The 72,089-nt window shown below is 38.0% G+C and overlaps 2 protein-coding genes across 5 annotated transcripts in view; both read left to right on the top strand.

The window, feature by feature from the left end:
• Window positions 1-10,492, top strand: part of MLC1 (modulator of VRAC current 1) — a 19,638-nt gene extending 9,146 nt beyond the window's left edge. For both annotated transcript variants that reach the window (XM_027796104.2, XM_005244000.3), the window contains 7 exons: window positions 2,503-2,604; window positions 3,537-3,608; window positions 4,077-4,193; window positions 5,127-5,183; window positions 6,299-6,421; window positions 7,846-8,013; window positions 9,931-10,492. In XM_027796104.2, the coding sequence (XP_027651905.1) occupies window positions 2,503-2,604; window positions 3,537-3,608; window positions 4,077-4,193; window positions 5,127-5,183; window positions 6,299-6,421; window positions 7,846-8,013; window positions 9,931-10,005 (714 nt within the window). In that variant the 3' untranslated portion in view covers window positions 10,006-10,492. The remainder of the gene's footprint in view (window positions 1-2,502; window positions 2,605-3,536; window positions 3,609-4,076; window positions 4,194-5,126; window positions 5,184-6,298; window positions 6,422-7,845; window positions 8,014-9,930) is intronic.
• Window positions 10,493-21,694: 11,202 nt separating this feature from the next.
• IL17REL (interleukin 17 receptor E like) lies at window positions 21,695-70,448 on the top strand. Of its 3 annotated transcripts, none has more exons than XM_055809192.1 (17): window positions 21,695-22,532; window positions 41,493-41,520; window positions 47,205-47,354; window positions 48,140-48,249; window positions 49,695-49,809; window positions 51,431-51,475; window positions 52,305-52,444; window positions 52,609-52,680; window positions 54,883-54,937; window positions 57,874-58,037; window positions 60,342-60,386; window positions 61,037-61,094; window positions 61,437-61,582; window positions 64,902-64,961; window positions 66,026-66,083; window positions 68,496-68,550; window positions 69,497-70,448. In XM_055809192.1, exons 1-17 carry the CDS (start codon window positions 22,431-22,433, stop codon window positions 69,522-69,524), a joined length of 1,431 nt encoding a protein of 476 aa, XP_055665167.1. In that variant the 5' UTR covers window positions 21,695-22,430; the 3' UTR covers window positions 69,525-70,448. The 3 variants fall into 3 exon arrangements, with proteins under 3 accessions (XP_055665167.1, XP_055665166.1, XP_055665168.1); XM_055809191.1 differs by having other exon boundaries at window positions 60,339-60,386; XM_055809193.1 differs by lacking the exon at window positions 41,493-41,520 and having other exon boundaries at window positions 22,382-22,532; window positions 60,339-60,386.
• The last annotated feature ends 1,641 nt before the right edge of the window (window positions 70,449-72,089 follow it).

Genomic DNA, 72,089 nt, shown 5'->3' with positions numbered 1-72,089 from the left:
TCTGCTTGACTGCTGCTTCTACTCTAGGTGAGCGAGAGTCTCCCATCAGTCCCGTGTCATACAACCCAGTCATGTAGGCACATTCAATATGCTTGAGTATTTCAAGTGGCACTAGCAGCCAGTATAATTGAACCCTGCCTCTAGTGACTGGTTGGCCCAGTAGCTTTTGGGGTTTCCTCTCTTGTCTGTATAGAGTAGGTCTCCACTAGCAGTAGTGGAAGCATAGGCAGCGTGGGTGCACACAGATACTGGGGTGTCAGTGCTTGATTTGGTTACCTAACTATAAGAGCGTGTATCAGTTAGGTATGTGCTGACTTGTTCTGCCTTGCTTCAGCTGCTGGCCCAAGAGGGCATCAGTGTCCTTTAGGTTCTCTGTCATTATTTGTCAGACCTGTGCAGATGTCTTGAAACATCTGCAGGATATCTTAAATCATGGTAAAAGTCTGCATTTAAGCAACTGTATTGAACTTCAGATTATTCAATCTTGAAATTAATTCAACCCTTTCGTACTGTTTCAGTGAATCATGTTTTTAATACCTGGTGCAGGTTCAGAGAAAATTGGATTAAAGTTGTGCTAATCTACTAGTTTCTACCTAGTTGCACTTGCACATTCCTTAGTCATGGAAGAGGACTAAGGACACAGCTTACTTGGTTTTCTGTGTCTGGCGATAGATTCTATGTACAGTGGCAATTGCAGGGAGAAGTTTCTGTAGTGCTTAGAAACCTGACATTAAATTTCCCATTGTTACCGATAGTACAAAAAGGTAGTTACTAATAGCTTTAGCTGTATTTCTTTTTAAAAAATAAAATAACAAAACCATCTAAACTTCAAAACTGGAGATGAGATATTTTTAATTTGATCTAGAGGTATTTAATTAATTTTGAGTGGAAGGCTCTATCTGATATTCTAGACATGTCATATCAGAAAAAACATACTGGAAAGATAAAAGTTAAATTAAAAAAATCTAATTTATTTACTGTTACTTTTACAATTACTGTTATTTACTTCTTATACCTAGCACTAAATGAGTCCATCAATGTAGTTACAGTGCTTCTGGACTCAAACTTATACATCTACTTGGTGTTACAATGTGTAGTGTGGCCTTGCTAGCTCACATCAGTACCAGCGCTATGTGTCAAAACACATCAAAATCATGGGAATTTACAGGCTGTATTAAATTGTTCTGCAGGCTGCATGTTTGACACCTCATCTTTTGCCAAATAATGTCTTTATTCTTCATGCTAGCACTTTCCCTAGAAGCTTACCACTGTGACATTTATTGCTGTTTGTGGCTCTAGTGCAACTGTACAGTCTGTTTTGTACTGCAAGGCACGTAGTTCCAATTATGATTTCCTGAGATGGATGAATTTCAGTGCCCAAAAAAAGCCTCTCAAATCTGCCACTTATGATCTTTTTCAAAAAACCTGTGCTTCAAGATACATGTCAGAGAAAAAACGGGATTTGTTTATCTACAAAGCAGGTCTGACATGAGGGAACAATATAATTCCAAGTCCTTGAACAATGGTTTGCTATAATTGTACAGGTTCTGAAAGGAGTAATTTCTCCCTAAACTAATGGTGCTTTGCCCAACAGCCTGACCAGATGTTTTCCAAATGTTTTCTTGGGCTGCCAGTGGAAAAACATGTTGCTTTTGAAGACAAGAAGGGGAGATCCACTCTGCTGATCTTGTGTGCCTCTGGAAAATGATTCTGAATCATTCCCATGTAGAGTAGTGATCTACCTCTTTTCATGAGATAATAAGGAACCAATGAGAAATTATAAGTATTACATTCACTTACTTGTCTCTTGAAGATGTGCAATGGCAGGAGGAATGGCAGCTTCCAGGTTTTTACACAATCATGTTGTCTGTTAGACCTGCAAGAATTATTAAACTATGAAGTGTTTGTCAGTGCTCTACTAGCATTATGTAGAGCACAAGAGTTAGGATTTTTGGCCCAGTTCTATGGATTGTGTTTTCATTCAGTATTAGATATTGTATCGTACCATTTGGATTGCAGCACAGGGGTTGGGAGGCTGTGGCCCTCCTTCCCCCCCTGCTGCACCAGTGGATTGCCTTTGCCCCGGGCTAGTCAGGCTTGCTCTTGTTTGTCCGCTTTCTGCTCCTGTGAATTTTCCATCATTTGCTGCAGTGTTCTGGTTTCACATGGAAGGTCCTGCAAAATGCAAACATACCTAGCAATCATGCCCTTGTCATTAAATCTCTTCTGGAAGAGAGTGATAAAATCTTCAGGCAGACTATTCCCATAAATGAAATAAATTATTCTTTTTTAATTAGGCATTCTGAGTATTATGTAGACAGCTAAGTGTTGTCCTAGAAATTCAGCAAGAACCAAGAAAACAGTTAACAAGGTCTCTAATTAATTGATATGTCTAAATGTCACAGAAAATAGACAGCCTGCTGGATCCTGCTAGATCCCACCCCCTCCTTTATTTTTAATATGGAAGATGTAACCCATTTATGTCTGGGATTTTACTGACAGATAAATTTCAACTTGATTCTACTTATTCTGCTGGAAATCTTCATGGCAACTACTGTCATAATTTCAGCTAGGTCTACTGAAGATTGCTGCGCAAGAAAGAAAGTAGGTAACTTTAAGGATTAAAAATGTTTTTTTCTTTTGTTTGGTGTTAAAAAATACTTGATTTTTCCTGTATTAAATACATTGACAAGTTACTGGCAGTGCCAGTATATAAGTTCATATTATATGGTAGAACTAGATTTGAACGATAAATGAAAGTACCATACTAAACAGTAGTAGACTCTTTTATCTTTTAGAGTGCAATGGGCCTGCTGCATAATGACCAGTTGCAATTATGCAGCACAGGGTTTGAGTATCTTATGGACAGGCATGGCAAGTGTTTTATTTCTGTTTTGTTCTGCAAAGCTTAATGATGTTTGATACGTTAGAATACTATGACTTGTATGTATGCGAGCAATGCCATCTTGAAGCCTGAGGTGGAGAAAGTATTTGTCCTGTATGCTGATTTGGTAGTATCTGGACAATGAATATTGGTTTCAGAATTTGAAGCTATAGAAAAAAATTTGTTTAGTCACAAGTGCTCTTCCAAATCCACCCTCATTTTTCTACAACAGTACTTATTTCAGGTAATAATGAAGCAACCATGCTGTAACATTTTGTATTCCGTGGAAGTATTGCTTGCTTCGTATAGTGTGCTGTCCTCCTTCAGTTACTGTTTGTCCACATCAGTAAAATCTGAAGGCTCAGGAAAAAAGTATATATTTTGAAGGTGGAAAGGGGAGACAAGATGACCATATTTCATTGTTGAATGGTGCTTGTATAACAGCTAATCTGTGACCAACTCATTTGTGTTTAATGTGATTGATGTGGTCTGCTGACACTGGCGAACACTGTAGCATGTCACTGTCAGCTCTGATGGGCCAACCAGACATTGCAGCCACTGTTAGGATCTGTAACAAGTTGTACAGGATATTAGAAAGAAATGTATTGCTTTGTGTGGTTTTTTGATCATGCCTTTTTTTATTCCCCTCTAGAATACTGCATATGACAGTACCATCGTTTTGAGCAACGTCAGCTTTCCTACTCGAATTCTGAAGTCATACTCAGTAAGAAAAATGTTGTTTCTTTCATTAAATTAATTTGTTCTTTCACTTTTTAAGTGCTAAACTTTTTTAAAGCCAGGAGATCAGTGTAGGTAAGAGATGAAAGGATAAAGACAGGAAAGAGAGATATATCTTAAAATGTTTCCTTTTAGAATATTGCAAGATAAATGGTAACTGCCATATATAATAGGAAAGAGACTACTCAGTGACTTAAGGATAAATAGTATAAACTGAACTGCTATTCAGTGGAGCTAATAAATGAGAGCATAAATACATATAATGAAGCTGATCTTGTTTTCCCTTAACTAGCTTGATTTTTACCATATTTTAGATCTGAAAAAACATAGACTTCATGTATAGCTAATAGCATAAATGCATTTTTTCCTTCCAGTGAGTTCCTTTTTATATGCAAATAGGAAATTTGGTGTTCAAATGCACTGTTAATAATTTGTGTGATCTTCCTTGTTTTAGGTAATTGAGGTGATTATTGGAATTTCATCAGTATTTGGTGGAATAATTGCTTTGAATATGGATGTTCTAGTCTCAGGTCCATACCTTTCAGTAACATTCTTTTGGATCTTAGTTGCTGTAAGTAGTTCAAAATGAAGGTACTCTTCTAAAAAAAGTCTTAGATATTTTTCTCCTTTTTTTTAACTTTTTCATTTTTCCACTCCCTACTGGAATATATTTTTGGCCCGAATACTAACTGGCAGTTGGTGTTTAGCAAATGAATTAGCACTTCAATTTACTTAATATATTTATGCAATATGCATGTTCTATTTTGATTTACAGTACTTTGGTTCTTATAAAATGTTCTGATACGTTTTCAGTCTTCAGTTTTGTAAAATGGAAATGGGTAATAAACAAGGGTATTAAAAGTGAAATGCCTTGTCAACTAAGTCCTAGGTTTTAGAATGTTTCAGGCTGCAAAATAAAAGGTTTAGTTTCAGCATGGTAGAATCCATAGAAACATCTTTAGCCTGTCAGCCATAACTATCTTAAAAGTCTGAGACTGTGATTGGTAATCCTTGTCACTAGTAACAGCCTGTACCTAGGAGCAGAGGATTCATGCAGGATGCTGTGCTACCTGCCAGCCACAAATTCAACCAGTTGAGAAAGAAGACAATAAACATCAGGTTTACCTGTGGCTCCTATGCCTGGAAAATCCCTGAGCATGAAGTGGAAAAAAAGATCATAAACAAGTTTTTTCAGCATTCAGAATTCACAAAATTCAGTGGGGTTCATTAGGTTTTTCTCTAGAATTGTCAGATCTTGAAAATAATTGTATTTCAGTATGTGTAGGTTTAATACGTGATACTCATTAAATGCAAGTTACAAGAAGATTAGTTATATTAGTTATATTTCCATTTGACTAATCTGTCATAGTAAGTCTATACAGTTTTGTCTTTTCAGGAAATTTAGAATGTGACCTGTGCCTAGTGGGAATCACTATAACTCAACTGTAATTTTTGTAATTTTTAAAGTAGGTAAATATCTATTTTGTTATGCTTTTTTGTTTAGTGCTTTCCAAGTGCTATTGCAAGTCATGTAGCTGCTGAATATCCAAGTAAATGTCTGGTAAGTGTGTAAAATTCTTGGATTTCGTCATTAGCGTGGAATAATACTAAGAAAGCCTGCCTGTGATAGTGGACACTACTCATATTCATTCACTTGTTTTTAGTTATTTCTACAAAATGTGACAGAAATATGTAGCATGAGTGTAAGCTGGTATTCCTAAAAAGAAATCCAGTAGGCCCTTCGGGAACTTAGTTCCAGCAATTCTAGAAAAGCATTCAAAGGACTGTTTATTGGGGTTTTTTTGTTTGTCTGCTTGTTTTCTTACTGGTTCCTTGCAAATGGATATTACTGTAGGAAAACAACATACCTCATATGGCATGCCCAGAACTAATTTCGTGCTTCTGAGCTGAGGTCCTTTCTGTTCCATTCTCCTTTCATTATGAGCTGTGGTATCTGAAAGAAGAAAATCAGGTGTGCAGGCTGCACTGGACCTAGATCCTATTTTGAACAAGTTTCTCATCTGCATGACTAGTGACAATGACTGAGAATATTCAGCAGAGTGTATTTATTCCTTGACTGTGCCAGATGTGTAGTTAAACCTCCTTAAAACATCTGTTCTAAGTAATAGTGATGCAACCATATTTTAAGTCAGTAAAGATGTGTGACCACAACTGAAGTCAGAAATTGATCCAGTAGGGATGCTATTTGAATGAAAATAAGGCTGCTATTGTATGGCAATAAATTTGCTTCAAAGCACTCAAATTTATTTGCATAGTTATTTTAGGTTGCAAGTCTGCAATATCTGCTGTGAATTCTCATTTATTCTTCAGTTTGTACGAAATAATGATACTTCTATACTGGCTCTCTAAGTTGGGTATTACTTCCTCTATCTGTGTATGAAAGGCACTTTTAAAATCAAACAAATGCCCCGTCATCCATATTAAATGGAAAATGAATTACAGAACAACAGTGTTTTGGCTTGGAAACTTGTTTTATTCAAAGCTTGCTGCTATATCTCTATGCAGTGTGGATAGATCTTAAATATTTGTTTCATATGTTGAATCTCACACACTTTTACACACTTCTGTTATGCTTGCTTCAAGGAGATGCAGCTCACAAACCAAGGTGTTAATTTGTTTTTATTCTTATTTAACATGTATTATCTTATTTTTTAGGTTGAGGTCCTGATTGCCATTAGCAGTGTTACCTCTCCATTGTTGTTCACGGCTTCTGCATACTTATCCTTCAGTATCATGCAAGTTGTTGACATCTTTAAAAATTATCCACCTGCTGTTAAAGTATGTATTTTTATGCAATAGTAAAATTAACATCTATCTATTACAGTAGCAAAACAAGAATGAATTAGGAAGTATAAGAAGACAAGGTACTGCATGATAAAAATTGAATAAAATCTTACAGAAATTATTCAAAAACTTGCATTTAACTGATGATACAATTTTAAGTATGTTAAATCTGTTGCTACCCTGGAATTAAAGTTTTTTAAAAATGGGATACTATTCTAAAGAAGCAGTAAAAATAATATTGCTGGACTCCTTGAGGTTTTAATAAATTTGTAGTATATAAATTAAAGGTTCTAGGTTTACTTGAAGAATACATTTTTCTGTTTCTTAGGATGTCTGCCAACAGTTGAGATTGTAAGCTTACACGTGGATTCATTCAAAGCAAGCCTGGATTGCGGCAGAGAATAAAAAAAAAGTTTACAAATCTTAAAGCATTTCATATGAAGTGTTACCAATGCATTGCTGAACAGCTTTCTAGGGCTTTACCATCAATGTGTTTAGCAACCTGTGATGATGTTCAAAGAACCATTTATGGGGATTAAAATAGTGTCAGTAAGGGTAATGACTTTTAGTGCCCCCTAGTCCTTAAGTAATCTTGTAATTTTAGGAGAGGGAAAATGGTTATTAAATGACATCTTAGGGACTGGAAAACCAGCTTTTGAGTATGTGGTCCTGTTGTGATACTAGAGGAGCATAGTGTGTTGTTGGACCTCGGGAAGTAGCCATGGCTTTGATGTTTCTTTTAAGTAGCTTCTCCTGTTGCAGGTGTTGGAGACAAGACTGGACTGTAGGGAAGTGGTGTGACCCTGCAGAGCATTTCTTACATTCTTAGGCTACTTTGTGTCTGGATGCAGCAACGGTGGGCTGCTCTGCAAAGAAGGGTGAACAGTGGAGTGGAAGGTGACAGCAAAGCAGACGAGGGCAGTGACCTCATTGCCAAGGAGCGCAGTCCTGCAGTACCCAAAAAGAGAAAAACAAGGCAGGTCTGGCTATGGTAACCAGGTTCAGCAAATAGTTCAGTGATTACCAGACAAGTCCATAGTAGCAAGGCAGTTCCAGGAATTCAGGTCAGCAGGGCAAGGTCAGAGCCAGCAAGGCAAAGGGTCAGGCCCAGGCATAGCTGTGACATCGCTCGGATCAAGACCAGCAGTGAGACTCTGTGTTTTAGAGAATGGTTTCTTCAATTCTGCTAGAGGAAAAGATCATTTGGCAAATTAACATTTTGTTGAAAATTATCGATCTGTTCTACTTTAAGCAAACTCAGGCCCTCAAATTTTAATTCGATTCATGCTGAAATAAACTGTAAATTATAATTTGAGTTAAAAAATTAAATCTAGATACAAATCTCAAGAATATGGAGGTGGGAATGGCAGAAAATATTTTATTCAAGTAGTTAACAATATGTTCATGTCTGTTTTCAGCAATCTTACGATGTGCTCCTTTTGCTTCTGATGTTGATGCTGCTAATTCAGGCATGCCTTACTATTGGAACTGTAATACAGTGTATAAATTACAAGACAAAAATGAAACTACATGATTCGTCATGGACAGCATCACAGGTTAAAAAACAGGAGTACAGAACAACAGAGGTATGTATTTATATCCATTACAAAATTTAAATATCTGTATTTAAAAAGACTTTTTGGTAATGTTTCGTGTTAATTCAGATCACAGTTAAACTGTGAGGATGTTAATGCACTGATGAATTTTGTAATAAAGAGATAATATTTTGCTGGCTAAATGATAACTGGAGCATGGTGGATGCAGTGTCTGTAAATGTGAAAAGTCCCGTTATGAGAAGAACAGTTGTAAGGTTAAAGCCCACTTTTGTTCTTATTTGTATTACGGGCTCCCAATTACAGATGAGGCTCATCATTGTACTAAGATAAAATGATAGCCCTACTCCACAGGATGCAGATCCATAACTGTTATGTATATGTCAGAAAGAAGTTACAGAAGAGGTGATGATCCTTGCATGACTGTGTTCTGGTAATGACATAGCCATTCCAGAAAGGAATGGATTTAACCCTTTTGACTCGAGCAGAAGTTTTGGGCTATGGAATGAGAGTACTCGATAGAGTTGTACTTTTCCAAGGCCTGCCGTGAGGGAGTGGATTTACTAAACTAAGTCAGATCCCATTCAAAGTTTAGAGAACTTAAAGAGAAGAATTAAGAACCTGGAGTGTGGGAACAACAGGCAACCTGAGTGAGTGGCTACCTGTGCTGGACAGTATGAAGTAGTGTGCAGAGGAGCATGCCTGGAATTCCAGGTCTCTCCATGTCCTAACTACACTATCAAAGTTGGTGAGAAAGATCAGAATTGATATTTCCTTCCTGCACTTACATGTTCAGGCTATCCTTTCAGATACAGGTTTGGTACATACTCTTTAATTTAGAGTATGGTGGTGCCAGTATTATTGTTAGCACTTTCCATATAGTCGTTCAGGGCTAGAAGGCTACTTCAGGGGCTGGGGGAACCTGACTTTCTTCAGCCTGTGTAGGTTGACTACATCCATCTCCTAGCACAGCACTGTACCTGTAGGCTTTCCTCACCTCTGCTGTACGGGGCAAAGTGCTGAATCCTTGAAGACTAGGAGAGAGTAACTCATGTTAGCTAGATGCTTACTGTATGGCCCAGCACTAGAAAGAGATCGTGCTGGATTCAGTCTCTGCCCTAGAAAGAGCGTCTGTGTTGAAACAGCACTGGAGAGAAAGCATTGGGAGCAGGGACTGAAATTCAGTCAAATCATTATACAGTTGGTAATGGAACGTGGAAGGTGTGGACTTATGTTCCCTCAGACTGCTGAGGGAATTCAGCCTAGGTTCCTTATTTTCTGCATCTGTGTCCTGAGAGTTACATTCTATATAAAAGATGAAGCATAGCAGAATTATTTTTGGGATTCTTTATGTAAGTGTTCCTAGTTTGTGAGTCACTGAAGAACTGGGTGTGAATTAAATGCTAAAAGGAGCACTTTTTTCCGGAACAGCAACACTTTTTTGTTTAACTTTTAGTATTTAAACACAAGAATAATGATACAGGTTAAGGTGTAGGTCCCTTTGGCTTCTCAGAAGTCTGTGTTCTTAGGCAAGACCTTAGTTTGCTTGAACTAAGATTTATCTACACACATGCAGTGACGCTTCAGGGGCCTGCTTCTAATTTGGGTTTAGAGGTAAGGGGCTAAGGCCTTCAGTTGCATCTTGGAAAAAATCTTGAAAAAAATGTCCCAAGTAACATGTTTAAAATAGGCATTTGGCCAAGTTTTTTTGACCCAAATGTCTCAAGTAATTATATAATTTATGTTATTATATTTTATATTATAAATGGAAACTTTTCAGTATACAGAACTATGTAATTTACAGTGTGTAGAATATATTAATAGCTCGGAATGTAACTATTCATGTTCACATTCTCCTAGCTTCTGTCAGATATTTATTTGCTTGAACTTCAGTTTTTAACCAAAGCATTGTTTCATGTTTCCATTTGTCTGAAATTTGTTTACTTTTAGGTTTCCAATAATACCTTAAAGGATTTTGACAAAGACAAAGCCTGGAAAGCAGTTGTGGTGCAGATGGCTCAGTAGTTTGGATTCTGCAAATGCAGCCAATACAGTAAATCACCTGTTTGAATTGAGGCTTAAAAACTTTTAAGTTTATAAACAGCAATATAGCTACAGCAGTAGGAGCTAAGGAATAACACAGTAAATAATGTGCCTTTCTAATAATTTTGAAATTTATTGATAATATTTTTAACACGTCTGTCTTTTCTGTTGGTATCTGTGTTCTAGCGTTGCTTTAGAAGTTACCTTTAGAAAAAAGGTAATGAGTCACATGGATTTATGCTGATGGCAACGTAAAATATGACAATATATAGTAGGCTTCATATATTTGCAAGAGATTGTTACAACTGCAGTTATGCAGTCAGTGTAACTGATAAATGCTTTTGTAAAGTTATGAGTACAAGTTACAATTGATATTTTTGCTTATACTTCACTTTTGTAGGAGTTGTGAAGTTGTTTTGCATCTCATTGCTTTTATATAAATAAAAGTCATTATTATGTGGAAACTCAAGGATGTGGGTTGACATTCTAATTGGAGATATGAAACCAGACTATTCTTTCCCATTAAGCTTCCTTTTCTGGACTGTTAAAGGGGGAAGAGTTTTTTTCACATATGCAAATGTATTTTTGTGTATATTACTTTTCCTTTGTTTATTTTCCCATGTCTAAAATTAACATAACCTGGCAGCCCTTAAAAAGGGATATCCCCATACAGATTGCCTTTTCCTCCTAGCTGAATTATGTGTTATGATCACATAGATTTTGAACACTATAAGAATTTCTATGTTTGTAAGCTTTTTTTGGTGTTAACTACGGAGATAGCTACTGACAAAATGGTGGGTTGTTTATTGTTTTTCTGTTTTAATTGTTCTATTGATGGTTTTTGAGGGGTTCTAGATTTTGAAGTCATACTTTTTTAATCTGAAATAATACAAATCATTTGTTCAGAGTGTGCTGTAAAGCTTACCTCTTAGCTGAGGAAACAGAGAGAGAAAGGTCCGTACAGTGCAGAGCCCTTCAGGTATGCTAGCATGTTTTCTTTTGGTTTTGGGAAAGCTGACAATTATTATGGCATTTTAATACATAAAGAATACTCTTTCAAGTTTAGAGCATCTCTTCTTAAGAGCATGTTATACAGCAACCTCTGTTCACTTAAAATAGTGTGTGTTTTTTGGCCCAGACTAATACATCAACAACCACAGGATGCAGCTGCTGTTTCATAAATATTGCCAGATCTCATGCCTCTAGTGGTGGTAGTTGTGCGAACATTCTCTCAGCAAGGCAGGGTATCTGCTAAAATCCTACCATTTTTATAAATAGAAAAAGTTAGTTTCTGATTGTACACTATTTTGTGAAAGTTGCAAAGAAATAGTGACAGTTCTACCTAAAAATAAACATCCAAACAACTTCCTAAATCTCACACATGGATTGAAACTGGCCAAAAACTGTAGATAGGTAGAAGTTTTTTGTGAATCACTGTAAAGTGAAAAGATAGTCATACGTAGAATAGTGTGAATGTATCTAAATGGTTTGCTTTCTTTTATGTGGTAACATGCCTTTATCTGAGTCTGTATCTTCAAGAGATCATCTTTATCTTTTCTGTCAAATGGTGATTGGCTTTGGTTCTGCAGGAGGTTAGATATAATTAGATACTACTTCTGTTACTAACCTTGGTTTGAAAACAGATGAATGGGAAGTTGTGCATCTGAAGGGATTTCCTTTCCACAAAACACACTAACAAGGTGCTGGGGGACTTTAGCCTCCTTTTGAGGCAAATGATTTGAGGTGCACTCCTCCAAACAGTAAGAACCTTTTATTAACCTTTCTTTTGGGGGACTAAAGTATAATAAGAGGTCAAGAAAACAGCGTTCATCAAAAAGAAAGAGGAAAACTAAATAGTCTGATTAAGTTAGAATTTGGATTGACCCTGAGTAATGGTTGAGATATATTTCTGTTTCTGAGTTTTTTTGGTCATCTTAGATTAACAAGGGCAAGGAGCAGATGGGAATAAAATAAGAGGTCATCACAGAGCTACCAGCCATAGATTCTACTTTCCAGTGAAGATGAACACCCCTGGGCTCCCTGCCTTGCCATGGCTCCCTTCCTGTACTGTTCAGCACAGTGGAGACTACACAGTCTGCCAGATGCCAGGACTTTCCCTGCACACCTAGTCAACTAGGAACCCCACCATAGATAGTGGTCTGGAGGTTGAATTTTCTTATCCCATGCAAGAAAGAAAATTATGGGAGGTAAGAGGTAGGCTTTTAAAATCATAATTAATGTAGGGCTGACAGCTCTTTACGTGAGGATAAGTTCCAATTCACTCATTAGTGTTATTCCCTTCAGCAGCCACGATTGTGGGCATAACAGAAACCCAAGTCAGATAAAATTAATACCTTTTTATTGCTAAAATCAAAGGAAAAAAGTATTTCAAGTACTTAATTGCACTCATAGCTGTGGTCTGGTGAAAAAAAGGGTAAATTATATGAATTGCAGTTTGTTGCTTTTCAATGCTTTTCTCTTTCCAGGTCGTCTGATTTTTATCTGCATTAGGACGCAAAGTTGGTTTATATAAGCCCATAGTAACTCAGGACATTGTGTTGTATTTTTGCAGTGTTGCTTTATTTACTTTCCAATGTTATTAATTTTATTACGTAGCTGTGGGATTATGTAATGATAACAAAATCAGTATATACATCTGAATTTGAGAAACGTAATAATCGGTTTGATTTTTAGACAATTTAATCTAAACAGAGTCAGATCTTATAAAAGTAATTCATCACAGGTTTTATGCTTTTCCCTACCTAACAGTAATCAGCAGCCTCAGAGTTCAGAGTTTTGTATCAAATCTGAAAAATTCCAGATCTCTAAGCCTTTCAGTACACCAGTATTAATGTAAGTAGTAAAGCTGAATAAATAGATGGATGTAGTCTTTAGCATGGAATGGAAAGAAAATTTTCCAATACTGCTTTTGTTTACTGCTGCTTGGATTATAGTTGCTTTCGCTTCTTTTCTGCTATAGGGCTAAACCATAGAAATAAAAGAAGTACATTCTACCTCCAAACCAGATAAATACAGTTCACTAAGATTTCTAAAAGGCAATTAAGGTAAATATGTTTGGCAATTGATTTAATTGCAAAAATACCATATTTGCTAATAACTCAAATTTCTCTGAGCTTTAAGTTCTTAAAAGTATGTATTGTCTACAAAAAGGTTGGAAAATTGTGAATATTCTTTTTTTCCTTCTTTTTCTCTTTTTTAAAAAGAGGTTTTCTTTTTGAACACTCAAGATTGTAGCTTTTTCTTCAGTAATTTTATTACCAATGTTAATAGTGTTCTAAAATATTTTTCTTTAATAATTTGTAAATATTCTGGGAAGAATGGTAGGATACCTCATAAACCCTTGTGATGTGGATGAGAAAATCTGTTCAGAGAAAATCATAGCAGTGATCGGCAAAACTGGTTACATATAGTTTGCTTGTTTGGCATTTCTAATTGAAAGGACTTGATGATGTGGGGCTCCTGAGAAATTCCACGTGTTACTGTATGGAAAACAGAAGGTACAAGTGACAGAAGGAGCAGGAGATAAAGTAGTTTAGCTCATCACCGTCCTAAGGTAGCTGCTGGGGAGCACAACTGTGATGGGTTGGACACAGCATGTTATCTTCACCTGCTTGGAAAGGTGTCTGGGAAGGTCAGTGGTAATGAGCATTGCTTTAAACACCTGCCTCCTTTGGAGAAGACTTTTTTTGTTACTTGTTCTGTGCAAAGCAGTATCTGTGGCTCATGCCTTATCTTACATTCTTGCAGAAGCCAGTGTCAGTCTCCTGATTGTCCACAATGGGAAACGGAAGTTATTTGCATATTTTCTTGAAGTGAAGATTTATTGTGCCTGGAGAGCAGGCAGAACCAAGAGTTCCTGTGACAGTACAGACAATATATAGACAGATTATTGTCTAGGTGCTTGAGAAGTAACGTGCAATTTTAATATCTCAGTAATGGTTTAGTAACAATGGCAGAGGGGTAAGAACAAGAGAAAGAGAGCAGCTATAAATAATGGAATTCTAGGGGTTAGATTTTGTTTTGCTTTAAACCTTTTCTTGGCTGAGGACCTGGGTTTTTTTTGAGAAAACATTCCAATATTCGGCCAAATTGCTGTTTATGCAAAGTACTTGAACTGATAACTCCTGCACTGTGTAAGTGGCAGTTAGGCAGCAGGAGACTGAGGCCTCCCAGCTCTGGGACTTGCCTCAGTGCTGCATTATGGCTTTTGGTTATATTGTCAAACTTTTGGGGTTACTTCCATTTCAGTACCCAGTTTTGGAAACTAGGCTGTCTCTAGGTGGTGAAATGGGAGAAAAGGACCTTCAGAGGTCTTCAGATTTATCTTCCTCTCTTTACTAGGGAGGGAGTCAAAGAAGATTGGTTACATACCAACGCTATTTTCAGGACGTGGTTTGGACAAAGTTAACTGCTGGACTGAAATTTAAAGCTGTATTCTTGACATCATCCCCTTCCCCAGCATACGTTCCCTGCCCTGCATCTCTGCTTGAGTCAATTAAGGTACTAATTTTATTTCAGAGTAGGCTTGTTTATCTCACTAATGCAGCAAACGGATATTGTTTTCCTTTTTTTTTTTCTTCTTGGAATAATTGAATTCATTCATTTTTGATTAAATGAGTGCCAGAGTCTGTGGAATGGCAGAGGGAAGAGTGAAATTGTGTGACTGAGTTTGAAAGGGAAAGAGCCAGGAAGGAAGGAGAGAGCAGAAACAAGCTGTAATTTTGGTTCAGGCATGCTGTGAATCCTTAGCTCTTACAATCTTAAAGTGAGGTGGGAGGAGTCCATTCTACAAGTGATTTACTACTGAATAATAAAAGCATTCATGTTAACATTTAGAAGGCAGTAGGTCTTAAATACTTAGCTAAATTAACTAGATCCTTTTCTGAATTAAAACTGGTTGACTGCATAAGCAAAAACATTATTTGAATTAGGAATGTATTAAGTAGTAGAATAAGGTAGGAAGTAGCTTCTAATAAACTGCTTTGTCTCTTAGGAATGCCTATTATGCTGGAAAATCTTGCAGTTGCCAGTTTTAATTATTGTATGGGAATCAGGCTGTCATATAGAAGAAGCAGTTTCACATCCTTCCTTACCTCTCCTGTGCTCAGTTCCAGACACTCGTTCCTGTCTTGTCCTGCAGGCTCTTGTGTATTTGAGCTAATTTGCTAGCTGACCCAAAGGAAGCTGTTCAGTTTATTAGGTTGGATTATTTTTCTGATATGTTGACAAATTTAATGATGTTGGCAGGTAGTCTGATAAGGAAGTAGGGGTAGCAGGACTATGCTATGCCTTTGTTTCGCAGCAGCAAGCAGCTAGAATTGGCTAATCTGCATGATTGTATCATATCACCAGAGCATGTAATGGGATCCTTTTAGTGGAATTGCACGCTTAATGAAAATACACACTGCAGTTCTTGTGTGTGTCAATGTTGCATATTCTGTCTTGTTCTGGGTACTATGACATAATGGTGAAGTCAGAGCAAATATGTATATATGGATGTGGGTAGTATTTATCTTTTTTAAAGATTGGTGTCTTTAAATTTGAGAAATTTGCTCAAGCAAATCCTGCTATACTCTTAGGGTATTTACATGGAATAAGAAAAGTGAAATTTTTAAGGGTAAGTCTTTTCATCCTTTGACTGTTTAACCAGGAATATTTTTATGTACCTACAACAATGCAGGAAGGTACTGAACATTTGCCTGTGTCTACTAGAGTGCCTTGGTGTGTACCATATAAAACATGTGTAGCTCTGTTAAAGTAATTAGACCATTACCTTTAAAACAGATGCTAAAATACTGTGTTGAGCTGGGTTCAGAAAACTCAACACCTTGCAACATCAAATATAGTTGGACACTTTTTGCTGTTTCACTGTGTATCTTCACTCCTGCAGGAACATACATACAAGCAAAATCTAGTGGTTTGGATATGCTGGTAAATCCAGAGTAATGCTCTTATCATGAGAAAACAAAAATGTTAATCCTCAAAATACCTTATTTACCCTCAGACTCTTTCAGAAAGGTGAGGTAGATTCCTTAGTCTTTCAGCTGTCTTAATTCTAGGTTTCAGCATAATTTGCATAACTAAAGAGTTTGGCCTTAAAGAGACAGCCTTTTCTTTGTATTGCATGAGAGAAAGGAACGAATTTTTCTAGCTTTTCAAAGCGAGCTTCTTTTATTGAATTGCAAAAGTTCCATGCCTGTTGTAATTTTTACAATGCCTTTGAGATGGATCAGCTAGTGGGTCTTAGTCATAGCCTATCACTTATGTGTAAAGTGCATGCATATATTTTTTCTTGCTTTGCTAAAAGCTGTGCTGCTGACATGTACTAAAGCTGAAAATACCTTCATCCTCTGAAGACAATGCCTGCCTTTTTAAAATTTTCGGGATAAGAGATTCCCTGCCACTGAAGGCTATTGCTTGCATGACAGATACTTCAATCATAGCAAATAATTGGCATTGCAGGGAAAAGAAGTATTTTGGTTTGATAATTGAATAGCTAATTCAAAATAGTCTTATCTTACTGATACCATGCGGAGGATTGATGGTACTTGACTATGAGTAAGCAGTACACAGAGCAGTTATAAGGTCAAAGAGTTTGAAGGGGCATGTACTGCACTGAACACCTGATTTACAGAGTACATACTTTTGCTTTAGGCTTCTCCAAAGCTCCATCGATCAGCCGACTGGATTGGTAAAGCAGCTGAAGTTTTTTAAAACCTTGGCCAGAGTCACCAGTGCTGATTTTGCACCACTAAAAGGCTTAGGAGAAACCTATTGCTCCTGAATTTTCACTGTTGTTGAAGTGAAAAATGGCTACAGTGCATAGGATGATCTTGGGAGATGTATACAGTCTCTAAAAAAAAAAAAAATTCCTCCCTTTTTTTACTTCCACCCAGAATAATGGGTTGTTTCAACGGACTTCCCCAGAGTCTAATTTCTTCCTTTTCATTAGGAGATTTGTTGTCAAGTATAAAACCAAAGAGATTGTGCAACAGTTCAGAAAGTACGCACACAGATTTACCGTCTTCTAACGTGTAAGCCCACGCATATAGAACTTTTTAAGTGAATGTGTAAGTTTTTAAAGTGGCATGTGAATAGCATTCTGTCTCTTAAAATGTATTTCAAATAAATGAATATTTGATGACATAAGGAAGAGGAACTTGGCAGGGTTTTAGTTTTAGAGTTGATATAATTCAGAGAAGTGCCTTGGAGTAAGGAGGCTGGTGCCAGTCCACTGCCTGAACTGACTTCTTTTTCTATACTAGGTTGGGGGTTAGTCAAAGGATTGATTTACCGGTGTTTAATTTCCAGAGGGCAAGAAGTCAGTGAAATTCCTTTACAATTATTAACAGATTGATTAGATTTAGTGAAACAGAACTTACAATAATGTAATTTATTTTGGAGGGCTTCTAGAATACAACAGCTTCTTTATTCTCCTTCAAGTGGGTTGTTTAAATGCCAGCCGTAGAATACCACAGGAGGCTGAAGAAATAATCAACGAGAGATGTAGACACAGATAAAGGTAATTCTTGAGTAATATTATATTTTGTTTTGTTTTTAAAAGTAATCGAGGATTATCTTGTAGTGGATATATTTTTATAAGGGAGAAATGCTGTCATTCCCCCCCCCCCCCCCCCCCCCCCGCCACGTAACGCGGACTTGTGCATGAATGACATTTCCAGCCTCTACCTGGATTCTGGGTGTGTTTTTTACTGCTTCTAGAGATTGTAGGCAATGCTCCTAAGGACTGCCTGCTGTAATGGTTGCCGTTGTTGCTGAATACTTGTCATTCTTCTAAGAAAGGGACAGGGTGGAGGAAGAGAGTGAAGGTCCCCTTGGGTCATGTAGATGAGATAAGGAGCGATTGTTTCTGAATAATGAAGCAGTAACATGCTGAATACAGAAGCACTGAGCAGTTTCACCAGCCGGTCTTGTGGCTTTGTGGGAATTATGTGCCCTGCTGATACCCTCCACTGAGTACCTGCCCTGGCCGCACAGGCTCACTCTGGGCAGATGTAAGCACACTCCCGGAAAAGTGCAGCTCCCAAGTAGTTCTGAATCATTGTGAATATTTGGTTGTGATGACAGTAGCACTCCACATGGATCCACTCCAGAGCTTGCCCAACATGACAAGAAGCTGCTAAGTTATAAGCACTCAGCTATCTTGTGGTTGAAGTGAGTGGCCCTGAGGCAAGACCTTGTTGCCTGGTGTGGGTGATACAGCTGCGCACTAAGTCAAAAAAGGAGCCATGGGACTGTGCTAGCCATGGCCCTTCATCTCAAGACAACTGTAATAATAATAATAACAATAATATGTGTGCCTGTGTTGGTGAGACATGAAAGTATGTAGTACTGTACCACAGGATACTCTTGCAAAATGAAGTGTGAATGTAGCTATTGTGCTCCAAAGAAGGCTGGGGCTTCTCCAGTATGGATGTGACAGAAATATGCCTTACAGCCTAGGCACTGACATGTCCATCTCAGCAAACTGAGTAAATAAGTAGCCAAGGTAGAAATCTGTGTGGAGTTCTGTGCTTAAACTCCTACACAAGTCACAAAATTCATGTCTGGCTGCTTAAATGTGTCTGGTGATACACCTGTCCTAACTTTTATTTCCATGTAATGCTCTTTGAACACTCTTGAGGAATGGTAGAATTTTATTAGTGGTCCCTCTTGAAATGGGCCAAATGTGTAGCCAAGCATGCAGAATTGGTGAAGCCAGAGATCAGTTAAGAAGAAGGGACCTGGCTTGGTGATCCAGAGATCAGGCTTGACTCAAGAGAAAACGGAGAATGGGAAACACTGGATTTTACTCTGTACTCTAGGGTCTACCTCCACATTTTATTAAGAAAAACCTGAGCAGCCAGGCTGCCATCCTGAAATTTGCAAGATTTGTACTCAGACCTTCTTGGACTGAGAAATGCTTAGATTTTGGCCTTTCTATATCCTTGATCTGTGCTCTAATAAAGCTTTAGGGCACAAAGTGTCTGTATTACCAAAGTGCAAAAGGAGGCACTTCCTATTAAGTTGTGGGTTTTTTTAAAGATACTTTATCCTGGATGGAGCATTGGTTAAAACAGGATAGTATATAATTTGCTGTCATCTGTTTTTCAGGGATGAAGTAATAAAAATGTTAAACCCAAGACAAATGTTAATTAAAATATAGGTAAGGTGTAGTGAGGAACAAATAATAAAAGAAATCTGTTATCAATAAGTTATTTTCAAGAATTATTATCAAGAATTAGAGTCACATTTGAGCAGGGAGCCTACGAGCTAGTGCCCATATATATTTCACATGCATGGATGCATAATATTACATAATTGATATATAATGATACATAAACTACAAGTTTTCAAAAAACACAACATGGGTCTATTATACTTCCCATTTTTTAGTGGGAATATTAGCTTAAAGGGGGGTCTGTAACTGGACATAATAAAAACAATTGATGAACACTGTAATTCCAGGATATAAATTAGGTAGAAATGGTAAAGTAGATTGTGCTAGTTTAGACATGATTTTAAAAAAGCTTACTGTCAAATAAAGTAAATAACAACAAGATTGTTGCCTGCTGAACTTTATAACAGGTATTACAGAAACTGTCTGGACTGAAAAACTGTACCTGCATAGAAAGAGTATACTGTTAGAGCAGTGCTAAGAACCACTTTATTTGGAAGGTGACAGAGGTGTGCTAAGAAATACCAGAAACAGTAAGAGAGGAAAAAAACTTAGTAAGCTAGTGACGTCAGTTGTTTCTATAGAAACTGGAGGCATGTTACCTCAGGGCTTGATGCAGAAACTAAATTTGTAAACATTACAAATGACTGTTGCTTGGAGCAAGTAATCACAGACCCCATAGGAAGAGAAAGAACTCTTGGTTCCTTTCCAAGCAGCCACTTCAATAGTGACACAACTTCAACATCCAAAAAAAAAAAATAATGTGCTGTGCTAATGCATAAATAGTACAGAAACTATGTAAAATGGTTGAGTCTCCAAAAGGAGATTAAAAGGAGCAGCTGAAAGGGTAGAATCTTTCGAGGCACAAGGGACTTTAAAAGTAATGTAGGGAAAACTAAGAACAGTACACACATAAGATATCCCCCAAAAATGTCACCTGTAAGAAGACATCTTTTTGCAGCTTCCAAGACAGTATTTTTAAGAAAGGTTAATACCATCCTTTTTTAATGAAAGATGAGAAGGAAACCTCCTAAAAATTCTAGGGAGCTAATGAGTAATCAAGAAGTCTGTGGAGCTGACTAGTGATGGAGATATGAAAGGACACTTTTTGCTCAAGGAATCTAATGACAGTAAAAAAAATATGCTTGCTTGCTTGCTTGCAGTGGAGCCCATTGCAGGGGAACCTACTGAAGGAATTGTCTCAGGTCTAAATTTAAAACAAGTAATCCAAAAGAATAAGACTAATACCTGAAACAGTAATCAAACTCTATTCTACAGGGTCCCATAAACTGCACTTGAAATTGAAGTTGCAAAACTACTAACTGGTGTGTGCTGAACTGGCTTGCTTGCAGTAGGCATACTGGTAAATGATACACTGACTGTGAGTCAAAATGGCTTTTTGGTAGAGGGACATCATGCTTCTGATTCTGTCAACATCGCTACGCTATTACGTAAAAGATCCGTGATCTGCTCACTCCTGAATATTGTGTGCAGGACCACCTATCTTAGAAAAGGTATGGTAAAAATGAAAACGCATATTCTTAATCTTAGAAAAAATAGGGGAGGTATGTTAGAAATCAATGAAATTGTGACTGTTTTGACAAAGGTAAGATGAGAATGGATATTCTCTGCTTTTTCTAAAGCAAGAACAAGGGGGAACCCAACTGAAGTATTTGGAAGCAGTTTTAAATTCAAAACAATGCAAATAAACATAGTTTAATTGTGTAACTCATTGCCACAGGAAGTTTTGAAAACCAAAAGGATGAATAGATGCAGAGTTGTTGTATAAATGCATGTAAGAAAGGCCCAGAAACAGCTGTTGAAAACAGTGAAGTGCGCATGGCTTTCAGTTCAGGAAATCCATAGGATCCAGGTCATTTGAATTCAGCGGCATATAGGTTAAAATCATCCATGGAAACATATTTAACTTCATTCTTATTTTTCTTAAGTGTCTGCTACAGATCCTGTTAGGCACAGGAGAGTGGACTCGACAGGTCTTTAATCTGGTCTATTTTTATGCATAGATGAAAAACTTTAATTGTTATTTTTTAACCAAAATATTAAATAACAATTTGTTTAGTACTGTGATTGACACTGCTCTTTATCTTCAGAAAATAAAGTCTTACTGTAAAACTGAAAAACTGGACTGCAATGAAAGTACCTAAAATGTCAGTATAGTAGATACATTGGTAGAATAGGCACTGCCTTTTACCTGTTCATTAAAAAAAAATGTTGGTAAAGCCAGATCCCAGCAGATGGTGTTAATTGTGTATTCCCTACTTTAACAGATGTAAAAGGTTTTGCAAGAGCCTGGCACTGTTGTACTGAAAGATATCTCTCTTCATTGGGAGCAAGCCCGCTCTATGCAAAAATAACTCCCACCTATGGGCATAACACACCACATATCGCCTCCATATGAACCAAAGAGTGTGTTTTTTGGAATACTTGTTCCTTGTGATGGGTAGTGGGACTGTGTAAGGTAGCACCCAAGAAGGCGTTCCTGGGCATTTTGTTGTGCTAACAGGTACCAGGGTATTGTGACTCACTGGCACAGTGCTTTCAGAGCTGGTGGGGATGAGCTTTTGTGGCAAAGCATGCATACTTCCTGAGTGAGCTGAAAATCCAAAGGCTGGAGATAGGCTATAGAACAAGAGGCTTCTGTTGGTACAATTAAATAAGAGAAATAAGTTCAAGGCACATATTTCTAGGGTAAAAGAATCTGTTTTTCTTGCTGATGAAAACAAGAAATCAGTCTTACAAGACTACCCGCCTCAGCAAAGCTGTTATTCTTTTTATTCAATGCATTAGAAAACCAGGAAAATAAGTAGACATGCATCTGGATTCCAGTGAACCTGCCTGGTACATCACTCTAGAAATAAAATTCCCATTTATACATAGAATTTACAGGACAGAAATTTGCTAAAACTGATCTAAAGCTGACATGATGAAATCCAGAAGGAAAAGGTTTTACTGTGATTGACAGAAGTTAATGTTGCCTATTTTTTCACTATGGAACATAAGAAATGAGTTGAACATGTTTTATATTTCCCAGAACTAGCAATTTTCTGTCCTTGGAAAGTTTTAGAGGGAGGAGCTCAGAGGTGCTGTGGGAGGGACTAAAATTCATATTAAAGTTTTGGCATGAGAGGGAGAATTGTCAGAGTGGAAGGTTTCTTCTGAGGTTTTGCTTTTTTAGTTCCAATTTAGGATGATAAGTATTCATGTTCAGATTCTTCTAGTAATTCTTCTTTGGAATTCTGATTGTCAGATTATTCCCAGGATTGAAGAATGTGGACTTTCATGTTCTCAGGTAATCTCTTACTTGTTTCTATTTACTATCTATTAATATAGTAGTTGTATGCTGCCAAAATAATTGTAAGAAAAGCAAGAAAGCAAAAATGGAAGAATATTTAAGCTGTCCTGAACATTCACTTTAAATTCTTGTCATTCTAAGTATCCAATGTAGGAAAGATGACTGTTAGGAAGGGAGTAAGAAAATGCATCTTATGCTATTTCCAATTGCTGTTGTTAGTATCTTTTTTAATACATCTTTTGTATTTAAAAAAAATATTTAATTCATATGAATTAATTTGGAGCGTCAGTTTTTACAACAACAATGGTGCCAAAGAGATGAGGGATGCAGGAATGGGAGGTTTCAGAAATTGCTGATTACGTTAGGAATATCCAAAACACTGAATTTCCTGTGAAGAAATGAATTAAGCTTGAGAAAGAGCAAACCCTGTTTTTCATTTTTTGGGATGAATGTAACTGCAGTATTAAATTTAATGGCTTATGTATGTGAATAAAAGTGTAGTATGCACCATACTGTCTCTTAAATAGCTTTGAATTTTGTGTGTTTCCAAATATTCCCACAAAGGGGCAGTATGGAGATATTCTGCTTATGTTGGCATTCTGAAACTGCAAGAATAGAGTAAATACAAAGATTTAAAAAAAAGGATAGAATAATAGGGAATCTGACTTTCAGTTTTAGTGGAGGATGATAACTATGTACTTTCAACAGAGAAGTGGAATTGATGGCATGAAAGAGTATGGCTGTACAGACTTCTGCTTGAAGATGTCAGTGTTTAGGACAGGCAATGGGACATACTAAATATTGTCTAAATGTGGTGGTACTACTCAAATACTAAGTTAGTACATGTTACAGCAATTTATTCTATGTTTTAGATGTGTATCCTAGAAAATGTCAGGCAAACGTGCTTATCAAATACTAGACTGAGGGAAACCTCCTTCTCTATATTTAAAGTTGTTTAATATTCCCCCATTCAAATTCTGTAGTCTTTATTCACGTAAGTGTTTTAGAATAATAAACAATAGTCATAAGAGATTAATCTCTAGATGTACCTCAGCACTTGTCAAGAATTTTTATGTACTTAAGTATATGAATGCAAACACACACGTGTGTTAAATATTTTAAGCTCCTTGGTTTGCCGCAATGAGAGTTTAAAATAGAAATAATTTACTATTCTAATTTATCCCTCCAAAGAGTGTATATGAGTATCGGACTCAGCATGTAAAAAACAATAGCAACCTTTTTTTGGTGGGATTCAGTCTAGGGGATAGGACTTACCTGTGGGACCTTTAAAGGGCATCTTTCTCTGTCATATCTTAGGTATGTATGTTAAGAAGACTGATTCACTAGATGCCTAAGGTACAGACACAACCCTGAGGTCTAGTAGAGTGGATCCCTTTCTTTGCCTTCAGGAGTTTTTTGTACAATTTTTCCAATATTGAATGTTGGATAAGTGAGAAGGCTGTGGTTTTTTTAATTTATAGGGGAAATACATTGTTTCCAGTATAATGGAATCGATCAACCATTTGTGATGTTAAAGATAGGGTTCGGTTCATGTTCTCTATGCTATGTTTCTGCTAGTTGTATTCAGTAGAATCTTGAATGCATTAATGAGTTTTTCAGACAAAAATGTTTTCTCACTGGGAACAATAATGATCTCAACCGGACAAATTACTGCCAGCATAGCATTTTCAGTCTAGTGCAAAGCATTTTAGCTACATGAACTTTAAAGTATCATGACTAGCTTGTTAGAGAAAAATCCTTCTTCCCTTTCCTTTGGAAGTAACTTCAATTTCCCCACATAACCGACCACAATTTGTTTTGAGTTACTTTAAAAGGCAGCAGTTTATCTTCTCCATGGTTTATAACTCAATGGTCTTTACAGGGGCCCTAACCAGGGGTTATAATTTGTCTCTGTGTATGTGAAATATATGTGTGCTGCCTTCTGCTATAGCACATCAGATCACAAAGAAGAGAATCAATGGCATTTTTTATAGCAATTTGCTTAATGTGATGATGAGATAGTTTTAAAATTACATTATCAGAAGTTTTCTGTAGCTGCTATTGCTACAAGTGAGTATTCTAGATAATTGGTTTTTTCTTTATGAAGTTTTCCCATAGGTTTGTGTAGTGGTTTTCTCTTCTGCAGTGTCAGCTCTGAGGTTGTGTGGTTCTTCATAAAGCATTAGGGGAATGAAAAGCAATTGATTTGCATTTTTCTGCATTTTTCAAACTGTGGATATTGTCAGAAAGTTGTGAGCAGGTTTAATAACTGAAACTGTTGAGTTTGACCAGCAGACTAGATTATAGGGTAGCTATCTCCCTTGAATATTTGTAAGCAGTTTTGATTTCCTTGGGTACTCCTAATCAGAATAAAACATTGGTTATACTTAAGAGGGAAATAGTGACATAACTGTTTTGACATATATGACTTAAAACCCCTTCACTATGAATTTTTTAGATTTTGAATCCTATTGCAACTTCATGAATCATTATTAATTTGCTACGAATATTCAGCAAGATATCCTTGCATTGGCTTGTATAAGGCAATATCCAGGTTTCATTACTATACCACAAACTGTACGTCTTTTCAGTACAGGAAAGGAAAAACCAAAAGAACATCAGATGTTTATGCAAGTATTACATGAAAATTTAAACAGCATGAAAATACGCAACTGTGGGTTGATTGGTGGCAAAGGAACAGCAAAGCTTTTATTATGTGTTATGATTTATTTTTCCTTCCTTGTTTTAGTGGCTTGGCTTTAGAGCCCAAATGATATTCTGATATGCAAAGGTTAAACACAATGGGCTTGGTCTCCATGCCTCACCCAGTAGCAAACACAGTTATCAACCAAGTTTCCTTGTAAAAGCATAGGGGAATCCCAGCCTGCAATTGAAATTGGGTTTGTGCCCTACTCACTTTACAATCCACATTGTTTGCAGGCTGTACACAAAGAAAGGCTTAGGCCAAATTTGACTCAGCAGCTAGTAAAGATTGAGAGCACTATATTTTTTTTAAAAAAAAAGATCTCCAGAAAACTATGAAATAGTTATTTGCATTGTCTGCCATTAAATGTAGTAACATTTCCAAAGTCCACGGATAGAGAAGGAAACCCTAAACTGAATCTGGGATTTCTTTGCAGTTATAAAGATTATAGGCAGCAAATTCTTGATATAGCTGCTGCCTGTTCCTGCTATTTATACGTGGTGTTTCTTTACTGGATATTTACGCCATGGATCAGTCCGTTCTTGCTGAATACTACACACTGCAAAACCAGTGATTATAATACAGGCCTTAGGCCACTAACAGCTGAAATAAATTGGCATTCTTCGTTCATTACTAAGGTAAGCAATTAATGTTTTAAAAGTAATCCCAAGCCTCTAAAAACCAAACATGATAATCTAGGTGACATAATTAAGTTGTTCTCTAAAATCTGTTTGAAAAACTGATTTTAGACATGGAATGTCTAAAGTGTCTACAGAGCCTGATCAGAGAGACCTGGCTTCCTCAGAGTGAGTGAGAGAGGTACATACAGTGTGAAGTCCCAGTCTAGGAAGATGATTCACCCCAGACTTTTTTGCCTATGCGTTGATGTACCTGATTGGAGGAGATGCATAAAAATATAGAACATGTCCTCTGCTAGTATTTGCTGAGATGCAGCACAATCCACCAGAGCATGCCCTAGATAGAAAGCCTGAGTTTTTCATCCCTGCCTGTCACTGACTCATTTATGTGGCCCTATTCAAGTGATTTCCTTTCTCCAGTGTTCACAAGTACAAAACAGTGCTGACCTTCCTGTGTGATGTGTCTTAATTATGTGTTTTAATTAAGTGCTTTCAATACTATAATTAAATGTTAAGTACTTGTTAGTCAAAGCAGTCATACTTAAGAGGCTCATTCATATTGAGTCACTGTATCAGAGTGATATTAACCCATTTGCTTAGATATCCCTGCTTGCCTTCTGTGCTGGTAGCCAGGAGAGCTGCAGTTTAGCAAGTTCAGGTGACTTATCTCTTGGACTGTGTTTAACATTTGCTCTTAAGGTTATAAATAGCTTGGCAATGACACTTAGTTTCTATGTTTCCTGCTGTATCCTATGCAACTGGTTGGGTACCATCCCATTTCCTGACCTCCTGAGAAGAAAAAAGCCAGTGACAGATACAAGTGGGGACTTCCAAAACTTTATAGTGTACGTCATTATTAGAGCATCTACCAGCACTTACTTCAGGAGAGGTGGAGATGGAGAAAGCTCTGTAATTCAGAACTTGAAAAAAAATGCAACAGTAGCTTTTGGGTTTTTTTCTTTCTGGCTTCTTCCTCAAGAGCTCTGGAAAAAAGGTTACAAGGTCTGGAAAGAGATAAGCCACTGGAGCGGCAAGAATGGAGGCACTACAGATAATCATGAAAGTTGGGGGCAGAAGATTAACAGATATTGGTACAGGACATGACAAGGTGTCCTGAAACTGAAACACAAGGCAGTACTAGAAGCTTCACCACTGTGAGATATCAACATAAGTATGTGCAATCAGTACCTATAGCAGGAGGAAGATATTAAAAAAGTCAAGGGGTATATAAGTAAGCTCAGCAGGAGATGGAAGCAGCTGACCTTTGGCAGTGAACTTCAGCTCACAAATCTCTAGGGAGGGAATATATCCTTCCTCCATTTGGACCCAAAACTCAATGTTGAATACTGAGCTTTGGGAACAGGTGCTTTCTACAGCTGTAGAATATTGCTGGCTGACTGATGGGTTTGCAATTGGAAAGCTACTTGTAATTTGATCAAATCTAGGCAGTAAGGTCTAGGATTAGCTTAATTTGTACATTTGCTGGAGCTGGCAATGCTGTACTTGTTGCTTTGCCATGTTTGTTTATACTGTCCCGTTTTCCCTCTCTTGCCAGAATGCCTGTGCAGGGGAGAGAACCAGGGACAATCAAAAATGAGAAGGACCAATAAGAGGTTTTAGAAGACTTCTTTCTAAGCATAGCTTTGGGTGCTCTCCTGGCTTTTTGGCTCAGCATTGAGAAGCTAGGCTTCACTCCTAGATAGGCAGGTAATTTGGACCTAAGAATGAAATTTCTTCTTATATCTGACCAAAAATCATTTGATTTCTGGGAGCCATGAATGTCCATGTTCTGTGCTGTGGCTACCAGGCTGTTCAAACCAGGAATCCACATTTGAAGTTCTACACCTTGCTTTACCATCATCCATCTGGCACAGATGTTTTCATAGTAGTTTTCATATTTTCAGGAAAATATTTTTTCTTGTAATTTTTTTTGTTGTTAACATTTATTGTCTGCTTTTTGAAAACCAGGAAATAATTTGCCATCTTAAAAACACAAAACAGAAAATACGCTCTGAAGAGCAGCGTGTTGCTAAGGAAGTTCCAGACCAGCTCTGAACTACTTGGCTAGGAATGACTGCAGAACCGGTAAATTCACGTATACTCAGATATGATACAGATGCATCACAGCCCTGACCCTGCCTTCACAACTGCCAGAATTTTCTGAGGTCAAGAATAAACTGGAAAGTCACAGTAACTAATGATGCTGAGCACTGGAATAGGTTGCCAGCGGAGCTTATAGAGATCTCCATACATGCTAAGAAAATATCTCATACATGTCTCAGATAAAGGTTATTCTTCCTAAGGCAGAAATGTAGAGTAGATGGCATCTTGAGTTCTTTTCTAACCCTATCATCTCTGTTTACATTCATAATTTTCTTTTTTGTTGGAACTAAAGGTGGTCTTTCAAGTCTTATTTAACTTATTCCTTTGGAACAGTCAACAGAGCCAAAGACCTGTCTTGCTGTATTGTATATCCTGCCCTTTCAGCATGCAAAATATGGGACTCACTGTGAAAACTGTATGGGACATACCATCCAATTCAGAAAGTGTCTATATAGAAATGAAGAAAATGTTTTACTTTGAAAATTATCTGTGGCTCTTTCTCTTGCAAGAAAATATTTCAACTTAGTTGCTTTGAATATGTGTGGTAAATTTCAATCATTTCTGGAAAACTGGCTGTCCTGGAGTTGCCCCTACATGCCTGCATATTTTCAGAAAGATGAATCACATAAACAACATTGTACAGTACTAGATATGTGTTCATTGTCTTTTCTTGGAAAAACTTTGAGGAAATAGAATTTATTGCAGTTAATACATTTCACTGTCTCCAGTTTCGTTTTTCCCTTTCACCCCTACATATGCAAACTTCCTTGATCTTTTTCCCACTTCCTCATCTCCCTGACCTGCTGTTCCTTCTTCCATTACTGCAATGACAGTTTTCTCCATTACTTTTCAAAGTTTGATTATTTTGTATTATAATGTTTCCCCATTTGTGGTTTGTGGGGTTTTAAATTAATTTTTGCAATTTTCGTTATAGTATCATGCTTCATGCTTAGTTTTGGCCAGTGGTATGTGTTCTTGTATTCCCTCCCCTCCCCGCCCCCCCCCCCCCAATTATATTTTATTTATATATGATAGAATAATTTTTGGAGCATGGTCATATCTGTGTTACCTTACATTCTGCCTTTGTAGCTTATTTTCTCTTCCACTTAGGGGTAAAAATACACATACACTTTTTAGGTGAATGTGTGGCATAGGTGGTTTTCAGTGAGTAAGGGCTATCATTAAAAATGAGACATAGGGTGAAGCAACATATGAAAGTACTGAACACTTGATGGGTTTATTAAGCTGAGGCCGTGCCCAGGAATTATTGCTGCCTCTAGGGACAACAGCATGATCAGGAGAGTCAGGTGAAACAATGCTGCTGTTGTAACGTTGGTAGAATCCTGTTTCTTTGGAAGCCTTACTTTTGGACGTCTGCCTCCTTTAATTGGACTGTGCTAACTTTAGCAACTACAGTATGTGGAAGTTACCCAAGATAAAGTCAAACTATATGATCATTCCATAGTTTTTCTCCCCCCTCAACCCCTCCCAAAATTATGAGTGAATAGTAAAAAGAGAAATAGACTATGTAATGACTTTTTTGAGTAATTATTTTTGACTTTGCATTTTATATGATCTATTCTTCCTTAGCATTTGCAAATCTATTCATAACAAGCTTCTATTATCAGTTATCTCAAAATGCAAATGTTTCAGCTGGAATACACAGAATAGATGCTTTCAGTAGGTCTTTTCTACATGGCAGATTTTGAATGTTTTTTGATTTTTCACACTGCTAGTTCTTTCAGAGAAAGGTGTTTTTGGCTTTTGTTGCTCTTGATAGGAGTAGAAAGGCGTGTATGCAGGGATTCTCTCTTGATAGGAGAGGAAAAGCATGTATGCATGGATTATGGTTTAAGATTTCTGATGTAGGATTAAGACTTTTGGATGCCATAATAATACAAATATGAATAGTTAGGAAATAATCCTCTCTGTCAAAAAATTTCAACTATACAGCTGTGAAAAAAAGTTTTTAATGTACATGTACTAAGAAGATTTTCCTCATTTTGCTGTGGCTAGAGTGTTTCTGTAAGTCAAGCAAGCATAATTAGAGATAGCCAGGCATCTTTAAGGCTTAACATCATTCCATCTTTAATGGAAGAAGTTTCTTAACTGATACTGTGGCACCAGGAAGGATGCAGTGGCCTCTCAGGACTGCCATCCAAGACTACCACTGCTTCTAGCATGGCCTGAGGGATCATTTGTATGGCCTTACATTCTTACACAGCAACATAACAAGCTTAGGCTAGAATAAAACCAAATTCAACATTTAAGAATATTTCTCAGCAGGAAGAGCTATAATCAGGGGTAATTCCAAGTTTGTTTAGGTTTGAAATTTTTCTCTGTCTAAGAAGAGGGAGAAACACCATTTTTATGGGAGCTACAAAAACCAGAAGCATGTGCTCCTGCATTTCTCTCCATGGCTTTGAAGGGTGTCTCAGCCCTGACACGTAGCCTCCAAAGTCTTGGAACTGTTAGAAGAAATTATTGTCAAGTGCATTTTGCTGTTCTAAATTTTATTATGACTTTGTGATCCATGCTGGCAGGGTTGGGATTAGCAAATTCATTTTTCTTTTGAAGCCCCTCCACCCCCAACATTTCAGGATAGTTTCTGTGCAACATTCACCTATTCTATGACCCTGCTCCTTTCCTATGATTCCAGGTTATTAAATACAGATTAAATGGAGATCATGAGAAAGCATTAGCAACTTGTCAGGGCAGTGTGAGAAACCTGCATATTCAGCATTGTGCTGCCTCAAGTTAGGCAAGGGAAAAAGTTAAGCATCAGGTTAGTCTGATCTCCACTCTCTAGAGCCCAGGCACCTGAGTTATGAGCCAGTTTGATGTTCTTTATTAGAGTAGCTGTGGAGAGCCACTCTTCCAAAGTTTCAGTTTCTGAGTTTCTGGTGTTTTGGGTTTTTTGTTTGTTTGGTTTTTTTTTTCTGATAACTGCTTAAAATAAAATCTAAGTAGCCTTTGAAGTAGGAAACAGATCTCCCATTTGAATGTCGAAAGCACTTAGCTTTAAAAACTACACTGCATCTTGCCTGTCCTTCTCTCAGACCACTGTACTTTCATTTCCTCTCTATACAGTATCACTGCTTTGACAGTAGGCCTGGGAAACCCTCTCATTTACTGGGCAGCATGGTGAACAGACAATTTAGGGTTAGAACTGCTTCAGATTAAGGAAGATGTTGAAGCTGGTGGTCCCTTGAGCTAAGGTCTTGAAAAATGGCATATAAAAGCTGGAATATGCCCATATTCTGCTTTCATCTTCTAATATTTCCAGTCTGAAAGAAGCTAAGCTTGAGTTTTTTTCATTTAACCTCTGTTACTATTAAATATCCTCCAGCTACCTGCTATGCTGGGCGATGTGCATGTTTTACAAGAGCATGTATGCTATCCCAAAGACCTTTGGCATGAGCTGGATGTCATTTACAGCTTCATTCTGGTCATGAACTAAACAGCAAACTACATGCATCCAGGAAGCTTTCAAATCAGAAAGGAAGGTGCCTGATAAGCTTACGTGCCCCTGTTAGGTGGCAATTATTAGGGTGTCATGGATCATGTTGTTTGGCTGAGATTACTACAGTTTGCTTAAATCATGTTTCAGGTACCTAAATCCTCTTTTAGATTTGGCTGACTCAATCTTACTTTGCAAATGACTGCAAATTTTGGCTTCATTTTAATACCAGAAGTAATGCAGAATCCATACAGAGAAAGTGCCTTACTTGGAAATTATGTGACCCTTTTCTCATGGGCAAAGCTGAAGTTTGTGTAGGTGTATTGGGTTTGTGTGGTAAGGTTGTGGTGGTTGGGGGCTTCTGTGAGAAGCTGCTAAAAGTTTCCCCTATGTCTGATGGAGTCAATGTGAGCTAGCTCCAAGACAGATCCACCATTGGCCATGGCCCATCGATGATGGTGGTAGCACCTCAGTGATAACGTATTTAAGAAGGGGAAAAAGTTGCGATGCAACAGCAACTGCAACCAGAAGAGGGGAGTGTGAATACGTAAGAGAAACAACTCTGCAGACCCAAGGTCATTGAAGGAGGAGGGGGAGGAGGTGCTCCAGGTACTGGAGCAGAGATTCCCTTGCAGCCCATGGTGAAGACCACGATGAGGCAGGCTGTGCCTGCAGCCCATGGAGGTTGACAGTGGAGCAGACATCTGCCTGCAGCCTGTTGAGGACCCCATGCTGGACTGGGGGATGACGGAAGGAGGCTGTGACCCTGTGGGAAGCCCGTGCTAGAGCAGGCTGCTGGCAGGACCTGTGGAGAGAGGAACCCACACTGGAACAATTTTGCTGGCAGGACTTGTGACCCCATGGGGGAACCAATGCTGGAGCAGTCTGTAACTGAAGGACGGCACTGCATGGAAGGGACCCGTGCTGCAGTGTTTGTGAAGAACTGCAGCCCATGGGAAGGACTCGTGGGAGAAGTTCATGGAGAACTGTCTCCTGTGGGAAGGACCTCATGCTGGAGCAGGGGAAGAGTGTGAGGAGTCCTCCCTGTGAGGAGGAAGGAATAGCAGAGACAGTGTGTGATGAAGTGACCACACCCCCTGTTCCCCATCTTCCTACGCCAAGTGGCGGGAGGAGGTAGAGAAAATCGGGGGTAAAGCTGAGCCTGGGGTAAAGGGAGGGGATGGGGGACAGCGTTTTAAGATTTAGCTTTTATTTTTTCATTATCTTGCTCTGATTTAATTGGTAATAAATTAAATAAATTTCCCCAAGCCGAGTCTGTTTTGCCCATGATGGTACTTGGTGAGTGATCTCCCTGCCCGTATCTTGATTGATGAACCTTTTGTTACATTTTCTTTCCCCTGCCCAGTTGAGGAGGGGAGTGGTAGATTGGCTTTGGTGGGCACCTGGCATCCAGCGAGGGTCAACGCACCACAACAGGCAAAAAGTTTTTTTCTGACTTGGATCTGATTCAAAGTTCATTCAAATCATTGGAAAGAGTTTCACTCAACCATAGTCCTACACAATTTGTGAATGTGAGCAGTATGGCATTTATTATAAAGGTCAAAGTGTACAGCAGAGCACTGTTCTGCTCCTGGGACTGACCCTAAACTTAAGCAAAGCGAGGAATTGCCTAGAGCAAAACATCGAGGACTTTGCTGTGTATGCCAGAGCACTGGAAAGCCAGGCCTGCAATGTGTTCCCTCTTTGCTGAGCAGTAGTGTTAGGATGTATAAGATGACAGTAACTGGAATAGAAAAAGATCTTCAGGCCAAAAGAAAAGTAAGTATTTCCAAAAGAATTAATCACCGCCTCCAGCAGCAGCAGGAAGAGTAATTCTATCCTGGAGGGTCTCTTCTCATAATTTTCACTTCGGTTCTGGCTTTTCTTTTTTTCTTTTACCTTTTCTGTGGCAATCTCATTGCCTCCAGGTTCCAGGCACCTCTGAGGCTGTAAGTCTCAGTGCTGTCAGCGCTGCTGAGGGATCTTGACTAAGTTTTTCTTGTAGGCTCTTCTGGGCTACAGAGATTGTTCCACCATCCTAACCTCAAAGCATGAACAATCCATAGTTGTCTGGAGAGCTTGTGGAATCTATGTCCTCCAGTTTTTCAAGAAATGGCCAAAGTAATGACTGACTTGAAGTGGTGTTGGTGATAGTACTGCTTCTAGCAGAAGGCTGGACTTGGTGACCTCCAGAGACTTCTTCCACCCTGAATTTCTTTGATTCCTTTTTATCATCCTCTGTATGAGATCTCCAGTCATTCATTGAAATAACCGTTAATGCTGTGCTAGAGTGTCCCCGTCTCATTGTTAGGTTAGAAGTGCTGATTTGGTAGATTAGTTGTCCTTTCAAGTAGCTGAGTGGTCTGAAATTTTTGACACTCTGTGTGTGGGGTGGTGCTGATTTACACCAGCTGAGGGTATGGCATTCAAAGTGCATTTTAATTTTACTTTGTCTATTGTATGTAATTCTGTTGGTTAACAACTTGTATTAAAATTTTATGAAACATGACATCAAAATGATTGACAATTTTTTTTTGTTTTGTTTTTTATTTCTTAAAAAAAGAAGCTAGAGCATATTTTTGCTTCAAGCAAATTCTGTTTCTAGTCCTAGAGTTGAAGCATACAATAGAACAGGCAGCTTTTATTTCTGACTGTCATAGCTCCCTTTGGTCCAGTAAATTTAAAAGCAAGTGGTTTCTGTGTAGGTCCTTTTTGTATCACAACATTATTTTTAAATACAATTCACTTAAAAAAAATACAAGGGGGGAGTATTCTTCCCAGTTGTGAGACCTCATAGCAATGTTGTTTTGACAGGACATTCACTTATAGGATAAATGCATGTCACTGCAAACAGTTCCCAGAAATATAATTACTGTGCTGCCAACTCTTTCACTTGTTCTGCTCTGTAAAAAAGATAAAGCCATGTAGCCACAGTAATGGTCAGGAGACATTATATGCCACATGCAGTCCAGCTAAAATATGGGACAGTCCAGTTAAAATATGGGAACAGGATTCCTCTACATCAGTACAGTGCAGAAAGATATGCATGCTGTGAAGACAGAACTCTCTGTTGTACCTGTATACTAGCAGGCAAACAGAAGGGCAAAAATCTGAAGGGCCTGAGGGTGTTGTGTTAGTCATGTGCTCCTGCATTACTCAAGTACTGCTAGACTTTGTGTAAAGGAAGCGTTGGCCGTGTGACAAAGAGCAGGTTGTAGAGGACAGAGTCTGTACATTTGCATATATGTATGAAGTGGCAAATAGTGCAGGAAACAAAGATTGGTAAAAGGCTATGCTTTAGACCACTGTGAAGCCTTGCTGAAGACTGGCCAATAATCTTCAATAAAACTAGTAATCCCTTCCCTGTTTTTTCATTGTCAGTTCACTATTTAGTTGAGAGCACATCAATATCGTGTTAACACAGGCAAGACATTACCTTGCTCTGTTGGATGGGCACAAGCCAGGTATCATCCAAAAAATGTGTGACATTGTTAGCACTGTACTGACCCTGAGCTTAATATCCCACTTCTCAGCAGCACTTATCTTCTCAGGTTCAGCACTGCACTAATGTGCTGGAATGGTTCTTGTTCAGCTTGGGACGCATGCAGAGAGACTCAGGGCTGCATAATGCGTAGGCAGGACTCAGCTGTTTTGTTTTTAGCATTCTGTAAAAAAATCGAGCATCATCCAGGTGCTATTGTAGAAGCAGTAGTTTAAAGTAGTCAAAAGTAATGCTTTTCCGTAAGTTCAGGTGCCTATTCCTTTTCTGCATGGATAACAGGCCAAATGTTTCCTCTTATGATTACTTAACTGATCCCTGTTCACATGTATCTGATCACCACAGTGTCAATAAAAATTGAAGAACAACCTTGTGGTCTGGCAAAAATTAAAAAGGATCATCAGTAAGATAGTTTTACCTTGGCAATGAATGCAATTACACATGACATCAAAACAAATACAGATGCTCCTTTTGAGAAAAAGTCTTTTGGGGACACTATCAGCAGTACGACCTATGAATTTTAAACAGTTCTAAATATTCATATTATGTGTATTAATCAGTATAATTCCTCTAGTTCTCAGTAAATATAACTACAATTTAATAAAATTGCCAAGTGTGTTCCATAGGCCCATTATTTTTCTTTTTCACTCATTTCCAATAACGTGCTTTTTTGTGTAAATAATTGTCCATGATATAGTTAAGAATTTTTCTAGTGGGATGGGAATCATTGTGTTATCCCTGTGCTTCCTCTTACTGTAAAGAATTCTGTTTCCTTATATTTGGTAAGATAAATACAGGGGTAGCCTTTATAGGACTAGAATGAGAAAAGTCCATTGAGGTTCCAATCTCCACCAGCATCAAGGACATGTGAAGTGCAAAGCTGTTATCTATTTTGCCTGTGAAAACAGCTCTGGAAAAAGCTAAAGCATACTCAGTTGTTTTCATTTGTGAAGTTCTCCCTAGATATTATCTGGGGTCGAAGGTCTCTATGAAGGAAATTGCAGTCATTTGTTGATAGTCTGAGGAGCTTATGTTACAGCTTTGAATCCTCTCTGTTTCCATCCAAAGTTCAAATCATATAGATCCACATCACTTTGAGTGTGGCTGTCCATTGCTCAAAAATCTTTTTCTTCATGGAGGCGATCACATTAGCATTGCCAGTTTTTTCACTAGAGGCCATGAGAATCATTTACGACTCTTATGGCGTAGCATCTGTAGGCTCTTCCCTCCGTGAACTGAATGAGGTGAGCAGATGGAGAAGGGAAGGCTGCTGCTGGATTGTTTGCATAGAAGAGGGTAAGTACCTCCCTCTCTGTACTGGAGGATAACTACTGATATGACATAGTTGTGGTGCTCCCAACTGAGAAAAAGAATATTGCGAAGGCACCAAATTTACAAGGCACCAAATACATCCTAAAGGGAAACTGTATTCAGAACTGTGTGTGGTTCTGGTCACTCCGTTTGGACATTTACATTAAAGTAGAAACGGCTGCAGAGAAGGGTAATGGTAGAAGGAAATCTTGTTTTATTAGAGAGGAATAAGAGTTTGGCTTCTATACTCTTGCAAAAAAAGCTGAGAAAAGGTGTATTACTGGTTGTAGATAACTGGAAAGTATATTCCAGGGTGGAAAGCACCCATTAGGAAAATATTCTTCACTAGGAGGGTGGTCAATCAATGGAACAGGCTCCCCAGGGAAGTGGTCACAGCACCAAGCCTGTCAGAATTCAAGGAGCATCTGGATGATGCTCTTAGTCATACGGTTTAGTTTTAGGTAGTCCTGTGAGGAGCAGGGAGTTGTACTTGATGATCCTTATGGGTCACTTCCAACCTGAGATATTCTATGATTCATGATTTTATTTAAGTGAAAAGATAATGGGCTCAATCAAAAGTCAATACAAGATAACTATTATTGTGCTTACATTAGAAATTAAAAGTTTTGGTGCTGGCAAAGAACAGGGCTTATAGAGCAGCCTTGGCTACTGGATCAGTGCAAGTCTGACTGATTTTAACATTAAGCTTCACCAGTTTTTGAAAGAGATTAAATGATGTGGTACCTGTGGTTTTCAGGGTATTAGGCCCAGATCTGGAACATCCTTTCTAATTGCGTGCAGAATAAGTTGGATTTGTGCAGAGCATCCCCTCTCAACTAGAAATCAAAAAAACTACATTGTTAATCATCTTTATCAGCCTTTTGGCTACAAATTCAGCATCAGTTATTGCAAGACCATACTTTCCGCGTGTTGTAAAAACACATGAAGTCCTATGCTTACTTCTAATGGTGGTCAAAGAGCAGAAACTGCTGGAACAGATGGAAACATCAGAATATGGTCATGTTCCTTTTTTTCTGCCCTCTCAGACAATAGAACCTAAAGTAGAAATGTAGGTAACAGCTTTGCCACTGAGGAGCTCTCAAAAGGGGGAAAAACTGTTCACTCTGCATTCACTGACTTTGAAATAGGCACCTTAATGACTGAGTGTTAAGTGTCTGACAACCTGGTTCCAGTTAAAGAATACATTTTAAGGCATTTTCAGAGATATTACTATTACTCACAGAGTTGTGGAAGAGCTGCCGCCACCTCTTCTATGAACAAACTAACAGACTGCAGAACCAAATTTGCCTCAGTCTTTCCTGCATGACAGGACATTTCTACAATTCTGTGCTTGATTCAGTGCCTGGCAATGTAAGAGGAAATGGGAAGCAGGTCTAATCTTTGTTCCTTTTCCTTGGCAATTTTAATTCATGAAAATACTCTCTGTGTCCCCAAATCCAAGTCTACCTCTGCTGATCTCACTTTCTTCTCTACAGTCTTTAAACAAAGCAATGTGATACTACAATTAGCTTAGATTGAAGAGAAGTTGCTGTGCTAGCTAAAAAGTTGGCACCACACCTTCTATTCAGAATGCTGCACGTTGGTGGTGTCTGTTCAGATAACCTCTAGCTATAGTTGAGTAATACCACAAATGGGGAAAACCCTAGAGAAATAGGAAAATCCCTAACTGTTTGTGCATTGTGTAAGTATATTTTGCTTAGGCTCTTTGCCAAAGCAGATATGAATCAAAGATGCTCTCTGTATGAGAGTAAAAAGTACTATCATGTTCAGGATCTTATTTTTGCATAAAAGACACCCACGGCATTTGTGAAAGGGGAAGAAAATTTCCATTCTGGTTTTAGTGTATTATGTCTTTCTATTGTATTCGTAGCTGAAAATTCCTGAAAACAAAAGATATAGAAAGTGGGAGAGGAACTTGGTTTATTTATTTGAGTTCTTCTTTGAGACAAATGGCCTCTTTTGACTATTTTGCAAAATGATTATAAAAGAATATGCCACCCTCAACCCCCCTTGGTCTTGTACAATAAAAAGAAACAGTTATTAAAAATAGGGAATTGAGCTGTGACCAAATGCTTGCTGTAACTGGCAAGTGTTTGTGCAAATGTTTGATTATTTATGTAAACCTTCCCAACAACTCCTCACCCAGAACAAAACCAAGTGCCAAAGAATGACAAAACATCTCCCTACTAGAACAAAAATCACTGATGGATATGTTTATTTTTTCCTGTGGAGACGATAAAAAAGTAAATGCAGGATGGTCCTGGGAAGTGCTCAGATGATAGGATTCATCGGAGCAACAGTGAAAAACAATAATTAATTGGATAGACTAGAAGATTTAGGAGGATTTCTGCATCGTCCCACAGCCCCACAGAAGTGGGTGAGGTTTTTTTCTTCGTATTTGTAACTGAAGATAATCTATTTACAGACGATTTGCAGTTTTCAGGTGTCATAACAGGGGCTCCAAAGCACTGCCCTTCTTTGAGTAAAAGGCTGAATCCTGTGAGTTTTGTGAGATCTTTGTTGTTTACTTCAATGGGACCTTGATTTTTTTCTTAATGTATTTTTGCACCATTATTGTAACCAGAAAGAACTGTTAGAGATGTTAGTTTAAAGATGATATTCTGAGAAATTTTGACTGGCAGTTGGGAATTCTCTCAAGCCACCTAACCAAAATATTTTCAATAGTCTGGCTGCAAAATGGGAAGTTAAAATTACGGAAGTAATTTGCTAAATTATCAACTTTATGAGAGATTAATTTCTTCCAGTAAGCAGTGGCTCAGCAATTAGTTGATCCAACAGTTAGGTTTTCTCACCAAGAAAGCTCCCTAACTCACTAGATTTTTTGCAGTCATTTTGTATATTTGTCTAATCCACTCCCTAAGGCCATGGAGAACCTCAAGAAAAGAAACTGAATTCAAATTGTCCTTCTGCACAGTCCTGCAGTGTTTGATTAGAAGTAATTCAAAATTATGGTTTTGAAACAGCAGTTAAAATTCCAGTAGTTTTATATGAGCTGGCATGTTCCACTTTTATTTGTTTAGTGTTGCACTGAATTATTCAGAAAGTTACAGTCTTTCTATTGATGAATGTGCATTGGGAGAATCAGCAGACTACAAATGATTCTTTTTCTTTTGAGGAGGGCAGAAAAAATTCATAAATGACAAACATTTATATGAACACATTACAGCAGAAATGAGGTCATATCAGTTACATTTTTCTATCCTTCAGGGGGATTTGAGGAATTTGTAAAACCACCGAAATAGAAGTACTCCAGTTTTAGTACATTTATGTAAAGAAGTTTGATTTCCTTTATAGAATCATAGAACAGTTTGGGTTGGAAGGAACCTGTAAAGGTCATCTAGTCCAACCCCCGTGCAGTGAGTAGTGACATCTTCAACTAGATCAGGTTGCTCAGAGCCCACTCCAACCTGACCTTGAATGTTTCCAGGGAAGGGGCATCTACCACCTCTCTGGGCAACCTCTTCCAGTGTCTCACCACCCTCATTGAAAAAATGTCTTCCTTAGGTCCAATCTAGATCTACCCTTTCTTAGTTTAAGAGCATTACCCCTTGTCGTACTGCAACAGGCCCTACTTCTCTGAGTGTTGTAGTATTGTGTAGAAGCAGCCAAAGTAGTATCTTTAACAATGTCAAAAATAATTTTTATAATCTTCAGTCTATGAAAGTATATGACAATCTCTGTCTTACTATAAAAAGTAGTTTAAAATGCCACCTTTTATGCATCTGCACTTTTATGAGTCGTAGTGACAAACTGCCAATCGTAAAAGATGACAACTTACCTCCAGAAGTGATTATTAAAAATAAAAGTGCCAAAAGGACAAAGGAATGAGAACTAGTACAGGTTAGGTACTGGTCACTGGCTTTCTAAAGGCCTTATTTAGCAAGCTTATCTAGCGAAAAAGGCGGCAATGAAAGACAGAAAACGCCCTTCCCAGGTACTGTAGGCAGCTGCCACAGCGTAGCTAACATGCTGTCGCTTCTCATCTGCAGAAATAATACGATTTCGCTTTACAGCTGTGTTTATGATGAGGACAGAAATGTGGACAAAAGCCTCATGGAAGACCAAGCTGTAGCTATTTTGTGATGTGCTAATGCTTACCCAGGCTGCAGTCTCGTTTGTCTGCTACTTGAGAACTTCCAAATGTCCACTGAGAGGCTTTTGCTGACTCTAAGACTCACAGGCTTACTGGCAAGATCCTAAAATGTTTTGATAGGACTGGGAGCTCCAGTCCATTTGACAACAGAGGAGATAAAGTGTGCCTGCTTATTTTGTGGGTGTGACAAAAGTGTCTCTGTGGATGAGACACTGATTTTAAAGGAAAGCTGAGGGGAACATATATGCCCTATACAAAGGAATACTGGTATAAATGCGATGTCAGAAACATGAATCCCAGCACAGCGGAAAAGAGTATTTGCTGGCTAAGTAATAGCCTTTTTTTAGAAGTTATGCATAGTAGTCAAAATAAGATTTGTTATTTTTATACTCTAAAGAATTTTAGCGTGTGGCTAAGTGTTTATTTTACTGGGAAAAAGGATGTGGTCTGTTTGAAAGATAGCTGTAAACTTGTTGAAAACTGTGTCAGGTTCACTTTGCCTCTTACAAAAACACTTTCATGCTTGAACACGGTAAGTATTGTGCCTGAGTAATTTCATTTTCAGGATTCTGAGCCAGATAGTTCTCAGAAATAAAAAGGCAAGTCTTATTTCTGAACTTAATTTGCAGTTACTGTAATACTTCCTTCCATTGGTCTAGTATGATCTTCTAAAAATCATATACTATTCAATAGTGTTCTAGATCTGTTCCATTAAGAAATTGCTTGGTTTCTTTGCCCTGGTATGAAGCAGTCCATTGTAAAGTTTGGCAAAACAATAAATAAGCTTTTGGTCAGTGTAAATGGCAGTATCTGCTAAAATGATGTCTGTATTTGATGGAACTGTTATACTTGTTACAAAAATTGCACCTCAGTCAAAATAATGAAAATAAGGATAATGCTGATCTTATGTCCCTGTATATATCAGGCTGTCATATGCAGTAGTGATGTGCATTTTCACTGTTTTTGAAAACCTTTTTTTTAACTCAAAAAGTATTTTGTTGTGGACTGTGAATATGTTTATTTGTTTAAGGTATGTTTATTTGTGTACAATGATAATAATTTTTTTTGTAACCTCAGCTTTTATAATATTTTTGTTTCTGTTTGCAGGGGATTCATTGTAAAAGCAAACCTTCCAGTGAGTATACATAATTAATATTTTTACTGCGTATGTTTTTGAAGGATAATTTATTGCAGATAATAAATCCATTTCCCTGGTGACATACAGTTCACTCTGACAGGGTATTTGCCACCAGTTTCCTTCTACAAAACATCGGAAATTCATAGACTTTGATTAATATTATGTTAATAATGGCTATGCACTATTGTTTTATGGTTTTCCTTGCCACAGTTGGTCACTGGGAGAATTTGCTTAGTCATTTCACGTATTTTTATTGCTCCTACTTACTATTATTGCCTACAGTAATAATACAGGCTCTTAAATTACCTGAACTCTGAAGCCTCCATCAATCACTCCTCCTGCGCACACAGTCACTTGACAGGGAAGTAGGAGGAAGCTGCCGTGCAGGCAGTCCCCTCTAAGAGGACAGTCTTAGCTGGAGGCCCAGCTCTGAGCACCGCTTTTCTCCCTGGTGCCTTTCCTGGATCTGTGTGGCAGAGACTCCACAGACAAGGAGAAGCTGTGATGCTGAGCCACACGCATGTGAGATGCTGGTGCTATCTCAGTGGGGTGTGAGCCAAACATCAGCTGTCACGAGTCTTCCTCTGAAAGCATGGCATTTATGGGAGGTGGAGAGAAAGAACATAGCTGTGGAAGGGGTGCATTTAAAAGTCCTACCTGAAAAAGTCTCTAGCCTTCTGCCGGTGTGCAAAGTGAACCGTTGGTGGCTGGGTCAAGGATTGTGAATGAATCTTTTTAGGATTAGGCAGTTGACGTGCTAGTTACACAAACTATGTGGAAGGTAGAAGAAAAAAACAGGGATGTTGACCTTTGCTCTGCCTAGCAGAAGCATGCCTTCATACCCTCGGGCAGCACAGGCTGAGGAAACCAAACCCTTCAACCCTGGTCTCAAAGAGAAGAACTTGGTTATGAATCTGTGCTGGGTATTACACAAATACAAATCTAGATAGTGGAGACTTACTACAGGTACCACGAGGTGGTGATTCATTCCACCCATCTTAGGACAAAGTGATTTATATGCTGGGAGGGAGATGAGAGAGGTTCTCCTTTTCTGTTGACTGCCAGAGGTGTTTAGATGATGCACATAAGCTAAAACTAGATGTTTAGCTCTTAGCTGGATGTAGACTTTGGGCACTGAAGAGTTTGTAAACTAAAGATCCTTATCTTTCAAGATGATGTGCGTGAAGCTGATTGTAGGTTTTCAGTGTTGCCTGAAAATGACTTATCAACTATCTTTAACACAAGAAACATGTAGGATGACTCAGCCTTACAGGGATGATGAAAAAACAGTTTTTAGTTTTCACCTTAATTCACTTGCGCAACTGTGGGTGTATACTTATTTCCATACTTCCTTTTCTACAGTCATTCTTTTTATTATATATTATTTGAGGGAAAATTACCTTAAAAGACCTTAACTGTATAATAGAGCACCTTTACAGTAGTTATTGCTTTTAGCTGCAACAAAAAGATGAGTTTATTTCCTAAAATTTGCAACTATCAGCTCAGTAGTATTTGGCAAACATAACTTTGACTCTGCCTTCTCCCTTCTGCTCTTCTAGGCTATTAGTAGTACATAAGGACTACGGTGGTATTTGAAATTCACTGTAATATATCCAGACATTGACATCAATATATCAACGATTTGAAGAGCATTACATTCTCAGAAAATGTATTTGGCTATTTCACGTACGGCTGTGAAACCCTTGTAATTTACTGTGCATTGAAATCTGTTGTGAAAGAGAGGTGGTCAGTCTGATATTTAATCAATTTCATAATAGCTGTAAGTACCTTTAACTGGCCAATTTTGGTATTTATTAACTGAAGTGCACCATGTGGTTATCTTAGGAGAGCATATCTAGTTTGTTTATGAATTTTGTTGAATCATCCTAATGCACAGATGCAGCAGATACTGTGGTAAATCATATGCAAATAGGTTTGAAATGTTACTGTAATTTATAGTCATGGAATGATGCTCCAGTGAAGCAATTTTAGCATGCTTTAGTTATGCTCATAGATTTAGCACTGTCAGTATCCCAAGTAGTTCAGATTCTTACAGTTTTTGTAGGGAAGAAATAGACAAAAAACCAGTTAGCATTTTCTATTGGGTGTTGGCCTGGACCTCTTATTAATGGGTTTCCCCTGGATTTTTTTTTGCTGTTCTCCAATTTCATCTTCTTGCCTGAGGCTTCAAATTATCCATCTAATCATTTCTATTGCGTATTCATTGCTCAGCTCTGGCTTCTGTACATAAGTGTATATAAGGTGTGTTTTGCTGTTGTGACAGTTCTAGGTTGATTGCTGCATGATCAGATAAAAAAATAATCTGCTGTGGTTGAGCTGATGGTGGAAGTACAAGGAAAGTGTCTACATGCTGAATAATAAGCCTTGACTTCTTTATGCCTGGGCTTATATGTGTCCATAATTAAGGAATCTTTTATTACAGCAACAATCCCTATCTCATGTAGGGCTAATTACAGCTGTAATTCATAAACATAAAATTTAGGCAAGATTTACTCGGCAGATGGTTTGTGTAGCAAGATGTATCTTCATGTCTTCTGGGGTGTAGATCAAACTACTCGTGAGAAAAGGGAAGAGGAGTGTATTCCAGAGGAAGCTATCTAAGGGGGGGATTAAAAGATGATAAGGTAAGAGTTTACTAAAGAATTAGTCAGAAATGAGTCTCATACTGTGATGACTTATAGGATGAAAATTATTTTCTGTCAGCTCTTCCATGTATTATATATTTATTGTGATCCAAAGCTAATATGCTCGTGCATGATATGATTCCTTTAGATTATTATTAATGAGTTTTGAAGCATCTTTTGCAATTCTCAAAATGTATCATAAAATTAATGGAAAAAACCCAAAGTGGAAGAGTAATTTCATTTTATCTAGTGTATTACTTATTTATTCTCATTTTGAAGGAAGAAGCTGTGATCAAGGAGGACACTGTCATTGCTTATGGACAGACAGTGGTCCCTAAAACTGTGTGTGTGTGTGTGTGTGTGTGCATCTGCCTGGTACTGATCCAATGTCACTAATGCACCCGGGTATGACTTAGGATTCTCCTGATATAATTCCAAGCCTGTGACATCTGATAGCACCATACCTCAGGCAGTAATAACTAAGGACCAAATTCAAGTAAGTCATGATAGTCTTTCCTAAAAGTGAGTAAGGTCAGATGGTACAGTCAAATTTACCCAAACAGAATACTTTGTAAAGAACTGTCAGCTTTGGCAATGTACGTACATACGTACACACGTACACACACACACACACACACACACACACTGCTCTTCCCTTCAATAATTTCTACACAGACATAGGAATGGCCAAGATTATAGGTCTGGATCAAGAAATTTACACCAACAACCAAGAAATTAAGTAGAAACACTTGCTTCTGGATACCATTTGGTATCCACAACTGTATGCCATACGATGCAGTCAAGAAAATATCTTTTGAGCAAAGAGACAGAGCTAAAACTAATCACTTATCACATTATTAGTAATAATTATCAGGCAGTTCTGCAATATAATAACCTCCCAATTAACTGTGGGTGGATTGATTGGGTGTTGTACAATAACTCAGTCCTGAGATACTTTCAGAATTATTACACCACCCATTCTTGGAACATGGGATACAATGTTCACATCTGGCTGCTGTGCACTGTACTTCTTAAAGTTGCCTCATCTCTGTGGAAACACATTTGCAAATTCTTCAGAAGTCAATGTACTTCACTGCTCTTAAAGGCTGATTTGTGTATTTTGAATGATCTGTGGTTTTTCTTTGGTTTGCACAAGTTGTCTTCTCTCATTGCCAATGATACCTTGGATAATTGACAGTTGACTCTGCTGTCAGTTGAGGTAAGGTGTCCTTGTTTTCCATTCTTTCCACTTAGTTCATATCAGCATATCCTGTTGCTTCCAAAAGGTGCTTTATGGCACAAACACAGGATAATGGAGTGGAGATTCAGGTGTGAAGCGTTTGCCTTTTCCTTTTTTTGATATGTATCATGCAGGACTTATTTCTCCTGATACCAAGTGTGAGTCACCTTAAGGCCTGACAGATTCAAGCCAAGGTACCACATTTATGTCAGCCTGTCTTCATGTCCTGCATGTATCAGTATCTGATCCTTGACAATGTGTTTCAGCTGCAACTGGACACTGTGAAAGTGAGGATGTCGTAATATAGAAAGAGGTCCTGTACAAGTTAACACACTTTCAGTCTTTAAATTTAGAGCACTTCAATGAAGGGCTAAGTAAGGGTAAGCTTTGCCCTTCCTTCTCCTCCGCATCCTACCTTTCTTCTGTGAGAACTGTGGGTATGTCTTCTGTGTGAGTCAATGGGCATCCACACTTCACAACAATTCTTGGGCAGACATTGAGGGATGCATCCTTTCCCTACGATTTGAGTTAAGAGTGTTGTATTTTATGGCAAGCACAGTATTGTGGCACTGCTGTTTCATACTATTCTCTTTGCCGTAGCAGTTGAACTCCTTCGAGGAGTATGTTAAGACATATGACTAATAAGAGTCAAATGTTTTTTTTTGTTTTTCGAGCCTCTCCCCAGGGGGAGTAGAATACTTCATTTTACTTGGGTGTCTTTTAACTTTCATGCTATGTACCAAAGTGAGAAGGGTAAGAAATATTTCACAGAAATTACTGTGGTGTAGTTACAGATAAAATGAGGTGTGCTGCATTGTATACCACAAAGCCAAGGGACAAAACCCTTGCTATTTATTCTGATAGTTTCTTAGACTCTTTAATTTTTGGGACTACAAACAATGTATGTAAGGTAGAGAAGCCCAAGGAATACATTGGGGATTAAATCCACTGTACCAGCATAAATTCATAAATAAAGAACTGATTTCTGTGCAGGGCTGCCTGAGAAGTAGAAAGAATTGAAATATGGCTAACTGGTGAGACTTGGGGCCTTAAGACTGTTTTTTTTTTTTTTTTTCTTTTACATTAGCCTACAGAAGGCAGCTTGCAAACTGATGTCCTAAGGCTTTGGGATGACTAAATTTCCATAGGAAAATAAGATGAGACAGAGACATAGTAGCTGTGTTCTGTGCCTACTGTTCACACCTTAAAGAAGGCCTGGATAGTGTTTATTCTGGTTTTGTTGTTCTAGTGTAAAGCAGAAGGAAATCCTGAGGGACTTTTCCATGACTAGGAATGCAATGGTGCCCTCTTGTGTGAAAGTGTTATTTTAGCCAGCCGTTGAGACCATCAGCCAATCCTAAAAATAAAATACTATGAGAGTGCTCACAGTATACAGGTAATGGTTTTGAAAAAGAGTTTAAATGAACTATTAATCTAGCCACAATCTAGCAGATCTGATTATTTAAAACCACTGTTGGTCTAGGTGTGCTCTGCTAGCCTTAATTGTTAAAGTGTGTTTGCTTCTTCTTGTGGGTTAAGACTTCCCCAAGCCAGCAAATTTATTATCAAAACCCATCTGCAATGCAGTTCTTTCCGCCCCCCTGCATTACTAGTGAAGCCAACTGGTTATGTTGGCCATGTGGAAGTGTTAGGTAAAGTACTGGTTTTGCTGAAGTCAATGGTGACTTTCCTACTGATTTCAGTAGAGGTGAACCTTTACCTTTCTTTGGTGCTTTCTCTCCCCTAGATATCCTGTACACAATGAGATTTTTCTGTCTTTGCATTTGTATTTGCAGGTGGCATTTTTAACAGCTTCTGCCACGATGCCCCTGCATCTTTATCTTCTATGGTACTGAAAAGCATGAAGATCTCAACAGTGATGAAATGTGTCCAAGGAAGCCCATGCTCTCTTCATTTAAACATTAAAGGAACTCTGAGTCTGGATGGTAGGAAGCAGATTTGCTACTGAATCATTTCTGTTTACTTTTTGCTTATAGCTGTTCAGCCAAATTTTGTTCCATATTGCAATATTTGTGTCCAAGCTGTTTTCATGTAGTTATATCAGAAAGACATTTTTTGTGAAACTATTTTACTACAAAGCAGGATAAAGCCATGGCCCTTCTCAAGGGGATGAGAGCTGCGGTAATGAATTCAAGACAGCTGGATTTTTACTTCCAGCATAATACATTTAACTTGTCCTCTACCGGTGCCCCAAGCATACTGCTGCCCTTTTTTTCTTGCTCTGACATGCATGCATGCATACACACACACACACAGAGACACACACAGTGAGAATTCTGTCTGCCCTGGTGACTCAGACATGAGTGACTTCCCCAACAGAAGGAGAAACACTTTTGGCGTCTGAAGTTACAATTCTGCACTAAACCAAAATGAAAGCACTCAAGCTTTGCCATAGTCTATTTTTACTACCACCTTGCCATTATCTGCTTAGTGTGTTACCATTTAGAGATTTCCTGGTGTGCTTCACTCAGCCTTAATTTATTTTTTAAATTTGCGTAATTAAAGCTTTATTTTTTAGCAATCTGTATGAAATCCTTGCGTCTACCCCCATGTGTGTGTTATATATAATGCCTCTTTTTTAACAGAGACAAAATACATGTGCCTTTCACTTAGAAGGAAAGATTATGATACAGTATATTTTAATTTATTTTTTCTTTTTCTTAAAGATGCTCAGATTAGATTTTTGATATTTATTCCTAACTCATTTCAGAGAATATCCGTGGGCTGGAAATATGTTCTCTTTCACTGGACACACAGCAATCTCAGTGCACAAATGTGAGATTTGCTAGGAAAAAAAGCATGATGCTTAATGGAAAGAAGGTAGACTCTTTTTTTGGGTTGTTTTTCATTTAAATGTTTATGAGTCTTTGACAGAAATACTTTTTGTATCTCTCTCATATTGACTTTGTGGAAAACTGAAATGAAATGTATGCTTCAGCATTGTCAAACGAAACACCATAACAAATTGTCCTTTTATAACACATAAATTAAGATCTCCACCGGTTTTGTACTTATTCCACTTAACTTTTTGCAAAACAAGCTGCCTCTGCAAAGCCTAATTTTCATATCAGCCTTGCTAGCTTTTTTTCAGTGCCTGCAAAATTGTGGGAAGCTTTTGTAACTCCAATTGCTAGGAGGCACCGTGCCTCAGGGATTTTAAGTGCATACGTATCATTTATTTAAGTCCAACCATATCAATGGAATTTACACATCTAGAAGATAGCCAAGTGACTAAGCACTTGTGCACATCTGTCCTAAACTTATGGTAATAATTGCAACAGCAGAGTACAATTCTTTACTAAACTAAACTCAGAAGTATTTGTTATTAAAATTTGCAACTGGGGAAAAAACAAAACAAAACCCATCCTTGACCAACAGTTTAAAAAAGACACGATTTTTTGCTTTCAGTTACTGGTGGATAACTGTTATTAATTCTATACAAAATGTGTAACTTCATGTGCTTTGTGAATGTTATATTGATTGCACATGTGAAATGAAGTTCTTCTCCCAGTCCGCAACTGCAGTTTATGCTCTGTATGACTTGATCAGACATCCCTACAGGCAATGCAGGGCCAGCAGTGAACAACTGGTAGCTTTTGGAGTAAGGTAAGTTTATAGGCAAGACTCAACAAACATATGTAATGGAATTTTCTTAGTGTCAGTTCAGTGACTAGAATGTGTCTTTTACCCTCCAAACGCCTTGTACCAAATAGGAGTATATCCAACATGAAAACCAATATGGAATTTAGTAGTTACTGTTACCAGTGAGGGAATGACCTGCTATATGAACTTTAGTCTCCTAAATTGCTTTGTCTTTCACAGACTGTTACTAGAATGGATAAGTTTGCTGAAGTTGCCATTAAACATTTAAACAGAATTTTTTTTCCTATTCTCCAAGTGTTTATGCTTGTAAAATGCCTACAAATTGGGACTTTTGGTAGTATGAAAAGCGTGTTGGTTTTGAAGTTCAATACGCATTAGGTATTGTATTTCTATGCTTTTAAGATTATTTGATAGCTTCTAGAAATGTGGATTTCTGGAAGTGAAGAAGATAGGAACATCATGGATAAGAAGTAATGATAACTCTTTGAAATCCTTTCATTAAGTGGATCTGCGTCTTTTACATTGTTAATGCTACCTTAATGCTCTTTGTAAAGATAAATAAATCTGAACAAAGAATATTGCTTGCTTAACTCTGATAACGAGGGGTTTTCATGTATTCTGGAAGTAACACGCAAACTTGATTTTATAAATGTTTTGAACAGGTGCAGGTACAATTCAATTGCATTGAAGTCAATGTAGCACAACACATCTATGTGACCATGAAAACGGTACCAAATTACTGTGAAGTCAAGCTGAGTCAGGAATACTATGTTGAAGGTAGGAAAACATCTTAAACCAGATGTTTTTCAAGAAACATCTTTTCAAAGACAAAACCAAACCAAACTAAAAAGCACCAAATGCAAAGCCAAATCACATTCTGGGATGCACTGATCTAACTGGTGGTAGATCAGGTATGCCAGGACCACTCTTATTCTACATTTTGATGATTAATTTTGTGCACATAAATGTCTGACTTGCTATAAAAAACAGAGACCAGAGTTTATATCTAAAAGAATACAGAAAACTGAACTACACTATGCATTTGTCCTAATTGGCCTTCTTGTGATTGGCATGTACTCTTTCTCTGCCTGCAGGCTCAGTCCTGTGCGCTCTCTGTGCATAAGATGAAGCCTCTGCTTCTCTTCACTGTTAGGCCACAGGTGGTTTCAGAGGCTGAGGAAAGCTTAATAGGAAACTGTGAAGAAATTTCTTTTTATTTTCATTAGCTAGCTGTTCTATAGCTAGCTGTTTTCATGTAACTGGATAAGATAAGGTAGCTTTTTTTTGCTTTTTGGGGGGTAAGGTGCCTACTATGTGTGTATAAAAATAGGTTCAACACTGTGGTCCAACCAAGTCCAACCACAGTGTGGCTAGTGGAGGCAAGTGCACCAAATAGTGGTGCAAAAAGTTGACTGATACTCCTCATTCGATCCAGTGCCCAGGATTGTCCTGTCTTCCCATTTCCAGAGTGTGTGGGTAGGTGGCTCTTGCCCCTGCCCCTTGGTACAGAATCATCCTTTGCACACAGTATGAGACATGTTGTGAATGTTTCAGGCTTTCATAGAAAGAAAGCCTTTTTATATTTAAAAAGCCTTTCATTTTCTTCATAAAACCCAATTCACTATTGAAGTAGATATGTCCTTTTTGAATAAAGGGTATGTGTGTGTGTGTGGGGAAATAACGTTTTATAAAGCCCCTTTTTAAGACACTTTACAAGGCTAAGGAAGCAAAAATAGGAAATATTTCTCTGGGGAAAAGAACTGAGTGGGGAAATGAGAGCAAAATGCTGCTCTAATACAGAGTTAAGCAAGGAGAGGTGAAACCAGTAGGCAACACATTACGAACTGATTTAGTGTTCTTAAATCAAGATTTAAGTTTTGGAGATACAAAGATATTAGTTCTGAAAGTGGGACTGCCCTCTAATTCTGGGAGCTAAATAAGATGTTTCTCTCTAAGCCTGGAGTAGATTCAGAATAGTAAAAATACACAGTTTATAACAGAGGAATAAACCTGGTGAACAACAGGAGTAGCTTTCAATGAAAGAATAACCGAAATAATAATAATAAATTGTTACTACTACTACTACTACAATTATTGTTAGGTACTTGGTAAAGAAATGCAGTTGTATATCCTAGGCTGCCACTTTAAACTGCTGGTGAGGTTTTCCAGCAGAAACCCCATACTGGTGAGACAGCTCCTTAAGGCAAGTTGTGATATAGTCTTTATGTATGGTAAGGGTACTTTTTTGTTGTTTATCTAGAAGTGGATGTAAATCTGCCTTTAAAAAGGCGTATAAAATAGGTTTCCTGTTGGGAAGCTATTGGATAATTTGGCAGTTTATTTACACAGTGATATAAATGAAGTAGTACTGAAGAAAACTCTGGCTTCTGTTTTGCAGATTGCAGGAACAGTGATGTGGGAAAATATATTCCAGCTTGTTTGGGTGAGCTGATCTTCTACACAACTTAAAGCTGTGAGATACATCTGGTGACCTATGCAATATGTTTACATAGCTGAATAAGCAGAGCAAAAAATTATTTACAACTACCACTGCTGATAATTACTATGTAGTTGATAGGTAATGCCATGGAAAATGTGTTTCCTTGTATTGACTTGGAAATGCATGATAGCAGATAAAGGTACGGACAACCTATTTAATACTTAAACTTTTGGAAACAGGTTTGTGTTCTTTTGATGCACTTCAGATTGCTGCTTTTATATTTTGTCTATAGATAGACCTTATAGATAGACTGAAAAGAATTTGCCAAAAGCCATCTTGATTTTGGCATAGCCATGAATACAAAAATAATGAGAACATCCCTCCACATATTGTATTTGTCTAACATAATTGCACATATTCTCTATGTAATGAAATTGAAACCTTGGGATAATCAGCTTTTGTTGTAGTATTAGTGTGTATATTTCAAGTATTTGTACATGAACTACGTAAGATTTCAAGTACTAAGTTTGAGGTACAATTGGTAGGTGCCCTGGCCTCTCAGTATTGCCAGTGCAAATTTAAACCTGAATAATACTGAAATTTATTCTCATGAAAATTATTATATATAATAAAATAAGAATACCTTTAAGAATATCAGCATATAAAAATAATTAATTCAAACATCCTAGGTAAGAATCTATAGAAGTTGAATTTAATTTCCATGAAGTTATGAAATAAAATCTGAACGTTTTATAAAGAAATAACAAAAAGAATTAATAAAGTAATAAAGAAACAGATGTGATAATTTCATGCTTGAATTTTCTTTTTTTAGCTGGAAAGTTTGATTATAATGTAGACAGGGCAAGGAAAATTATATCAGTGAATGTATCCAACTTTCTTCGGGATCAAGATTATTATGTTCGCCTGTGCCACAAATGGTTTACCTGTGAAGATGTAGGGGCATTTGCTGTGGTGAGTTGAAGTTCAAAGCAGTTTGTTTAACTGGTGGGGAGTGACTTGTAAATGGAAATGCTCAACTGAGGTCATAGTTACAGGAAATGTCCTTTTATATCTTTATTTATCTTCATTAAAAGTCATTTACTGTCCTGGATTCATGACCATCTTTTTCATTTCAGATCAAAGGGAAGGAATCTTTAAAATCAGTTTCTCTGAAATATTCTCAGCTACTCCCTTGTCTTTGCATTGAGGTAACACAGTCTGGAATTTGGTATATACTTGTGTTTCTGATGGAAGAAATTTTATCTGGGAGTTGTGCTAAGGAAGGTGGAAAAATCTGTAGAAAAAGCCTCTAGACCTAAGTTTTTGACTAAGGCTTGTCTGACCTTATGATTATGCAAATGTAGAAGAGATTTTTTAGGAAACACTAATTAAAACATGGAGATAAAATGGGATACAATTTACATTAATTTATGGAAGGTATTGTGTAAGATTAATTTGACTGATTTTTTATGAGCAATGAAAAGACAGCAAATTTAATCTGACTGAATTTCAGCGTAGCAGTTGATATAGTGTTGCATGAGAAACTAAAAGAGGAATTCAGGAAGCTAGGAGTGAGAACAAGATTTGTATGGTAGATAATACCTAGCTGGAGGGCTAACTTGAGTATTGTTGAATGGGGCCGTGCTAGCAGGAAGGTTATTTAAGGACCACACTTAGAGCAGTTCTTATATAAATGTTTTCATCCATGACATGGACACAGAAGATAGGAACATGTTAATGAGATTTGCTGATAATACAGTTGAGAGGTGTAATCAAAATGGAAGAGGGTCAGGATAATTGTGAGAGACTAGAGAGCTTCATATGTGAAATAATTAAAGGAGCATGCAGTGTAATGCATGAAGTGCAAGTTCATGCACTCACTCTAATAAAAGGAATTATTGCTGTAAGATGAGAGTCCTAATTTAGAAATAACAGTGGAGGGAAAAAACATCTGGATGATTAAACTAACGTGCTTAAATGATGTAAACTTTAACAAAGGTCTATTGGGTTGGATTATTGCAAGCTAACAGGAAAGTATGGGCGAGGCCTTCTTTGAAATAGTAGGCAATTCCTGTATCCACGTTCAAGAAGGATTCATTCAAATGGAAGGTGTACATAAAAAATCTAGGATGGCTGAGGAATGGAGAAGCTGTCTTATACAGAAAATTCAAAGAACATGTTTTCAGTAGCCTGGTAAAACACATGCAAATAGAAAACGTTTGTTAAGTACAGATTAGAAGGGTCACTTACGAGGAAAAAGACCAGATTTTTTAAGCTAAAGCCATTCTTGCCACAAGAATGAAAGGGGGATAAACTTAATTCCATTAATATCTTCAGGATAGATACAGATTTTTTTCTGATAATCTGAGAAGTGAGATTCTGGAATATCTTTCATAAAAAGGAATAAAAAGTCACCAAACCAATTTAAAATTATCTTGATAAGATATAAAGATACTATGTGAACCTAGTTTCTCAGTGAATTTTGGGGGTAGAATTTACCTTGTGGATTAAGATACCTAAATATAGATGTCCAGATGTAGATATCTACGTTTTAATTAGATGTCCAAACTCTTAGAGTCAGTGGAGATCTAGTTAATGCAGTTGGTTACTCAGCTGACCAAATGTAGATGGCTATTTTGGGATGTGCTAGATAGCACTGCAGACTCCACTGGCTGCATTGGCTAGATCTTCATATGGCTACTATAGTAGTAATTTGGGCACTTTAGTTGCACTGAGATGTGTAAATTGTAGGCATCTAAAATCACATACCTCAATATGCAAGTTGTGACCACAAGGTTTCTTCCAAGCCTAAGAATTATTTTTATTGCACTCTGAAAGCTATGAGGTAACTGGAAAGATGTTATTCCACTCACTGTATGCACAGAGAATTCCACAATATGATTGCTGAGCAAACAGATGGTAACTGTAATAGAAACATTTGAACATTAATCTAAATAATTAGGGTATAGTAACAGCCATGCACATATACTTGCAGATTCGATTGTTAGTCCTCAGATTTTAAGGATATATCCTTTAGCACTGCAAAGGCCAGGAGATCAGATGTTGTCATTCTTGAATGTCTTTTGATACCCCTAGAAAGTAATGACACTGTAAGAAACTTAACGGAAATCAAATCAGAAGACTTTGTAAATGAAACTGGGCTAAATATATGACTCAGTAGGAATATAGTGTTAGAAGGGATCACCTTAGTTCATCAGCTCCAATCCCCCTAATGATGCACAATAAAATACGTATCTAGTGCAAAACATAATTTAAAAAAACAACTTCCAAAGCTTTCTAATAAAGTATCTTTATCTTTGGTGGAAAGGTCTTCTGTCACATTCTGTCTGTAATGTTAAAAACTGGTGTATTTGAGAATCTTTAGCTAATGGCCACTTTTTGGTTTGTAGGGTTGGCTGGCAGTTCCAGATGCAAGGAGGATACAACTTTGCCCCTTCGAAAATGGCAAGTACTGCGTGATTGCCCTTTCTATGAGTGATTTTCAGCAGCTCCAGTAGTATGTCATCATTTGAGATTAATCTAAGGTGAAAAACATACATTGCAAAACTTCAAGGAAATCATCATATTGGTTTGTTATACTGTGGGTAGCTGAAGTAACTTACTTTCAGACCAAATTGTTCACCAAGTTTATGCCAATATAAACACTAAGGAACTTTCTAGTCATTTCCCACATTTGCTTAAGTCATATGCAAACTGGCCAGAAGGAAGCAAAGCCAATGAGGTCAGCTTTGAAATGCTGGTGTGAGAATAGGGCTTCAAGAAGAAGGTGCCTGACACCCAGCTTAAAGGAGGGAGCAGGGGGTTGAAGAACAAGACAGTTAACTGCATGTGGGAGCTCCCATACTTCGTGGGAAATCATTGACACATAATGTTCCAGCAAAGTCAGAGTTTGGTCTGAGGTAACAGCTGAAAAAGAAAGGGATTTTTTTTTCTATTTATGCAATAGGGAGCACTTACAGGAATGCTCCAGCTCTGTCTGTAGCTATGTCTATGTCATTTAGTCAGAGCTGGCTTCAAGGTCATCAAGGCAAAGCCGGTTGGCCATCTGCAGTATGAAGTCCTCTATTCTTAGTAGCTGTTCAGCTTCTGGCTGGGTCTCATGGGGCACAGGTTGTTTTCTTCCAAATTTTCTCGTATCTCTAGGTATTTCCTGTACTTGGAGTGGTTATGCTTTGCAAGTGCGGGAAATTGGGCTCATCAATCCCATGATTTCTTCCTTCCTTCTAAATTTGCTTCTTTTTCTTCCCCTTCTGCTGCACTCATTCTCCTCTCTGATGCCAGTGAATCAGAAGTATGGGGATAGCTGGAGCACAGGTTACAAAGCTTTATTAGTCAGAGGAAGGGTAGTATGTGCTTTGGCACACTGAGCCTCTTAAAGCTTATTTCTGTCCATTTAGGAAGTTCCAATGGACAATTACAATTGAAAACTTAACTTATAGCTTTGGTACGGAAGTGAATATGGGAAATACTATTTTACAGCTATCCTTTTTGTTTACTCAGCTATCCTCTTTGCAGGAATCTCAAGCAATTTTTCAGACTAGCACGCAGCTGTTTGAGTATTTAAGTATATAAGGAGTTCCAGCTTTTGAGCCACGTATCTTTCTTTTTCCTAACTGACAGCTCTGTTTGCTGGAATATCTAAAGTAGACTGGGTTTTTTGACTCATTTATCATTGATGTAATAAAGTTGGGATTATAGAGTTAGTTCTCTGGTAGGAGGTAATTAACAGTTGTGTATCAGAAAGAAGCTTCTCTGTGTAATAACTGTTTGGGGTTAATGTAACTAAGAGAAGAAAAGGAAAAAAGAATGTCTATTGGTTACTAAGCCATGTAATTATATGAGACTGAAGATGAATGAGCATCTTTATTATCATGTAAATAAGTAGATGCCACAAAGGAATAAAAGAGAAGGGAAGTCTGGTAATAAGTCAATGAGCAGGCCTGGAAACAAACCTGACAAGTCTTAACTGTGGTACTATTCTCTTAAGTATTAGGATTACACTTACATTATATCTACATTCTTACAGACTGTTACATTTAAAATGTAGCTGTGAAAACTGTCAGAAATGTTGGGACTCAGGACTTTGCAGTCAGGTTAAATATTTTCTAAACATTAGCTTTATAGTAATGTCCATTTATTAAAAATGGCATTTTAAAAAAAGAATCAAAATTTCCAGCAGTTTTTTTAAAAATGGCATTAAAATTTTCACTTCCTAGAAAGTTCCAGTATTTTGATGTATACGCATTGGGACACAAAGTTAAGATGGAAAGAGGCTTGGCAGAATCTGGAAAGTTTCTATTAGAAAATGTCCAAAGGTTTTATTTCAGGACATTTCTGAGAGAAGTAGTACCAATAGGAATGTTATACGTGGTGGGAATTGAATTTGGACAGCTGGTGTTTCCACCCTAATGTAGATTGTGCTTCACTTTGCTGCGTTTTCTAGTCACACGTATTGTTCACTTCTCTTGAACATACAACTGGCCATGTTTCCAAGTTTTTGCTTCACAAATGGTTTCAGAAATACATTTTTCTCCTACTTCTGACAATTAGAGAGATGCAAAACTTTCCAAATTACTTCTTTAAGAGCTGAAATATCAGTTTGAAATTCATACTGGAAATTCTCTCATCCATGTGCAGCTAAATGGCAGAGAAAGTCATAGGAAGTGACTAATTTCACCAATCAGATAAATAAGACAGCTTTTATTTTATAACAGTGCCTATTTAAGGTATCCCCAAATAGATTTTGACTAGGTCTGAAATTATGATGTTCCTAGTATACATACAAATAAGATTTATATAAATGCTGTGGAAAAATTATTTACTGTGAATTACTTGCATAGCTTTGTTTACTATTGGAGCTCTTGATATTCAGCTAAAGGCTTGAATTTATCTTCTTACGTATACATTGTGTACATGTAAGTCCTACACAAGATGCACAGAAAACTGTCTCCAATACCATGACCTCTGATCATTAATGTATGGGTTAATTCCAGTTTACCATATGCAGGTAGGTGAAGGTCTTTGGTTAGGAATTTACTTGTGTAACACTCCCCCCTGTGAGTGATGGGCAGAGAACGCACTCCTAGGAGCTTATGCAGCCTACTTCAGAGTCCTGGTGATGCCTGCCTGGTCACTCTAGTGGGAGACTGGTAAGACTAAGCTCTCAGGTTGAGTATCTCTGGTAAACGCCAACACTATGGTGGGATGAATTCAAGTTTTACAGTGCTACAGCGTGAAACACAGCAGAACTGATTGGTGAAAATGACAAGGAAATGGAAAAGCAATGCTTTTGGGTTTAAGCACATGTATAGGTACCAGATTTATGAACAGTTTTGATTCGTTTTTAGACAACTTGAATAACGTTTCCACTCTGTGCACAGATACGAAGGCGCTATGGGATAACATCGTTTATAACCCAGCGACACAAACCCTAGCTTGGGAGCCAGCCTGTCCTGTGCTTGTCATGGTTAACCTATGCAGGTTAATGAAGTCTGATGACCACTGTGAAGATATACAAAACTCTTCCAAAAATTCTCCTGAGAAAGTAAGAGCTTATGCAGATTTAGTCAAACTGCGAGATTGAAGGCCATCATCAAAGGCATAATGTGAAGAGCTAGACTTTGGAACAGGAGCAGTTGCAAATTCCTCTCCTCTTCTCTGACACTTAAAATTATTCATGATCACAGTCTGTTCTTTCACACTAACCACATGATTTATTCAAAATGCTCACTGACTCACTATTAAGAATAAAAAGTGGAGATGACTGTGAAGCTAGTAATGTTTGCTAAAGTTTTTTGGGTAAATATGGTCTGCTTTTCATTTATAGTAAAAGCATGATTCATCTGCCCTGCCTTTGTTGTCTAAAAGGTGTTCAAGTCTACACTGTTCAAGTCAGATTCCCTTTAAAGTAAGCAAAACAGACATATTGAGAGGACAACTCATCTGAAGATAGGTGTTTGAGAAAGATGAAGGGATTTCTCCCTGGAGGTACCTCTTTCTTTTCACTGACTATCACAAGAGTTTATTGTGATTAGATCAGATTTGGATATATGATGTTTTGACACCTAAAATCTAAGCCAGATGAAACTAAATCTCTTTAAATCTTATTGGAGACATGATGGTACTTTGGTAGGGCACGATTGTTTTGTACTCTATAAAAATCTCTCTGATTCATCAACCTGGTCCAATGTATTGAAATTGTGGGTGTTGAAATTATGGACTGTTGAGTCCTTCAGTTCTTCCAGCACTGATGTTCTAAAGTTGAAAAGGATTTATATTGCATGTGTCTTGAACTGCTTAATACTTCAATCTGAAGTCTCCCAATGCTGAATGCACTGGATCTATGAGGTTGGTTAGAATTCTGGCTTTCATCTTGAAAAGTAGTTTCAGGCTTTCCTGATTGTAGAGAGAAGCCAGTAAACCCGAGGTAACAACTGAAAAGGCAAATAAAATAAAAAATCTTAATTTTTGAAACTTTACAAGGATTATTCTGATGACATGATTCCTAGGGGGCTGACTCAAGATTGTTGAATGCTTTTTTGACTAGGAGCTCTTGGCCAAATGTTTAGCGATTGTCCAGATTCACCATTTTTTCAGTTTCAACGAAGCTTTAATCTTGCAAACCCAAATATATTTAATTTTACACATGTGAGTGGTCCTTGTGGGATACATCTGCTGACGAGTACAAATCATTGCTTGCAGGAGAGAAAAAAAGCCTAAAATGAGGTTTGGCTGGTAATGGTCATATCTATTACCCAGAACAGAATCCAGGGTTAGTTTATTCCAGACAATGAGTGTTTTCCTGTATCTACTCATTGCATTTAATGGCTGAATATTAGTATTCACCGACACAATTAATTTTCCCTTTTTTTCTAATTAATCCAAAAAGGTTTGGTATTGAATTTAGTCCATTTATTGTACTGTAACCCCAAAACCATCTCTATAGTGTGCTGGAGACTACTGCAGAGATTCCTCAGATAGTGCCAGCTCCCCCAGTAAAGCCACACAGTGCCACACACTCTAGTACCATGCACATGTACTGACTTAGGCCCAAAGCAATACTTCTCTCCAATTAGGCTCTCGACTTTCTCTGTCGATGGCAATGCTGTCTCCATATCTGAGCAGACTCTTAACAGAACTGTCTTCTGGGACCCTATTGTAGACATACCCAAGAACGTCCATTATGTTCTTCTCAAAAAAGCTACAGGAAAGAGGTGTTTGATCACGATGCCAGATGTTGTGCTTAGTCACTTGAGAAATGATGTTCATTTAAGTAAGATCACTTATATAGGTAGTAATTGTTTATATGAGACAAGGCTTTTTATGGTGAAGCCCTTGGTGGGTAAATAGTTGTTAATCAAGAAAGTAACATTCTGTAGGTCACTTAAGTGGATATCTAGAATTCAGTCTATGTTTAAGACTTTTTCTGGGAAAGGGATGTGGAAAATTGAAGTATTTATGAACTGAAGGTTGAACAAAATTTTTGGGTGTATGTTTAAATGTTCTGCTGATTTGTTCATGAGTGGTAAATAAGGGACTGAAACAAGATGACTGTGTAATCAGAATTTTGCACATGAGCCACCACAGAATCAATTAATTTAGCTCTAATGGGCCAGACAGACTATAAAAAATGCTACATGTTACAGTTAAAAAGAAGCAAATTATTCAGTAATCCAAAATAGTGGTTGTTTCTGGTTTTACTATTTTATGTGATTAACTTCCTGAGATGTTTATAAAGTAAAGAAACCAGTTCCTTTCTCAGTAGTCAAACCATGAAAATATTGATTAATTGATGTTGTGAAACTAGTTAATGAAACTAGCTAATGCTGAGTGCTTTCTTTTCAAGCAGGTTAAATATTCTCGTGTGGACACTCACCCAAGACTTTGCATGAAGGTAAAGGGATTTCTTTGGAAAACATCTATTAACTCCCCTCTTTCTGTCAGCTCTAGAAACCGTAAGTTGCTAACATTCTTTAGGATCAGTATTTTTATCTCATAGCTTATTTCATAGCTCTGATGAATGGGAAGTAAGAATGAGGGAAATGTGAAAGATCAGATTAAAAGGAGGCTCTTTGGAAGTGCAGCAGCAATGATAGGACAGAGGTCAGGTTGTGCCCTCTTTGCTTAAGAAAAGCAGTGAAAATGTTTGAGGTCAATGCAAACTCTGAAGCATGCACTAAACGTATAAAGTTTTCTGTTTTAAATATTTGATAATAAAAATGATAATACATTACATTTACTAGAGTACCTTTTATTATTTTAGTTGAGAAAAAATTGCCACATAGTTAATATAGGCATGTGTTATCTTTTAGATTACTTTTAAGTCAATGGAACTACACATTTCTGTGAATTAAGCATGTGTATAAATACCTGAAGAATTGGGGAAACTAATTTAAATCAAGAGTTGGAAGATATCGTAGAGCCGGAAAGCTGTGCATTGACCTTCTGCAACTTTCTGGAATGCACTGATCATTTCTAGTTGAATCTGTAGCCATAGATTGAAATTGAAAATTCAGTTTTCCTAACAGATTTCTCTGCTTTCAGTTTACAACCAAGCAAGGCTCTTGGATTAAATGTCCGTTTGCTCATGGAGAGTTTCCAGGTACACATATTTTTTTTAATTACAAAATATTAAATTGTGAGAGCTATTTAAATCAGTCACTGGATATAAGCCTTCTCCAGTATGCAGGCGAGAAATTTTCACAACACTGTAGCTTGTAAATTACGGCAAAGAGATTTGACATCTTGTTACTTCTGTGTATCCCCAGTAGATCAAGTGTTTATCAGTATAAAAAGTAACTTGTGGGAATCAAAATAATTACTTGCATATCATTTGATGGAAAATTTAACTAATTAGAAAGGTTTTTATTTTAGATACAACAATTTAGAATATAATATATTTCTCCTTGTACATCTAAAAATAAGTCTTTTCCCCTGATATCAGCTTGGAAAATGAGAACTGCTGCAGCTGCAGAACAGATAAAAGTTTTCTTCACATCCCAAACCAAGGCACAATTCTCAGTGCTTGTGTGTAACAGGACGCAGCTGGCCTCATGTGAATCTCTTGGGATGCACCATTCAATCTCTGTGGTTTGTATATATTATTTCTTAATCGTTGTAAAACTTTGAAACATATCTAACTGCATTCATTTGTTATGCCATTTATCTGCAGCTTGAAAGCATTAATAAACCCGTGCATATACATATTGGAACAATTACTGGAACATTTTAAAGCATGTAGTTCTAAATCTGATCTCACACTGAACTAAAAAATAAATAAAGATCCTGAAGTCAAATGAGTCACATCAAAGGGAGTGACTATTGCACAGAACCTTAATATTCTTTTAACACACATAATTTTTGTGGTGTAATATTTGTATTATGTATATAGTAAATTAAATACTGTTAGTATTGCATATATGGGTCACTGATACAGCTGACCTGGCAGATCTCACATCATGAAATGTAAGACTTGAGGCATAAATCCATGGTGATCTTGAACCACTCTAAATCTCACGGCTGCCAAAACAAATTCAACACACAAAATAGGTAAGTTTTTAGCCAAATTAGCTTTTTGAGCCAGCTGACTGTGACTAAACAAATGCTTCTTCCAGCAAAGCAAAGGGAGAGAGGAAAATGATTATGGGAGGGTGAGATTTCTGGTTCAGGCAGCAGCTCATCATGAAATGGGAGCTTCATTCTTCTTTTGCAACTTAGCCTATATCTCATACATTTTCACCACAGCTCTGTGGCTTGCCTTTGCCCTTCAACCCTGCCTACCAGTTACCTTGTTGGCCCGACCTGTGATCTACTGAGGGGTACATCTGGAAAGTGGGGTCAGAAGAGCTGAAGAGTGGCCATAGCATTATTTTTCAAATAGGAGAATATTAGCAGAATAGGTCCCAGGAGCTACTAGGAACACCATGCTGAAAGGCATCCTGATGGTTCAGCAGCCAGCTCCTCAGTAGTCTTTTGTCCACCCCTAAATCTATCATAGAATCATAGAACGGCTTGGGTTTGAAGAGACCTTAAAAATCATCTTGTTCCAACACCCTGCCATGGGCAGGGACACCTTCCACTAGACCAGGTTGCTCAAAGCCCCATCCAACCTGGCCTTGAACACTTCCAGGGATGCATCGACAACTTCTCTGAGCAACCTGTTCCAGTGTCTCACCACAGTCATAAGGACAAATTTCTTCCTTATATCGAATCTAGATCTGTCCTGTTTGAGCTTAAAGCCATTACCCCTTGTCATATCGCTACATGCCCTTGTCAGAAGTCCCTCTCCAGCTTTCTTGTAGGCCCCCTTTAGGTACTGGAAGGCTGCTATAAGGTCTTCCCAGAGCCTTCTCTTCTCCAGGCTGAACAACCTCAGCTCTCTGAGCCTGATCATCTTCATGGCCATCCCCTGGATTCAGTCGAACAGGTCCACGTCCTTCTTGTGTTGGGGGCCCCAGAGCTGAAGGCAGTACTCCAGGGAGGGTCTCATGACAGTGGAGTAGAGGGGGAGAATTGCCTCCCTCAGCCTGCTGGCCATGGTTCTTTTGAGGCAGCCCAGGCTATGGTTGGCTTTCTGGGCTGCCGGTGCACATTGCTGGGCCCTGTTGAGCTTCTCATCCACCAGCACCCCCAAGTCCTTCTTCTTAGGGCTGCTCTTAGTCCGTTCTCTGCCCAGCCTGTATTTGCGCTTGAGATTGCCCGACCCACACGCAGGACTTTGCAAAGTGAGCTCCTGCTGTCTGCTCAGCTGACCGGGTATATGAGATGTCATACAGCAGATTTTGAGAAAGTTGAGAAATATCCAGATGTGATTTCTACTTTTACTCTTGACTCTGCCCATTGACTTCACTCTGCTGTAGGGGGACGTGCTTTAGAAGACAAAAGCATGTTATAGCTCCTACACCTGTCCTCGTTCTAGAATATATTCCAGCTGTGCTTTTCTTTGCCACTGTATGCAGGTATAAGCTGGAACTATGACTTTTTCAAGTACCTCTGATGCTTTCAGTGTACAGGGTGCACATACCAGCGGGTAGCTGAGAAGCAGGCAGCTATGAAGAAGGGCTTCTTAAACTCAAAGGGGTGGACACTGAAAGCTGAATTTATTTTCTAATGAGTCAGTTTAGGTCTTTATTACATCTCTGGTGCTGAATTTAACAGAGCAGCTGTAAAAGCAGAGTTTCCCAAGTCATCTTTGCTGCTCAAGCTGAGGACGTCCTTAAGTGGAACACAATAACTGCAGGAGACCCCAGACCTGAGTAATCATGGGGAAAAGCTGGGAAAAACCAGCTATTCTAATCAACACAAATTACAGAGGGCACTGGTGGTGCTAGCAAGGGTCTGTCCTAATGGGGCAAGGTATCTGGGGAAATGTATAACTGACAAAGATGGAGATCTGTGTGGTAGAAGAGCTGTCAACACTATGTTCAGTGAACACTTACAGTGGCACTTCCCTTCAGCTGGCTTGTTTCACGTGAAACCTGTGGAGTTTAGACTTTCTGGTTTTAAAGCTTCCCTGTGTGAATTGCTAAGTGAGAAGGGTAACGGTGGAGCACCAATACATCACAGCTAGGTATTGAAGTGTATGTCTCCTGAAGGACTGATGCATTTAAAAACACTATTTTCTTCTCTCTGGTACAAAGCTGTTATGTCCTCTGCTACTGTGACAGAATGGGAGCCCGCGTGAATTACATACAGTTCCTGTCTCAACACCATGAGCAATATACGCAAAGTTTACATCAAGACAGCTCTGTGTTCCCAGAAAACAATGTTCATTCTCTACCTAGTATTCCTTGTTCAGTTGTTCTTGAAAAAGAACACATTCACCTAATTTGCCCCAAATTATTTTTGGAGTTTGCCACACTAAAGAAGGCGGTGTAGGATTCATAGCTATTGATGGAGTAACTAACATTGTTTTGAGGACAAACCATAAATGATTAAACATCAAGTGTCAGAACAGTCATACAGGACGATTTTACCCTAAGGCTGAACTTGTTCTCAGTGTACAATGTAATGGGAAATCCAGAACTATAAGGAAAGGGTTATTGCTTCAACTCATGTACACCAGGGAAAAGAAGTGAAGATGATCATTGACTAACACAGTGTAAGCAGCCGTGGCAGGGAGAGTGTCCTGCTTTATGATGCGTCGTAAAGCGCAGGAATATTAGCCCTCTTCCTGTGCTGCCCAGACTGTGCTTGGCAAAATTACACCAGCTGCTTATGGTCATTGAGGTCCAGGGATATCTCTGAAAATAAATAACCTTCTATAACAAATATATATTTTATTAATTTCCTGACACAGTACTACCTGTAACATTATTGGCAAACCAACCAGAGAACTGGAGAGACACGATACATTTTCATTGTTCCGGGGTCTGGAAAATAATAGTTTTCATTTTTTTCTTTTCATTAGGGAGATTCTGTATCAATCACTATGTCACGGGAAATGTGTGGGTCAACAATTTGCATTCAGGTATGTGTCTTGATTTTGCCACATACTCTGTACAAAATAAACAAATCATCAAAACCTCCCCCAAAACAACAACAACAACAACAAAGCCCAGCAGGCATCTCTCTGCTTTCTTCCCCCAGCCAAATCTGATTATTCTGTGAACGGAGTTGGCAAAGAGCATTATTTATAGCTTGATGTGCCTCCACCACCTCTTGTTGATGTGACATTAATTAACAGAGAAGTTGCTCTCCATGATCTTGCTCCTTGTCAGTGGCAGATAAAGGGATATCATGAGGAAATTGCTTATCCTCTCTTTATATATTCCTTTGTAATAAAAAGTTCCACAGTATCAAAAGATCCAACTGAGTCATAGATGAATTTTTCAAAAATAGACATTAGCTGGAAAAGGTTAGGCTATAGCAAACAGCATAGTAAGTGCACAGTATGCTAGAATTAGCACACCTGAAAGCAGAGCTGAGCAAATTATTTCTGACATTTTTGCACACTATTTTTGTAGCTGAACTTTATTAAGACAATGTTAATAGAAAACGAGCGTGGGGCGGATAGGTTTATTCCTCTCTGGAGTTAATGTTTTCAGAGGACACTGGGAGAACAGAGACTGACAGCTGGAGCTGCAAGGCTCCAGCGGCTGCCCTGGAAGGCCCTTGTCATCTTCACTTTTGGCTGCTGGGAGGAAAGGGGCAAGATGAAAGTGAGATTGGCAAGAGCCTCTGGGTAATGGGAGTTGTTCTTCGTTCCCTAGTGACAAATCAGATTTGGTGGTAAAATGGTTATTTTCCTGCGTAAATTATTTATTTTGTAAATAAAACATTATCTGTCAGAATAGAGTTCTCCACCCTCCAAAAAGAAATCAGATTAGCTTTATTATTTAGAAACCTAAAAGTGATTGCAACTCACTAAATATATACTAGACCAGCCATCTTCACATGCATTTATTTAAAAACAGATTAAAAAATGCAGTCACTTGAGTAAACTAATAAAACAATCTCATTTTGTCAACACAAGTGTTTAGTAACCGTTCTGCTGAAAGGGGGGGAATAAGCCTCAATTCTTTCTTTTAAAAGGGCTGGAGGACAGATGTAGATTACTCAGTTCCACTGCAGACCTGTGATATTCACTGTGGTAAGTATGAATGATAACAAAAGAATTAGGTCCTGCCTGTATGGAAGATGGCATCGCAGGTGTTTTCATTGGGAACCTGAGGTGGCATTCACCTGACTGAATGTAGATGTCTGCAAGCGAGCTAGATATGCTCAGCTTCCCTTATGGACAATGGACTCGCATACCTCAACTAGCTTTTAATTAGCTAGTGCGAGGGCAACTTGTGTGGCTGGCTGTTTTCTCTGCTTCCTGGGTGAATTTTCCATCCTGTGCCAAGTTCTGCATGGCACACCTCTGTTTACCTTGCTGTCAGTACATGAGGTAACTAGTTCAAAACAGTCCTTGGCGAGTAGGCACGCAGTGCTGTCATTTGTACTGATTGCAGCACAGCCCTGCTGTTACCTGCAAATGGGACAGTAGTGCTTCCCTCCGCTGCAGAAGTACAGTGAGGATTTTATTATTTGAGATACGCTCAGATACGCTCACGGAGTCAGAATATTCTGAAAACTCCCAAGGCCTGAAAGTAAGGCGTTGTAGAAGTTGGTGAGTTCAGAGTGGACTAAGGCTGTGAAGTTCGCGGTGAAGGGCGCAGGAGTGGATTGACTAGTTTAGAACTAAAAAGTCTAAAATTGAGAAGGCTCAGTCTGAGCATTTCCAAAAACACCTCCCCAGACCTGCCCAAAAAAGCAACCTCCCCTCCCAGTTCACTGTACACATAGTGATTCCTATGACAGATTTTCTCTGTTTAAAAATACCTGTCAGTTAACTATAGCTTCAGGTTTGGAAGCACGATACTAAAAAGGAGGGGGCTTGAATCTGTGATATAAATGTAGTTCTCTGTGGAAGCACTTGCATAACGTTAGTTCAGGTTTCTTCTCCACTTAAAAACTCATAACAAGCCCACTCAAGATGAGTAAATTAAATTATCAGAGTGTTGTGATTCATGTAGTCTGGATGCATTTTTCTTATTCGTATTTTCCTTTTAACAAATATGAAGGGTATGATGAAAGCATGTAAAATAATGGAAGGCCTCAGAGATGGCAGTCTGGGAATTCCCCTCTACCTTGCAGTAGGAGAGAATGGGTCTGTGTATTAAATGAAAATAGTGGAACACTGAAAACTGACTAAAGAACTTTTTGAGCACAGTATTTGATTTAAATGTGAAATGTCACAATTTTTTTGTTCTAATTAGGAATTTGTGGAGATTCAGAAAAAAATATGAGAAACTGTGCATATCAAGAATATCAGGACTGTAATACATGATCACTATGTTTGTTGTGAAGTGGATATTAACCTCATGCCTCATGGATTCTGCCATACTTTATATATGATGGAATAATGTGATCCACATTAGTGAGTGGATAATTCCATCTCTGTCAGCTGACTAGGAGGGTGTTCCCAAAACCTCCCTCTAAAGCTTATGGTACAAGTCAGTGTCAGAGATGGGACACTGAACTGGGTGGGTACGACTCATTGCTATAATTCTGTGTTCTTAATGACTTCTCAGGAGCCTTCAACTGCTTGTCATATGTAAGATTTTTAATGCAACAGTAATAGCATTGCTACTAAAGGACTTTTGTATTCTTAAATGCTTATTTTCTCTGACAAAGATATTTTCTCCAGCACTAGATTTTTAAAATAGGGAGAAAATGAAAATTTCTTAAAGATGATGCCACTGAGGGTGATAATTCTTTCACTGGGGTGCTGTTGTGTTTGAACCTGAGATGTTCAGGAAAACAATCCACATGAATGCGAAGGGAACATTAAACCTAAGATATGACCATAATTTGCCACAATTTGGATTAAACAAAATGTCAAAGTAAATGAGAAATAATCTCATAATGGCATAATGAAAATAGTGAAAATATTTACTGCATACATCTTTGTAAAACAGATTTACATTAAGTATCAGTGTTAAAGATACCAAGCAGTGTCAGTGTGTCCAAGAGTCATGACGTTATTCTTAAATCTTAAAACCAAGATTCCAGCGATGACAGTATCTATTTAAAAAAATGAGTGTAGCTAACCATCATGAAGGCTACTCTCTTTCCAGCTGCAAGAAGAGTTCTCTGCCATGTAGGATGCATTATACTGCAGTGCATTGCATTTTTCTATCAGTAGTTGTGCTTTGGCATTAGAGTAGCTTAGCTTATTTGCTCTACAGAGGATGGAAATGGGATTTTTTTTTTTTCATTTAATAGCATTGACTTAGAAGCAAAATTTTGTGGTTTTTTAAAAATTTTATTTCTTTTTTGGCCACTTTTCTGGATTCTGTTTAATGTAACCAAACATTTTGAGACATTATTCCACCAGTTAAAAAAGAAACGTATTTATTCTGAATGAAACAGTAACTCACATCACTTAATGTGAGAATAAAAATGTGAATCATAATGAAAACAAATTGGTAACCTACATTTGAACTTGTTTCTTCAGGTTTCCATGGTCAGATGTACGGTGATGGAAATGCAGCAAAGGCCATGACAAACAGGTATCCATCCAATGTGTAGTTGTTTTAAACTATCAGCTTTTAAACTGTTTTAAACTGGGTTTAAAATCAAGTTTTAAACTGTTCTCAAGTATCTTTGAGAGTTGATAGAGTTGCTAATCATGAAAACATATCATTGGCCTCCCTAAGGAACAGAAGCAATATCTGAGTGAATTTTGCACTAGCCAGCAGGAACATCAGGTTCCTATCTCTCCCCTTTCTTTGTCCCCCCTGAAGACATCTCTTGCTCCTGTGCTTTCTCTCCTCTTGCAACAGAGACAATTTGCAGAGTACTAAGATAACCTTCAAGAGCCCTGGAACAATCTCGGATCTGCTGAGCATGACATTCACATTATTAGCACCTGTCACCTGCTTTCTCCCTACATTTGCAAGCAGATCAGTTCCCTCTGTGCTCTCACTCATTAGACATGTCTGCTCATCTGTTGCAGTGCTTCTTTTCATTCCCACAGCCCTTTGCAATACACATCTTCCTAAGCTGTAAACAAATAAATAATGAATGCTGCCCATGGATGTATGATTTGGTAGACCCTGAAATCTTAAAAATGCTCTTCCTTTAAGGATACTCTTACAGAGGCAACATAGAATAGTGAAAGCAGCCTAGAACTCCAGAGGGAGTAGAGATGCTCTGAAAAGCTCTTTTTCAAAGACAGGAAAAAGATGCAGCTCATATAACTGAGAAGGGGCTACCATCTTTGAGGTAGTCTTTGGCTTTTCCCTTGCCAGAAGATACCATTCAGAATAGAGTACCTTAGTTTTGTTCATTTGTTCATGTGAGTGCTGTTTGCACTGTGACAGTCAAGCCCACAAGCTGTAGGCAAATGGTTAAATTTATTTAACTCCAGCGATGTATGAATGCAGTGAACTCTCTTATACTTCAGAGAAAAAAAGCAAATCTTCTTTCCTCTTCTTTTTTTTTTTTTCCCCCTAGAGTGAAGATTGTGCATTCCTTGCACTGAATTTAACAACACATTTTCAAGGTCGTTAGTATCTTCTCAACACTCAGTTGTATTTTGGTGTAACTTGCAAGTCTTGTCTAACCGGTCATCTTTCATGGTAGCAGTTTCTGCTAATTACTGTGAGATTATTCTCATGAGTGAAAAACTTAGAAAATTAAGCCTATTCTAACATGACCAAAAGAAGCTGGATTATAATTCCTCATTTCCCAGTATTTTAAAAAAATGTCTTAGATGACTTAAAAAATCACGTTCATGTTTTCCTTCTAAATTAATATTTTATATACAATAAGCTATAAATGAGTATTTTCCTAGTACCCTGTGTACCTACAGAACAAGTATTTCAGATTTTCTTCTTTGTAACATTTGTTTTTAAACCATAACAAAATGCTTTTGAGAAATGAAGAATGGAAGAAGTTTTCTCAGCTTTGTTACATTATTCCTTGTAATTTCCTTTGTTTCATTGTGATGATCTCACCGTGCGAGACCATATTCCTTTAAATATATCTAACAACTAATTTCTGTATTTGCATTTGTATTTGACTTGGAGATAACTTTCCTCTTCATATGAGGAGGTGCACATCTTTGGTCTGATAGCTATTTAAAACTGTGATGTTAAAATCCAGCCTAGAAGGAAACCGTTCAGTGGGAAGAACTGAAGTATTTTTCTTTCCCCATTATATCAGTATTTATACTCAATTGTTGGGAATAGTATTACACACTGTACTGATTATCAAACATTTGGCCTTTATTTCACTGAATACCCCTGTCAAACATCCTTATTTCCTGTTGTGTAACAAGGAAATAAGGTCAACTGAAAGATGATTAATAACAAATCCTGAAACCATGTGGAATTGCTCATGTGGGATTTGGAATACGGGTGGGGAGCGAGGGTCTGGAACAAGAAGCTGATCAATAAAAAAAATATTTTCCATCCATTTCAATGTGTTTTTTTGTTTCCAGACTTTCAAAGAGTAATTTACAGGAGACAAATCTGGTGTAAGAGACGTATCTGCTGTGTTAAAACACAAGGTTTTGTGAGGTGCCCTGGAGAGGACAAATTCTGCTTGGCTCTGTTGATATCAAAGCTTCATTGTGTAGACTGCACATCTATTAGATATATTCTTATTCTGAGCAGGGCTACAGCTCCAAAAGCAAAGGCAGCAAGGCAGCTTTCCTAAAGCATTTAGTTACTTGCTTTGGCTGTGAAATAGCAGCACTGATCTACTCAGACATCTGCTTTTCCATTAATACCCTCCAGACTGCAGCCAGAAACAAGACGTTCAGCCCTTCAATGGAGAGAGCATCATAACATCACTCCTTTCCTCTAGTGGAAAAGGCTTTTCTGCGGGAAAGGTCGATTTGTACAGTGTGCTTTTCATTGCAGCGAAGTCTTAAGATCAACTTTTTGAATATGTCCTCAGACTGAAAATGAATTAAAATTATACAGGTGTGGCAGGATCTGAAAACCTAATAGCTAAGACAAACCACCACCTCCAATGACAAGCTCTCATGAGGTTCTGAAGCAACAGTAGCTGTGCTGAAGCCGGGTGCTTTCAATGATAAGATCCTGTTTCAGCTGCACAGACAGTAAATTTCTTGCAGTATATCTTCTCTTATCAGCTGCAGTGACAGAAATACCAAAGAGAATGTGACCAGCCATGGTCCCGATCACTTTGGTGTTGTTTTACACGAAAGCTGGAATGGTGAATATAGCTGATGTCTCTTAAATTAACTGTGTGAAAGTAAAGTGTTCATTCAAAGGTGGTAGTCTAGGTTCCCATGACGGCCACTGCAGAGAGACAGGTGCTTCCCAAGCATATTTCATTCTGCTTGGATACTTGTTTTAGAGGGAGTCTAGACAAGTTAGCCTAAATGCTTGCCATTAAGACATCCCTGCTTATGGCAATGTTTGCAAATAATCCCTAATAGTATTTCCATGCTTCGGCTCAGGTCTGTCTCTCTGCATTTATCTAGTGAGAAAATTGCTGGTAGCTTTTCTGATTGACTCCTAAGCTGATCTTTAAAGAGTCCCGTTTCTAATACACTACTTCAGGTAAACATTGTCTCTTCTGAATACAAAATTCCTGCTTCAACTGAGACAAGCTCTTCCTGTTCTCTCAAACAGGAACCGGACCACCCTATACATGTAGTGCACTGGAAGGAGTTCCACTCAAGCGGTGCCTTTTCTAGAGAAGTTAGTCCTGCATTACTAAGCTACCAGACACTACTGTCCTTGTGACATTATAGCTGCAAAAATAAAGTGGTTTTTGGCTTTTTCACAAGGCATTTTGAACATTGGTAGGTCAATCCTGAAAGAAGAAAGTACGAGAATCTTTCCCAACTCTAAAAGTACTCATTTCACTCTGCTGACCCCTGAAATGTTTTCTTTTTCTCACCCAAACTATGCAACGATGTTGCAATATTAACCAGTGCATAAGTAAATGTGCTGTAATAACCGCCAAATGCAAACATCCCCTATGTGATTGTCTGTAGACTTGGCTAATTGTGTAGGGCCTCCATTCTTTTGTTAAAGGAAATTCCTTTAACTGACTGGGCTCAGTCCAG

Source organism: Falco peregrinus, chromosome 6 (assembly GCF_023634155.1).
Source record: "Falco peregrinus isolate bFalPer1 chromosome 6, bFalPer1.pri, whole genome shotgun sequence".
Classification (NCBI taxonomy): domain Eukaryota; kingdom Metazoa; phylum Chordata; class Aves; order Falconiformes; family Falconidae; genus Falco; species Falco peregrinus.
This window is presented reverse-complemented; position numbering and strand designations above follow the sequence as displayed.

Excerpts from the sequence above, each read along its gene's own strand:
- IL17REL (XM_055809191.1), top strand. The coding sequence starts at position 22,431 with ATGATAAGTATTCATGTTCAGATTCTTCTAGTAATTCTTCTTTGGAAT. Across the intron at positions 41,521-47,204 it reads TTGTAAAAGCAAACCTTCCA|GTGGCATTTTTAACAGCTTC; the intron begins GTGAGTATACAT and ends TTGTATTTGCAG. Across the intron at positions 47,355-48,139 it reads AGGAACTCTGAGTCTGGATG|AGAATATCCGTGGGCTGGAA; the intron begins GTAGGAAGCAGA and ends AACTCATTTCAG.